The sequence below is a fragment of the Gossypium hirsutum genome, chromosome A12 (genome assembly GCF_007990345.1).
Source record: "Gossypium hirsutum isolate 1008001.06 chromosome A12, Gossypium_hirsutum_v2.1, whole genome shotgun sequence".
Lineage (NCBI taxonomy): Eukaryota > Viridiplantae > Streptophyta > Magnoliopsida > Malvales > Malvaceae > Gossypium > Gossypium hirsutum.
The window spans coordinates 101,439,278-101,491,676 of NC_053435.1; the positions used below are offsets into that span (position 1 = coordinate 101,439,278).

General features: G+C 31.8%; 4 protein-coding genes across 7 annotated transcripts; all 4 read left to right on the top strand.

Annotated features, from left to right (window-relative positions):
- Positions 1–8,529: 8,529 nt before the first annotated feature.
- On the top strand, positions 8,530–13,338 carry LOC107933505 (leucine-rich repeat receptor-like protein kinase TDR). The gene is made up of 2 exons (XM_016865731.2): positions 8,530–11,605; positions 12,741–13,338. The coding sequence occupies exons 1-2, from the start codon at positions 8,899–8,901 to the stop codon at positions 13,163–13,165; spliced, it is 3,132 nt and encodes a 1,043-aa protein (XP_016721220.2). The 5' UTR covers positions 8,530–8,898; the 3' UTR covers positions 13,166–13,338.
- A 2,703-nt stretch (positions 13,339–16,041) lies between these two features.
- LOC107933515 (structural maintenance of chromosomes protein 6B) lies at positions 16,042–30,095 on the top strand. Of its 2 annotated transcripts, none has more exons than XM_016865744.2 (28): positions 16,042–16,375; positions 16,502–16,607; positions 16,693–16,826; positions 17,891–17,946; positions 18,272–18,358; positions 18,426–18,746; positions 19,004–19,123; positions 19,493–19,627; positions 20,225–20,301; positions 20,397–20,472; positions 21,428–21,502; positions 21,626–21,730; positions 22,183–22,352; positions 22,455–22,557; positions 22,764–22,876; positions 23,569–23,773; positions 25,383–25,514; positions 25,620–25,734; positions 25,825–25,910; positions 26,003–26,098; positions 26,190–26,326; positions 26,418–26,520; positions 27,999–28,078; positions 28,210–28,288; positions 28,428–28,485; positions 28,718–28,815; positions 29,290–29,384; positions 29,689–30,095. In XM_016865744.2, the coding sequence occupies exons 1-28, from the start codon at positions 16,057–16,059 to the stop codon at positions 29,744–29,746; spliced, it is 3,339 nt and encodes a 1,112-aa protein (XP_016721233.2). In that variant the 5' UTR covers positions 16,042–16,056; the 3' UTR covers positions 29,747–30,095. The 2 variants fall into 2 exon arrangements, with proteins under 2 accessions (XP_016721233.2, XP_040939251.1); XM_041083317.1 differs by having other exon boundaries at positions 25,383–25,463.
- Positions 30,096–33,525: 3,430 nt separating this feature from the next.
- LOC107933517 (F-box protein At5g07670) lies at positions 33,526–36,084 on the top strand. 2 transcript variants are annotated; one of them, XM_041083318.1, is made up of 2 exons: positions 33,526–35,014; positions 35,151–35,325. In XM_041083318.1, the coding sequence occupies exons 1-2, from the start codon at positions 33,849–33,851 to the stop codon at positions 35,176–35,178; spliced, it is 1,194 nt and encodes a 397-aa protein (XP_040939252.1). In that variant the 5' UTR covers positions 33,526–33,848; the 3' UTR covers positions 35,179–35,325. The 2 variants fall into 2 exon arrangements, with proteins under 2 accessions (XP_040939252.1, XP_016721238.1); XM_016865749.2 differs by lacking the exon at positions 35,151–35,325 and adding an exon at positions 35,586–36,084 and having other exon boundaries at positions 33,544–35,014.
- Positions 36,085–39,670: 3,586 nt separating this feature from the next.
- Positions 39,671–48,293, top strand: LOC107933451 (uncharacterized). Of its 2 annotated transcripts, XM_016865663.2 has the most exons (16): positions 39,671–40,185; positions 40,287–40,370; positions 40,512–40,585; positions 40,682–40,715; positions 40,837–40,895; positions 41,325–41,439; positions 41,527–41,564; positions 42,552–42,649; positions 42,825–42,880; positions 43,725–43,992; positions 44,131–44,243; positions 44,834–44,890; positions 45,989–46,054; positions 46,519–46,593; positions 47,773–47,840; positions 47,947–48,293. In XM_016865663.2, coding segments are annotated over exons 1-16 (1,380 nt in total). In that variant the 5' UTR covers positions 39,671–40,011; the 3' UTR covers positions 47,948–48,293. The 2 variants fall into 2 exon arrangements, with proteins under 2 accessions (XP_016721152.1, XP_016721153.1); XM_016865664.2 differs by lacking the exon at positions 47,773–47,840.
- Positions 48,294–52,399: the final 4,106 nt, after the last annotated feature.

A 52,399-nucleotide genomic window follows, 5' to 3' on the forward strand; every position in this document is an offset into this window, starting at 1 on the left:
AGAATAATGACAAACTTGCATATCAACCTTCAAAATAGTAGACCCAAAATTATAAGTCAAAAAATATAAAACCTTAAAAGTTATTCTTAAACAAAATTCAAAAAATTAAATTTTAATCTAAAATATCCTAAAATATACTTTTTAACTTCAAGATCTAAAACTCAAATCCTTAAACCTTGAGTCTTAATACCTTAAGCCCTAAATCTAAACCAAAATTCTAAACGTACTAATATCCTCTTAAGTTTTATGTGTTTGCTTTTGTTTATGTACCAAAGCAAATATAACCTCAAGCCAAAACATTAAGCCCTAACCTTCTAAATAATAAACCTTAAGATCTCAAACTTAAAATCATAATCTAAATCGTTTAACTCCTAAATCGTAAAAACTCAAATTCTAAATCTTAAGAGTATATTTAGACGAGGAATTTAGAGAAGGAATTTCAATTCTATAATTTTTTTTTGAAATTTCAAAAATGAAATTACTTGTGAATTTTGAAATTTGCAAGGGATTTCCAAAGATGATCTTCTTGTACATACTACTCTATTCCCTTGTACTATTGGCTTAAAAGAAGATTTGAATAACTTAAATTCTTTATTCAAATTCCAACTAAAAAAAATTGGGTTTCTAATATTTCACAAAATCTTATTCCATTTAATCGTCTCATTATAAAATACAAACCTAATGATCCATTTGCATAAATTTTAAGCTATTTACTTTAATATTATTTTTCTTTTATATATATTTTTTACTCATGAAATTCTAATAACCTACATTTCTCAAAAAAAAAATTCAAATAAATAATGAAAAATATTAGTATTTTGAAAACGATGCATTTTAAAATTGTAATTGCATTTTGTTAAATATTTTTAAAAAAATAAATTTTCATTATTGGAATTTGATAAAATAATTACAAGAGAAATAATCTAATAGCATGAAGAAATAATTTTTTGATTTTTTAAAATGAGTTTTACAATTAGAATTGACAAAAAAAAATCCAATAAAGAAAAATTATAATAAATGCAAATATTTTAATAAAAATTAAGGATTTTCGAAAATTCTAATTTAGACGCCAGACCCTCATACAAAACACCTTTAATCTTAATAACAATCTTAAATTGTAAAATTTTAAGTAGTAAACCTTAAAATCCTAAGCGAAATATAAATCTCAAACCCTAACTCTACTCTACATCATAAATTTAACACTAACTATAAACCCTAAATTTTAGGATTGGTTAATTTTTTATTTAATTATTTAACACAACATTTAGAAAAAAATTAAAGTTAAAATATTGTGAAATAAAATTAAGGTTAAATTCGTGAGGCTATGATATTAATTAAAAATAGTTTAAAAATATATAGTGTCATTTATGAAATCACAACGAAAATTTGATTTTTAAAGATCCTCGGACTTCCCTCAATTTCTTAACAAATCAACCCCTATTCCTCACAATATCCGTCTTTTACTTGTTTGACCGAAATTTTTTATCCATATTTACTTGTTTAACCAATCACTTCCTGAAATTTAGGGGTAAATTTTTTGAGAATCACTTACTGATATAATATGTTCTTTCCTCTAAATAAATGGTTCCCAATATATTTTAGCAACAGACCAAGAAGCACGAGACTGTTTGCCAATAGGCAAATGAGTGAAGAGGCTATTAATTATTATGAAGATAATAGAAATATGATTACGGAAAACAGCATCAATTAATGGGAATCTAGAGTAGATATTACAAATGGGTGGCTGCCCAATCTGCATGTTCAACTTAAACAGACAAGGGATGGTTTCCTGTACGAAAGAAATGGGGGAAAACCGGATGGGGAAAAGGCAAAGAGTTAAGAAAAGAGAGTACTAAATGTTTCAAACTTAAAAAAAAAAAAAAAACTCATTAACCTTGAACCGAGTTAGCGCATAACTGAGATGATGAATTTGGCGCAAAAGCAAGGCATGCATAATCCTCATCATCGTCATGCCACAAAATAGGTTGCACTCTGGTAGTAGGAGGATCATTTCATGCCTTTCACGCCAAACCCCGGCCTTCCCCCGCCCACCTCTGCACATGACAGACACGTGACCCCCTCTATTACGTAATGCCCAATGGGAATGTCATGACTAGCCCATTTGCCATCCATCCATAGGCCATAGCCTTCCCTTTTCCGAATGAATGGTATGAGGGGGACAAAGTGGAAAAGGGTTTTGGACCCCACCCACCATTCCCTGGCGTGTCCTGGCCAAGCCAGGCCCGCCATTGCAATGTTGCTGCTGCTCCTCTCTCTCTGAGTCTCAGGCCTCTGCTCTGCCTTCTTTTGGGAGAAGCTGAGAACTGTAATGTTGTTGGGACCCCGTTAGGGGTTGTGTTGTGCCCATCAGCAATCATCAGCCTAATGTAGCCTTTTTTCTTTTAAATTTTTTTGTGTACCTTTGTTTTCTTTCCCTAATTTTTTTTCCATTTTTTCAAATGTTTAAATGTTTTTGTGCGGCACTTGTATACGTGTACTGTATTATACCCACAGTCTTGTAAATGGGTATTTTTGTACTTTGACTTATCATTTGACTATTTCTTTTTGTCGGGATTCCAATAATCCATGATTTTTCCTTTCATTGGTTTAAAACCATCATCACAAATCCATGTCTTTATGAACGTACAGGATAATACCCAAACAATGATACCAAGTCCCTTTCGAAATGCAATATCTAGAATGCTATTTAACATTTTTTGAACTACATTAATTAAATAGAGAAAATAAATTTCAAATATGCAAAAAAAAAAATCTAGGGACCGAGAGAGAAATTAGACCTAATATCTATTGCGCCTACCTGTTCAGCTTCGGGTGCCATTTACCAAAGGCTCATTTTGCAAATATAAAGTCGTAAACTTAGTATTACGAAATGCAATATATATACATATATTGCTACCAAATCTAAAGCAAAGCAATTTTCTTTTAAGCAACAACTTTATCACTATCAATAGTTTTAATTAAAATAAATTATAAAGGCAAGAAGTGAACAACTCATTCAATAATTAATTAGAATAAATTTAAAGGAACTTACATATCTATACAAAATAAAACTGAAATGAAATTTTTAAAATTTCTATTTCAAATCTACTCTTAAGTAAAAGCGTGAGCAGCATTTATTTTAATTAATTAATTAATTAGCTAAAACCTAAGTCCTCCAACATTATAACAAAGGATGGAATTTAATTTTAAAAAATCAAAATAAAGTGATAGAAGGCGTGGAACATAAAAAGACAAAACAAATGGGAGGAGGAAGGCATGCGCGCGGTGCAAAGAAGGAAAAATGATAGAGAATGCGACTACTCCTACGTACATAATTCACATATTTTTTCCTACCTTATACACTGCAAGCAAACGAATCCACTATCCACTCACTTTAATTTTATTTTTTTTGGTCCACTTTTATTTTGGTTTTTTTTTTCATCTCATTTAATTTGGATTAATATTTTATTATACTGAACATTTCTGTAGGGAATGAAGGTGGGATGCCGGTTTTGTTGTTGGGTGACGAAAACTTTGCTTTCGCTTTTGCTTTGCTTGCCTTGTAGTTCTCGAAACTGTGGAACTGTCGTTCTCGTGTTTTGCTCTGTGTGTGTGTCTATATGTGTTGCGATTTCAATATATAACATTTTTTTTTCCTTCTTTCGTTTTTGTTTTTACTTGCTTTGCATTAAATTATTATTCTTTTTCAATGTTCAAATATATTGGCTGACTACTAGTTTCGCTACATAAAATTTAACACATTCCATTTCACTTAAAATGAAATGAGTTTCATGGAAACGACAAATTTGCACTTTTACAAAATTCTAGTAATTTATCTACTTAAATTCATAATAATAAATATGAAAATAAACAATTTTATTCATCATTTTCAACATATTTTGCTACTTTGTTTCCTTTTTATGTGTATATATATAGATAGTTATATACTCTTTTCTCTTTGTATTTTTAGGGTATGAAGAAATTCCTTGCTATCAATAAAGTTTTTTTTAATTAATTTAAATCCAGAATAGTTTATTTACATAATGATCCATGCATTTCATTACCAATAATTAAAACCTGTTGAAGGTAGCTTAGTTTTTTAAAGGAATTTATAAAGTCAAACTTAAAATTTCAAATATCATAAGGCATCAATTTTACCATTGAATCAAAATTTATTGATTAAGCGTAATTTTTTATATAGTTTTAAAATTATTTATAAATCTCTTCAAACTTTTAAATTTAAAGATTTTTAAATAATGTTAACTAAATTAATATAAATTATTGAAAAAAATTAATTAAATTTTAATTTAATTAAAATTGACATCATTATTAAAGTAAAAGAACGTAAATTTAAACATGTTTATCTTTCTATTTACAAATAAAAAGAAATTATAACTAAGTAAAGAGGAAAAAATGTGAAATAGAATATTGTAAAAATCCAGATAAATAAATGAAAGGAAAGAAAACGGAATGTGGGAGTGTTGCAAAAATTAAAAAAATAAAAGGAAAGAGAAACGGGATGTGGGGATGATTCATGAATCATGATTGTGTTCCTAATCTTAATAAATGCTTTACCAGCATTAATGATACAAAGTAAATATGGGGATGATGGAGAAAAGCTTTATCAAAGTCAAACTCAGTTCACAAATTGAAATTTTAAATATATATTCATCGTACGTATACATTTACTTTATTGAGGAGAATTTTGGGTGAATTACTTTAATAGTTCCCTGCCTGCCCAGGTTTTTATTTAGCAGGGGGTCATCCCGGTTTTCACAATATTTTTATACTTTTTCGTTTTATTTACAATTTTAAAAAATAAAAGTCCAACTTCCATTTGATCTAGGTATGATATAATTTTTTTTGAAATAGTATATTAATTTCTACAAAATAAATAAAAAATTAATTATAAAAATTAATATATCTAACTAAAACATGCCAAAAATAGATAAAATGAAGAAAAATTTGTAATTAAATTATATATAAATGAAGAGGGATATTTTAATAATTTTTTAAGTGGTATTGCAAGTTTGATCAAAACCCAGCTCTAGAAATTTCAATTGAAACGTCCAAATCCATTTTCCAAAAATAAATATCCATCACAGCTCTAGAAATTCGGTACTATAAGGAAACTCATCAAATTGGATTTTTTTTCCCCACAGAATTGGAAATATTTTATCATCCATAAATTTAGATAAAGATGCGCAAACATTCGATTGCAAATAGCCCACTCTAAATGCTTTTTTATGTTTTTACATCATAGTAAGATTGACGACAACTGATAGTGTTATATTTGATTCTGATGAACACTGCCAGTCTGCCACCGCCCGATTTATGATTCCACAGAATTTTGCTTGTTGGACTTTTTTGTTTTTCTTTAAATGGTTCGTGCATATATATATATATGCACTTATTTCGCATATTATTTAAAATTGAATTTCAAGAGTCCCTTAAGAGTCTAATTTTACACTATTTTATTACCAAAAAATCATTCCTGACCGTCGGATCATCATTGTTGTAGCCATCGTGCCTAACGGTGTCATCACCGACGCAACTCCTCCCAACACCTCGGACTGTCATTGCTCTGCCTGAATGGGTTTGGTCGGCTCGACACCTCCTCTCGAGTTTGCCGGTGCTGTGGTTGGAGCGGGTGCTAATCGTTTGAACAATGTCGCACCAACTAGGCATGTGAATGCCTAGCTGATGGTGCAATAGCTAATTCGGTTGCTGTTAGTTCAGTTCGAGCCAGTGATGGACTAACCAGTCAGATCCAACCACCGATTGGATTGTCAACCCAGTTTCATACACCTAACCTGGTTCAACCAGTTTTGGGTCTTGATCTCGGATTTGATTTTTCAAGTTCAATTGTATATTGGGCTAATTGTCTGACTTGAAGATTGATTTCCAAAAATATCATATTTATTTTAATTTATTTTATTTTATCAAAATTAATTTTTCAAAAAATCACTGAAATTTTTCAAATTAACTTTTCAAGAACATTCTTTAATCAAATTCTTGAATAATTCACACGACCACCCAATTTAGTTTTACATCGAATAAATTGACTCAATTAAATTATTTCTAAAATCATAAAATTTTCTTCTAATTCAAATGTAGTCTGATCAAACTTTTGTTGAGCTAATGGAGAGACTAATCAGACATATACAATTAGGCTCGAGCAATTGCGAATTGCAATTATATCCAGAAACATCGTTCCGGTAATTTGCAATTTACTTAATTATGGAGTCAGTTCACAAGAAGTACCATAATTAAAAACTCCTTATTGTATACTTTTTATGAAAGCAATTCATCTAATTGTTTTGTCCATTAACCTTGACATGTGTATGTTACTCTCATATAATATCATTGATTCATTTGAGTTAAACCTGTTCACTCAATACAACCCTATTTTATCTTATTGTCACAATCGTATCTTCTTAATGATTAATATGAACACTATCAACTAATGATTGTAATAAATTATTTGTTCAAGAATAAGCAACTCATGGTCACGTTCCATATTTATCAATCCACACAATTCTAATGAAATGATATCATTAACTCTTTAATTGGGCTATGAATTTCATTGTTGCCAGTAAAGTCATGTACCCAACATATCGACTATAGGTTTGATTATTTTTAGAGCATAAATCTCCACTTATATCAAAGCACATGAGTTACATACGCATGGTCGGTGACTAACTCAGGATTTAGGTAAATCACACCATGAACGTCACAAGTGAAATAATTCACAAACATATTAAGAATTAATTCAAATTGGGTCCAGTCCGATGTATCATTCTTCTAATACGTATATCCATGTCTCTATCCGTAGAGTCAGTTGCTCCGATAGCCAAGGCTAGTCATCTCCTTAATTTGGAATTGTAAAAGACATAATAATCCTTTTAAGTAGTTGAATCAAATGTATTCACTTTGATAAGTTGATTTAGTTTACTTTTTTAAAATCCAATTTGAATATTATATTTTAAATAGAATAATTTAATTTAATTTTTGGAAAATTATTGATTGGATGGGTTTGATAAGTTGAATATAACCATTATTGTTAAAGATAACTTAAAAAAAAAAACAAACTTGAAAGGTAAGAGACATAATTACCATGCCTTATAGATTTAAAAGTAAATTATTCAGAGTATACAAAATTATAAGCAATCATTATAATAACTAATAGTGTTTGTTACTAGTGCTAGTAAAACCACAATTATATCTTTGCCAACATGGTTAATAATGTGTATAAGTAAATATTATTTGAAAATTTCAAAAAATTAGTGCGGTGATTGGAGGTTGAATCTCTATTTATGAAAATAGAATATATTATATAATTAATCGTTCATTTTTTCGAAGAACATTTTCGTAATAAAAATGTAAATATATAATCATATTTTCCTAAAAAATTAATATTATACAATTTTGTATTTATATTAAATAACAATTTTAATATATTCAATATGATTTGGATCAATAAATTAAGGTTAAAGTATAGTAAAGGTCATCTAATTTTTTTTTTCATTCAATTATAAAAAGTTTTAAAATGGCCATTTAATTATTAGTAATTTTTTTTATCATCTAACTTTTAAAAGTTACAAAATAGTTATCTAATTATTTAATTTTATCTTTTTTATCACCAGCTGACTAAGGTAAAAATGAAAATATCAAAAATTAATCTAATACAATTAAATGATATGAAAATTAAATAATTAAATGATCATTTTATAAAATATAGTAATTAAGTGAAAAAAACATAATTGAATGATGATAAATTAAATCCTCATTAGCATTAAAATATCAGTTTACCTATAAAAAAAAGAAGTTAATATACGACTGATATAACCAAAAATCTGAAACGTAAACACCAGTTATATCCAACATCAAGTGGCTATTGCTTTTGCAAATATTAATATACACTCTACCTTTAAACCTGAGACTCTGGATTTTGTTTGTTTTTGTTATAATATCCCTTTCAATCATTTACAGATCACAGAATGAAGGTATGTATATATGTTTATTTTGATAAAATATAATATCTAGAGGTATAAAAAAATAGGGATTTGTTTTAAAACAACAAACTGGTGATATGGTGGGAAAATGAAAGGAGTGTCTTTTCTTGGATCCTGTGAGAGACATTGCTTACTGTTACAGAAAATTATAATCTTGTATACCCAAAGATAAAGGAAACAAGGAATGATGAAAAAGTGGTAGCAAAAGAAAAGGGAAAAAAATAGAAAAAGAAATCCCAAGAAATAAAAAATATATATTATATTTAATAGTATTTATATATCAAAAAAAATTTGATATTCAAAATTATTTGAGATATTATTACAAAAAAAATCATTTTCTATTATTCAAATATTTTTATATAATTTAATGGATTCAAGTAATGACATGTACTCAAAATTAATTTTATAATAATTAAACGAAAAATCAAATATTCTCGATCCTATTCTTATGATAAATCTAAAATTTTCAATATATCAAATATAAATAGAGATAATATTTTAGCAGACAAAGCACAAATACAGAGAAGTGAGGGGGGGAGAGAGAGAGAGAGAGAGAGCGAGAGAGAGAGAGCGAGAAAGAAATAAAGAGAAAGAGATATTGAAGTTGTTGCAAATAAAGAGAAACATGTAGCAGTAGAAAAAGCAGAAAGAAATTGATTATATAGTATACAAGGAAGTTGAAGTTGTAGTTTCTCTCATCTCTTTCTTTATTTCACAATTTCTTTGCTGTTACCAATCAAGGAAAAAAAACATAAGTAAATGATAATGATGAAACCTCCCATGCACCCAGCAACCTGAGAGAGCATGAATCTCTCTCCATCAAACCCTCCTTTCCCTTAAATTTACCTTCTGTAAACACCAAGCTTCTCTAAAACAGCTCCATATGTCTTTCACTTCCCTATTTCACTTAACCATGAAGAAACCTCCTTTTCTCCCATCTCTGCTCCCATTTTTCTTGTATTTACTGAAATCATCTCTGCTTGTCTTCTCAGCTTCTGCATCACCACCTCCACTCCCTTTGGTTTCTCTTCTGTCGTTAAAATCATCCCTCAAAGACCCTCTTTCAAGTTTTGGAGATTGGGACCCTACTCCCACGTTTTCCAAGCCTAGTTTTGAAGACCCGGTTTGGTGTGCATGGTCAGGTGTCAAGTGCAATCCTAAAACAGCTCAAGTTACGTCTCTTGATCTCTCTCGTCGCAATCTCTCTGGTGTTATTCCCCCGGAAATAAGGTATTTAACTGGCTTGGTGAACTTGAATTTGAGTGGGAATTACTTTGATGGGCCTCTCCAACCAGCTATTTTTAAACTCGGTGAACTTAGAACTCTTGATATAAGCCACAACTCCTTCAACTCAACGTTCCCGCCCGGGGTTTCTAAGCTTAGGTTCTTGAAAGTCTTCAATGCATACAGCAACAATTTCAGGGGTCCATTACCGCAAGAGTTTGTACGGTTACGGTTCTTGGAACAGCTCAATCTTGGGGGCAGCTACTTTGAAGGTGAAATACCAGCTGGTTATGGAAGCTTTACCAGGTTAAAGCTGCTTGACTTGGCAGGGAATGCACTACAAGGCACTTTACCGCGTCAACTTGGGTTCTTGACTCAGCTTGAGCGCATAGAGATTGGCTACAATGCTTTCTCAGGCACCATACCAGTAGAGTTTGCACTGTTACCCAACCTCAAGTACTTGGACATCTCGAATTGTACTCTTTCAGGTTCACTTCCGAAAGAACTCGGCAATTTAACTAAGTTAGAAGTTTTGTACTTTTTCAAGAACAGCTTCATAGGTGAAATCCCGGAGAGCTACACCAAGTTGAAAGCTCTCAAGGTCCTTGATGTATCCGACAACCAACTCAGTGGAACAATTCCAGAAGGGTTATCTTCCTTAACGGAGCTAACATGGTTGGGATTAATGAACAACAACCTTTCTGGTACAATCCCAGAAGGCATCGGTGAGTTACCAAATCTCAGCACTTTATTTCTCTGGAACAACAACCTGAGCGGCATTCTCCCAAAGAAACTAGGTTCAAATGGGAAGTTGCTAGGTCTTGATGTCTCGTCGAACTCTCTCACGGGTCCAATTCCTCCAAATCTTTGCTATGGAAACAGGCTTTTCAAGCTTATCCTTTTTAACAACATGTTCACGCATGAGATCCCGGCAAGCCTTGTAAACTGCACGTCACTCTCAAGGTTCCGAATTCAAAACAACCTTCTCAACGGTACCATCCCATATGGCTTCGGACTCCTAACAAACCTGACGTTCGTGGACATGAGTAAGAACAACTTCACCGGTGAGATTCCTCATGATCTTGGCTATGCACCAACTTTACAGTTCCTCAACATCTCCGAGAACTCTTTCAACGTCGCATTGCCGAGCAACATTTGGGGTGCCCCGAGCTTGCAGATTTTCTCGGCCAGTTCAGCCAAGCTAACAGGCAAAATCCCAGACTTCATCGGCTGTAAAAACGTGTACAAAATCGAGCTCCAAGGTAATTCTCTAAACGGAAGCATCCCCTGGGACATTGATCATTGTGAAAAGCTCTTGTCTTTGAATTTAAGCCGCAATTTGTTTACTGGAATAATTCCATGGGAAATATCGACGCTTCCTTCAATAACTGCCGTTGATCTTTCCCATAACATGCTCACTGGAACTATCCCTTCGAACTTCGAAAACTGTAGCACTTTAGAAAATTTCAATGTCTCCTATAATTTGCTAACCGGCCCGATCCCATCGTCCGGTCCAATATTTCCCAACTTACACCCTTCCTCATTTTCCGGCAACGACGGACTTTGCGGCAGAATTTTAGCGAAACCGTGCCCGGCTGAGGCGTTGGCCACAGGTGACATGGAAGTTCGTAACAAGCAGCAGCAGCCAAAGAAAACGGCTGGAGCAATCGTTTGGATTATGGCAGCCGCTTTCGGGATTGGTTTGTTTGTTCTCGTAGCTGGGACCCGTTGTTTCCACGCAAATTACAGCCGTAGGTTCAGCGACGATATCGAAATCGGACCGTGGAGATTGACCGCTTTCCAGCGGTTGAATTTCACGGCTGATGATGTGCTAGAGTGCCTGTCCATGACGGATAAGATCATAGGGATGGGTTCCACGGGAACAGTGTACAAAGCAGAGATGCCAGGTGGCGAGATCATAGCGGTGAAGAAGCTATGGGGTAAGCACAAAGACAACATCAGACGGAGGAAAGGGGTGTTGGCGGAGGTGGACGTGCTGGGGAACGTGAGGCACCGTAACATAGTGAGGTTGTTAGGATGTTGCAGCAACAGGGAGTGTACGATGCTGCTCTACGAGTATATGCCAAACGGGAACTTGGACGACTTGTTGCATGGTAAGAATAAAGGGGAGAACTTGGTGGCGGATTGGGTGACAAGGTACAAAATCGCTCTTGGAGTGGCTCAAGGTATTTGTTATCTTCACCATGACTGTGATCCGGTGATCGTCCACCGTGATCTCAAGCCCAGTAATATTTTATTGGACGGTGAGATGGAGGCCAGAGTGGCAGATTTCGGGGTTGCCAAGTTGATTCAAAGTGACGAGTCCATGTCCGTCATTGCTGGGTCCTATGGCTACATTGCTCCAGGTGCATTGTTTAATTTGGCTCATTTTAGTTTAGCACTATTGAATCTTGCTATCCTGCGCGTAATATTTGGTGCACGTTAGTAAAAGATATTAAACATTAATACATTGTTTGGGGTAGCATAATATGAATTTTGTTTGTTAGTTTGGTAGACTTTTTTGCTTTCTATGTCCATTAAAAATAATAAGCCTCGAGGATAATGCCAACTTTTTCAGCTAGAGCTAGGTTTGGTGAATCTATCTTATTCTTCCCTTTTGTTGATTTACCATAACTAATGGGTCCATACTAGCTATCACCATTATATTAACTAGTCAACTTTATATTTTAGCTAATAATTAACAGCGATCTAATGTAAAATAAAATAAAATTAAAAAACTTTGTGTCATTAATTTAAATAATGATGTTTATCTTGATAAATCAACATGATTTTGTCATTGACCTCTTTTATGATTTGACAACATATAGTTAAGTGATTGCATTAGTTAGAATACTAGAATTAAAAATTGACATTGACACACTTGTCATATTGTTGGGTGGGGTTAGTGCACTTATTACTATTACTTTTTTGGGTCCAAAAGTGTTGGCATTAATCTCACTTTTTTTCTTACTCTGATATCTTTACTGTATCTTCCCATGATTTGCTTTCTCTTTGTTGTTATTGAGTGCATACTTTGCTTTTACAATTCAAGAACAAAAAAACAAGTGCTTTAATCTTGTTCTGGAAAACCTATACATTGTTAGCTTTCCATTCCAGACCATACAACACCATAAGTTTATAATTAATAATAGACTTTTTATGTGGAGCTTAGTGCGCACAACAAACCAACCCTAAACCAGCCAAAGTCCCTTTCGGTTTCGCTTCTTTCGGCACCGCGCGGTTTTTGTAACTTGTTTGCACAGCCGATGACGCACTTTTGCGCGACACTTTCATTTCTTTTTAAAATCCATGTAATGATGCTTCTTATAGAATGGGCCCCGGAGAGAAATTTGTCAAACCCTTTTGATTCGTATCATTTTCCTTAGCATTACCTGTTTGACTTTCAGCCTTCGTTTTGGATTTTTGTGGCTTGTGATATGATCATGTTTGTTTCTCGGCTAAATCATTAACGTTTGCTTTTTTTCTTTTTCTTTTTTTCAGAATATGCTTATACTCTCCAAGTTGATGAAAAGAGTGATATCTACAGCTTTGGGGTGGTGTTGATGGAGATTCTAAGTGGAAAAAAATCGGTGGATTCAGAATTTGGAGACGGGAACAGCATTGTGGATTGGGTGAGGTCTAAAATCAAGAACAAAAACGGAGTTATTGACATTTTGGATAAAAATGCAGGGGCATCATGTGCATCCGTGAGGGAAGAAATGATGCAGATGCTTAGAATTGCATTGCTATGCACCAGCCGGAACCCGGCGGACCGGCCGTCGATGAGGGATGTGGTGCTGATGCTGCAAGAAGCCAAACCCAAGAGGAAAATGATGGAGAGTGTAGTTAATGGAGGCAATGTGATTCGTGTTGGTGCTGATGGGACTAACGATTCTTTAGCACAAAAGGCTACTGTCGAATGTTAATATATGATTAATTTTACGAGGGTTTTTTCTTTCTTTCTTTCTTTCTTTTTCTTTTTTTTTTTTGGGGTGGGGGGTATTTTTAAAAATGGTGGGGAATTGGTATAGGAGAAGTGATTTTCTTTTTTCATTTTCCTTTTTTATTTTAATGGAATTTTCAAGTGTTATTGCTCTAATTTCTCTGATGTTTTCTTTGAATCAGTACTATTATGACATTGATATTGCAGCTTAATTATATTTGAAGAGTGCTAATGATGTTTACCACTAAGTAAGGATCCATAAAATGAATTCAAAAGACAATTGTTTTTGGACTAGTATGTGAAATGACATCAACTTTGAAGTTAAAAGGAAAAAAATAAAGGTAAATTTTATAAAGCCAACAGAAAAACACACATTTTTATGGTTGTTCTCCATCATAAACTGCCAAATAAATTATTTGGATCAAAATGTAAGTTACTTCTTTCGTTTTGTATTTTAGAAGTTATTTTTTTAATAATAATAATTTAATTGTTAACATTAAATTTGTTGTTTGGTTAGTTGGAGTCGGATCCGAAAAAGTATTATGGATATTTTTAAATTAATAGTTAATTTGTATTTTGTCATATTTATTTAAAAAAATAGATAAATTAGTCGTTATTTGTTAAATCAAAAAGTAAATTGATAAATTGATATTTGTTATTAAAATTTTTATCTATTTTTGTTTTTAAAAATTGGTGTAATTGACGGAAAAACTAAAAAGTTTCACGTGTTCCTTATATTGACATACATAGACCAATATTTAATAATAAAAATGGATGAAATTTCAACAAAATGACCAATTCACTGTTTGATTTAACATAAGTAATTAATATAAGAGCTTTCGTGGTACTTTTATCGGTAAGACCTAGACAATGTTGCTATGTATATTTCCTTTGTCCAAACTCAATCCAAATTAAAATATGGGTTCAATTTTTTTTTTATCTAAATCCAACTTAGGCCATATTTATTTTTTTAATAAAAGTAGCATATCTCTATTTTCTTTTTGGGTGAATAAAAAATTGTATAACTTTGTAAAATACACAAATTATTTTATAATAGAATCTTTTAGGATTTATAATATAAAGAGATTTTGATCAGAATCATCCCAAACATGAATACATATATTCATGCTTATAATAGAATTATATAACTTGTATAAAAAAATTTAAATTGAATTTGAGTGTTATTACCTGTATAATTATTTCAATTCTCACACTCCCCTAATAATGAGAGAATTAGAAAGTGTAATTAGGATGCTCTAATTACATCAAATTTAGTGAGACTCACAAATTATAATGATTATCCAAACATGCTATCGTTATATAATTACAAACAATTACATACAAATCTAATTACTAAATGACTTTCAAACACTACCTAAATAATTAATAAGTTTAAAATATAAAAATATATAACCAAGTTAGATCTATCCTATTCCAGATTTTGTTAAAGTGCTGTTTGTATAGAAAAGGATCTTAAATATTGTTCAAATCCTTTTTCCAAACCTCATATTTTTTATCTAATTTTTCTTTTTATATTTTAAACGATTCTTCAGATTCAGCCGGATAATCCAATCCTTAAACATGTTTAATTGATAATATTTTTAATTAAATTTTACCATAACACCCTAATATAATGATGCTAACTTCAAAAAGCAATTCATTATGTACCGAGTAAGCATACTTTATGGTAAGCACTACTCGTGACAATATTGGTTTGGAAGTTTTGCCTTAAAGGTTAAAAAAGTCATTGCCTTATAATTTCTTGTGATTTTTTTTCATTCAATTAAGGCATCAAATTAAGACAATATATTAACCCTTTTGAGGAAGAGGAACCATTAACATTAAATCCTAACGACTATGATAATATAAAATTTAACTAATTTTGATGATGTGGCATATCAAGTGTATCTGATATTGATATGGTAGTATTTTGTGTTATATATTACTTTAAAAACAATTTAAAAATTATTAAAAAAAGAAATATTTTTTGAAGAATAAAAATATTTAATTTTAATATAAAGTTTGTCAGTAACTGTAATATATTTACTTAACACTTAGTTTAGATGAGGGATAAGATTAGTTTAAGTGAGATTGAAAATAGCGGTGACGATGAGATTAACTATTATAGTAGAGAGATTAAAAATCAATGATGAGGTATATGTTTGGATAACGTGACAATGATAATAAGGTGAAAGTAGAAAATAATTTAAAGAAATTAGATTAAACAAATGTATAATTAAAATTATATTTATATATTAAACTATTAAAAAACAATTTTTACTGATTAACCAAATTTATTAAAATTCTATTATTTTAAATAATAATTAAAATTGTATTTACATTAAAAATTAATATAATAAAAGTAATATTTAAATAGTGAAAAATGGAAAATTGCCCTTTTCACTGAAGGTCTAGTGAATTCATTAAATCTCAAATTCACTAATTGAAATTTACATATGAGTGTGACCAGTTTGTAAAAAAAAAAAAAAAAAAGTTTCACAAAATCCCAACACATCATAAGTACGTTGGATCGAAAGGCAGCATAATTGCATCAATGTAAAAATTTCACAAAATCCCAACACACTATAGATACGTTGGATTGAAAGGCAGACTAAATGCACCAATGACAAACTCACAAGGATGATGTTCATTGATGTTCATCCATAGTAACATTTTTGTTACATGCGTATCGTTTTTGGTCAAAACACTTGCTATGAAAATATTTGCTCAAGGGAAAGCTCATTTGCAGATCAGCGGATCTGAGCCCATTATTGTGAAAAAAGTGTAGGGTTCAATATCAGGTTCACCTTTAACTAAACCGGCTTAAAATCTACTGTTAATGGAGGCATCGGGCCTGGGCTTCTTCATTGTCTGATGGACAAGAGTGGTGCACCCCCTTTTCTTTCCCGCCTTAAACACCTCCCCATCTCAAGAGTCAAGGGCAAGTTGCCTTGTACTGTCTTCGTTCAGAACTTTAATTTTTCCGTTTCTCGTGATTCTAGGGTTTTGGTGGTCGGGAGACCCCAGGATACAACCATGAGTAGTTCTAGGGTTTTTTCCGGTCAGATGTATGGCGCTCAACGATCCGGGGCGGGTACCATTAGGAGGATCCGGTTAGAGAACTTCATGTGCCACAGTAGTCTCGAAATCGAACTCGGCGAGTGGGTTAATTTCATCACCGGTCAAAACGGAAGTACATATCTCTTCCTCCCTCCCTCCCTCTCTGTCTCTCTTTATATATATATACATCTTGCGTCTTGAATTATGTTGCGTGAAAATTTTGTAATATGAGCAACATGTTTGGTTTATGTGTTCATAGGCGGGAAGAGCGCGATACTGACCGCTTTATGTATCGCGTTTGGCTGCCGCGCTAGAGAAACTCAGAGAGCGTCTAAGTTGAAGGAATTCATAAAAACTGGTTGCAGGTTCCCTTTTTTGCCTTTAATTTTTCCTTGGTTTAGTGACGGGTAATTTGTGTGATATATATCTTATATACATTTTAATTCTCAGTTATGCTACGGTTCAAGTGGATATCAAAAACGAAGGAGTTGATTCTTTTAAGCCAGAAATTTTTGGTGATACCATAATTATTGAACGCAGGATTTCTGACACTACGAGTTCCACTGTTTTGAAAGATCGACAAGGTTTGGATCATTTTCCCTTGTGATATCAATTTGCTTTAGGGCTATTTTTGTATTGTTGTTGCAGTGAAGTGTTTTTTGAAATGTTTTGTGAAAAAGTATGCCTCTTCATTTCAAATGTTTAGTATTACTATCGAAAAGTAAGTGAGATTTAAATGTATGTTTTAGATATACTCTCGAATTTTAAAAATTAATTAGTGTAAATATTATTTAAATTTGTTAATTTATGATATATGAAGTATAAATCTAATTTTTTTTAAGCAATTAATATAAACTGTTTTAAAATTTAATTTGAATATCTAAACCATATTTTAAGTATTAAAATTACATACAAACATAATCATTACAAATTTAAATATATAATACTGTATATTTCATATTATCATATAAAATTTGAAAGAGAAAATAATTGTATATTCAATATAGATATTATAAATACTTTCTTGTTCCCCTGAATGTGTCACATTTTAACTTCTAGCGGTAAAAATTTTCAACTTTGGATTCTCATTCTTTAGAAGGGATAAGAATTTAAAAACTATATAATAAAAATTTTCAATGAAGTATTTTTTAAATATAGTTTTTGTAAAATTTAATTAACTAAAGTTTTAAAATAATTTAGAAGTTTGACCCCACAAATGTCACCTACGATGTTCGAAGTTTCAATTGGAAAGAGGGAGTTTTTAATGTTTGAAGTAAATTGTATGCCCAACATAAATGAAGAGGGTGATTTTATAATTTCACATCAAAACTACTTTTTCAAAAGCCAAAAGCACTTAATTTCAGCTTTTTGGTTGAAAGAGGGCATTTGAAAAGCCGGTTTAAAGCTAAAAGCTGATTGTTTAGTATTTGCCTTTACTGTTAAAAAGTGCTTTTGGACAGCCGAAAGAAATGCTAAACGTGGCCTTAGTAGTCTGGTGTCTTAATAGTTCCTTTAATAGCCAATGTTTTGTATGTGTTGTACTAATCATCTCATGAGTTTCTTTTGTTTAGTGTTTTTGTTGCAAATGTGATGCTAAAGTGGTTATTGTATTTGCTCTATCTTCTCTTACTCCTGAGGCATTGGACAGGTAGAAAAGTTGCTAGCCGCAAAGAGGACCTTCGTGAGCTGGTTGAACATTTCAATGTGAGTGTTTATCTAAGAAGTATGCTTTAAATTCTTTATCTGCATCATTTTGTTGTTTTCTTGATAGTACATGGTCTGTCATTAATTTGTTTGATCTAAGATGCGACATGATGAAATCTTAATTGTCAAATGGGGTTGCATTTATGACAATTTTTGATGGTGCAGAACACCGGACCAAGATCGTGTTTTTCCTCCTAACAGTATTCTCCATGTCTATCAATTACTGACAACCATTTTACTTTGATTTCACACTTAGTTTGAAAACTATACTCTCTTGTGAGCCTAATTACACAGATATTTGAAAATTTGCATTCTACTCCTGTAGATTGACGTCGAGAATCCGTGTGTTATTATGAGTCAAGACAAAAGCAGGGAGTTTTTGCACTCTGGGAATGACAGAGATAAATTCAAGGTAATGCTACGAATTTTATTCTGAAATGAACCATTTGGGCATCGTGCTGACACTATTTATCACTCAGTTCTTTTTCAAGGCTACGCTTCTTCAACAAGTTGATGAGCTTTTACAAAGTATTATTAAACAATTGAAGGATGCATGTGCTCTTGTAGATGAGTTGGAAAAATTGATAAGACCTGCACAGCTTGAATTGAGTGAACTGCAAGAAAAGATTGAAAACATAAAGCGTGTAGAACAGATTTTACAGGAGGTGCAGCTGTTAAGGAAAAAGCTTGCTTGGTCATTGGTGTATGATGAAGATAAGCGTTTACAAGAGCAAGCAAAGAACATTGAAACGCTGAAAAAGCGCATTCCCACTTGCCAGGCTAAAATTGATTCAACATTAGTGAGTAATAATTTCTTGTGTCAAACATGTCATAACAACTTGTCCTTGCTGTGCTATTGTTAGAAGTCATTTGTTAGTCTTTAAATACGTAGCAAAAGAATAACTTTGCGCATCTGTTGGTTGGTTACTAGTCTGATATTCTATGCCCGAGTCATGATAATGAATGTTTATTGTTGTCTTTAATCTCTTACTTTAAGCTAGTCTTCCAAAAGTTTAGCTCTCATTCATTGACAATGGAATTCTTTGATCACTTGCAGGATAAATTGGAGAAGTTGTTGGAACGCCTTTCGAAGAAGAAAGTTCAAGTTGCTTCTTTGGTGGAGAAAACATCTGAAGTGAAAAGAAAGAAAGATGAATTGTGGGACGCTCTTTGCTCGGTACATGAATAGTTTTCAATCTTTGTTCTTTCAGAAGACAGGTTGATTAATTTATGTGGGCTGTAATCCTTTGGGGATTACTTGATTAGCCTTTATGTTGTTGCTAGACTTATTATCAGTTTATTTTTTTAATCTTTAACTGAGAGTGAATGTTGTACTACTTTTTATTTCAATTGGTTTAGTCATGGTTTAATAGGAATAAAAAGCTGAATTTTGAGTTTTCATAAAGAACTCTTATTATTTCTTGTCTGTTCATTTAATCTGTCATCACATCCTATAATTTCTGCGTAGGCTTTCATGTGTTTGCTGTGTAATCATTGGTCTGACTATAATATTTATAGAGTTCTGTTCACTCTTTATTTCTCTAAGGCAAGGAAAGAAAAGCTTGAGCTTGAAGAAGAGCATCGCCGCGGCACTAAGCAAATTCACAAGATGAGGAATGATGTTAGGAGGCTTGAAGAGCAAGCCCGTGATATTCAGGATAAACATATTAGAAACACACAGGTCTTTCATGGTTTTTTCTTCCATGTGACTTGTTAAGTTGTTATTTTGACTATTGATGAGTTATATTCATTTTGAAATAAAATGTGTAAATTTTATGGTTTTTCTTACATAATATGCATGCATTACATGCACTTTTTTTAATTTGATATCTTTTGAAGGATATATGTATTCTGAGTTCTAAGTACATGCCCATACTATGTTTTTGTTCACTTTGGCCTCTATTTCATGATAACCTTTCTCATTGGTAGCAACATAAAAGTGCAGTGATTAATGCTTTGCAAGCTTTTGTTTTTATATTCAACCATTGTAAGTATGAAAGATGTTTGGTTCGAGAAACATTGCCTTTTAATGTACTAATTTTTTGAACAGTTAAAATGGTGTTGTCTTTGGTGTATTGCTGAATAACTTTCCCCAACCAACTGAAGAGAGTACTACCACGATGCTTCTGTTGTCTGGGTCTTTATTTGATTATTCTTAATCTAGTTGTTATACAATTAGTTTGGTCTCCTAATATAGAGTGGAAGGTCAATGGTTGCTTAATTTTGGCATACTTCATTGGATTGGGGGATTTATATTTTTACTTTTGTGGTTCTGCAGGCTGAAGAATCAGAAATAGAAGAGCAGATTAAGGAACTGGAATATGCTGTTGATAATGTCCAGTCATTGCTCTCTAGGTTATCCACTTTTTCATTTCCTTATTCGTTATGCTCCTGTTACCACCTTGTTGTTTTAGATCTGCCTTGACCCTTAAAATACAATTACCTTACAGTTTGAAGGATGAGGAGAATACTTTATCAGAACAGATTTCAGCAGAAATGGATGCAATGAAGAAGATTAATGATGAGGTATGGGGAAGTTCAGATATTATTAAGTTTTTTATGAATGTGAGGTTGCTTTTCTGTTTTGACTCTTTGGTAGTGAGTTATGATTTTACAATATGACCCTAGAAGAGGATTATGGTACTGATTTCGAGTATCATGCTCTATGCTGGATATTTTCTTTAGTCGTAACCTTACTCAAGTTGTACCTCTTAGCTTGCCGAAGGAAAGAGCATTCAGTCAATATTCTTTAGCCTTGATCAATTTTGTTATTGCTCTTTCTGTCAATGAGTCACTCTAATTCACTAATGCTCTTCTCACTAATGCGGTGTAGCTCAAAATTCAGGCAACAACTGCAAGCTGTTTGTGGGGTTAAACCCTCCCCCCCCCCCTCCAAATTTTTTTTCTCTGGATATTCATTTATAAGTTTATTATATTGTTATAGCTCCTAGAAGTCTCTCTGATTTTGGGACGGTTCAGCTTCTGCTTGTACTTTGAAATGGCCACATGGAGTTTGCATAGTTGTGCGGTTCCTATGTGCACTTGTGAAATGTTTGAATGTGAGTTATAAAATGCAATGTTTTATTTTGTGGTGATATTAGTTACTGTTGCTGTTATGTTTGATAGCTAGACATCTGCAAAGTGTACCCTTCAATGGTATCTTTAGCTGGTAAAGGTTTTAGAGGATAAGTGACTGTGGAACATAAGAGGGTCTTGCATTTTAACATGCCAAGTAAGGGTTTTGGAACATTCTCAATTTATTGCTTCAAAATACCCTTGTCTTATTACTCCTGACTACAGTTAATTTTTTAACCTGTTCAGTTGTGTGTAGAGGAGTTATTTTTGACTTCTGCAAATTGCTTTTATTGTTCTTTTGTTCCTGATTTAGTTCTTCTAATTTCATGCTTAATTTCTCTTAGCCTATGGAAATAGTTTCCTCTTGAATTACTTCACATCAGTGATACTGTTTTCCCTTTTATAGATAAATTACTACGAAAGAAAGCAGCGTGAAGTTCATCATCAAATTTGTGAGCTCCGTCTACATCAAACCAACAAGGTCTGGGCAACTCTTTTTTTTTATGGTTTTAGATGAAACAAATGAGGATGGATGTGCTTTTTTCCCCTGAACATTTTTAAGAGCATCTTTCAACTGTGATTCTATTCCGTGTTTCTTTGACAGGTCACTGCCTTTGGTGGTGACGGAGTGCTACGTCTTCTACGTGAAATTGAGAGGCATCACAAGGCATTTAGCATGCCACCAATTGGTCCAATTGGTGCTCATGTGGTGAGTAATGGGTAATTGCTACAGAAATTTTGTATGCGAAGGAACTAAATGTCTAGAGCTTTGTTTGATAGTATAAGATCTGCTTGTCCATTTGGTGTTGGCTGCAGAATGCTGGATCTTTTTCAAGTTTTCCTATCTCAAGATATCTTTGAAAATCATTGAACTTTTCTTTTGCCATGTTAATGGTATAGACAATTTAGGATTTCATACCTGAAAGAACAATTGCTTGCAGGAATTGTATTGAAGCTTTTGCTGGAAAAATAAGTGGGTTTTTCTTATCTGAACCTAGTTCTTTTATTTTCCGACTTCAGAGGCTTTTTACTTTCAAATTTTTTCCATTTTTGTTTTTTGCTATAAGTACAACCATAGGTATCAGTTATCACTGCTTCCATATTGTGTAAACTCTGGACAACTTTTTGGCAACTGTTAGCTTTGTGGTTATTGCATTGCAGACATTGGTCAATGGTGATACATGGGCTCCTGCTGTTGAACGAGCTATTGGGAAGATGCTAAATGCATTCATTGTTACAAATTCTGAGGATGCTTGTGCTCTTAGAAAATGTGCAAGGGAGGCAAGATATAACTTCTTTCCAATTGTCATACAGAGGTTTTCAAGACCAAGGTGAAGGGATGAGAATTCTAATTTTCTTAAAAAGCCTCCTTCTATAGCGCTGGTGTTTTACTATTGTTTCCGTCTTGATATTTGGTTCTGCTTTCATTGTAGGTTGATAATACCAAATCATTCACTCCCCCAGACGAGCCACCCAACTACTCTATCTGTTTTACATTCAGATAATCCTACCATCTACAATGTCTTGGTAGATGTGGTAATTTTATGTCTCTCATAAGTTTCTTTTTTTAAGAACCTTCTCTACCTATTTCATTTCTTTTAGAACTTCTATTCCTTATTCGCAATGTAGAGGTTTGTTAGTTTGGCAGGAATCAATGAGCTTGGTCCTTGAATCTTTCTCATACTTGTTCTTAAGGAGCTATTACTGCTGGTTTATGTGTTGCACTTTCTCTGTATTTTCAGTGTAAAGCTGAGAGGCAAGTTCTTGTCAAGGATTACAATATGGGAAGAGCTGTTGCATTTGATCAAAGAATACCGAATATGTTGGAGGTTTTTACCCTAGACGGGTTTAAAATGTAAGTTGAACTAATTTTATATCTTTTTCATGTTCTCATGTATTATCTTTTTTATTTACTTCTACTGTTCATTAATGGTCATTGTTGAACCAATTTTTGATGGGAGTGAGGGTTTAATTTGGATTGTGAATCTAAATATATTGTTTAGGAGGATTTAAAGCTGTGCTGAATAGGAAAGGCACAAATCTAAGACCTTAGATCATTCTTTTATGTTGGTTCTGTCAAATTCCAACTGAAGATAATTAGTTCTGTTCTCAAATCTTAAGATTGTTCTCATCTTTAATTCAAAACTTACATTTATCCTAAGAAGCTATTTGAATTCATAAAATATAATTGAAAAAGCTTGGAGTTTAAGAATTTAAAATAACTTGATTAATTAAAATGCTATGTTGTTGGATGTGGTTGAATTTTCATTTCTGGTTTTGCAGTCCAATACATTTTCGTTATATTACCTAGCCAAACCTGCCATCTCATGTGTCAAACAATCCCATCCAGATGTAGTTGCGCCAAAAGATATGTATAAGAAAAGGTTACAGGAATGATCCAAGTGCTGGCTTTATTACTGAAATTGACCTAGCATGGGATTGGTTACAGGATGTTGTAATTTTGGATGCTTTATGTGATTGTTATAATTCCCACCAGCTAAACTTGCATTTTAAGTGATTTAGTTGGATGTTTTTCTGATTTCTCAGGTTTTCACGGGGTTCAGTCCAGACAGTTCTTCCCATAAACAAAAATCTTAAAATTGGCCGTCTTCGGGGTTCTTTTGGCGATCAAGTTAAGGAGTTTGAAAGTCATGTGTCAAATATTCAACAAGATATTGATCAGCGCAAAAGTAGGAAGAGGGAGCTAGAGAAAAAGGTTCAGGATTTTAACAGGAAGCTGGATAATAAGAAGGTAATAATGTGTTAAAATTTGGGTGCCGATATTTTTTCCTTTTTGAAATTTATTTCATTTCCTTTCCCTTCTTATTAAGTGGTATTATCCCACATTTATCAAATTTTGGGTTTTCTTTGGTTTTATAATGATGTTGGCCCTCCAATTATTATCAATTGGATTTGGTTGGATGCTTCTTAACGTGGTATTAAAACCTAGGTGTGTTATGTTATTCTTGACTAATCCTGTATGGGTTGATGACCCCTTGTGAGGCTGCCCTTGTTTAGGCCCTTTTTGAACTTGAGTTACAAATGAGTGGTAGTGTTGAGTGGTGTTATTTCACATATATTAATTATTGGGTTTCCTGCTGTCTTATATTCGAGTCGAGCTCTACCGGCCATTACCAATTGGTTTTAGGTTGGATGCTTATAATTTTTTCTGCTTTTATTTAAAATTCTGTTTGAAGTGTAATACTAGTCTAAAAGCATGTTGCAACTTTTCCTTTGCATTGCTGTTTATTGGAAGCACATGGACATGAGTCTGATTTGCGATATTGCGCTGTCTCAATAAATTTGTCCCTTAGGGGGCTAAACACAATTCCACCTTTCTTGGCTTCATGATGTTATTGATTTTGAAGTTACATGTCTTTTAATTGCATGTGATTTTAGACCTGTAGACAGAATTTGAAGGATATGGCATCCTCATGCCAGTATCCAACTTGGCCAGACTGCTGGAACAGCAGGATTCATATTGGACATGCATAAACACGCCAAAAAATAATTCTTTAAAAAAAGAAAAGAAAATGGTCATGGTCAATATACAAACAGACAAGGTGGGGTCACCAAAGCAGAAGGGATTTTTTCCTCAGATTTTTCTCAAAACATATAATTGTGAAGTCTACAGAGTTTAATCAATTGAGGAAGAATAAGAAGCCACAGTTTATAAAACCAAACAACTAATAAATTCCATATTAAGATTCATTCATTCCTTGTTAATTTGTTGAACTGTTGAAGGTTTAAGAAGATGAAGGATAGAGGCAATGGTAGAAGGTTAAGAGTGGAAATCGAGTTGCATGAAGTATTCCTTACCTGTTGCAATCTAGATTCATTTCTTTTTACTTCAATATCTGTTACTTACGTATGAATGAAGAACGTCACTTGATCTCTTCATTTTACTTCAATAACTGGTTGATATTACCAGTAAGAGACTTTAACTACAATTTTGAGAATCTTCAAGTTGACTGTTGTGTCATGTCCTATTAGTGTATTCAGTTTTTAGAAGTATTGTTCTCAAATTATGCTTGTATTAGTGCTTAACTATGATGTTTATATAGTTTGTAGAACATATATCTATTACTTAAAATAGATTAAAATATTTTATTTCTATGGTTTGATAACACTTCTACATAATGTCTTCTACCTTGAAAAGTAAGTTTGCGTCATCATTGCTGACTTTTTGCGCCTTAATTCCTTGCATAGGCTCATGGGTGTAAAAATTACTAATGGTGGGAATTTCTTTCATCTTCCTTGTCGTATCTTTTAATCTTTCTCTTTGTTGTCTGCATCTCTTTTTGGGTTAATGTGTGCTAGTATGCCCTGTGTTGCGTGCTTTACTTCTTTGTGTTCCGCAGAAAAGGCGCTTGGATGTGGAACGGGAGTTCATGGCTAAGAGAATGAAACTGCAGGATATGCAGAAGTCACATGCTGTTGATGCTAGTCTGTTGCCCGAGTCAACTACTAATGAACTTCTTCAAGAAATTTCAGTTTGTTCCATGATTGACTTGGCTTACAAATCATGCTTTTATACTTTGATTCTATTAATTTATAAACCTTTTCTAATGGTATCTTCCTCGTTAAATTGTATTTAGGATGGTAAAATGGTGATCAAGAAGAAGGAAGCATTGCTAGAAGCACTTAAAGATAGGATCAATGAAGCAGAAGAAAAGGCCAGAACTCTTAAGTTATCATTTGAGGATTTAGGGGGTATTATTTCAATGATATTATGTTAAATGCTTACTTCAATTCTGAACGTGGCGTTACCTGCATTTTATTTACTCCTTATATGTATTATAGAGTCAACAAAGGGGGAGGTTGAAGCCTTTCAGAAAGCAGAGGAGGAGTTAACAGAGATAGAGAAAGAAATACACAATGCAGAAGCGGTTTACTTTCCTTCTCAGTTAATTTTTTATTCATTTACTTCTATAACTACAGTGTAGAAATTTGAATTCATGAATCAAAGTTTCTGTTTCAGAATAAGCTCCATTATGAAAATATTATGAACAACAAGGTTCTTCCTCAAATCAAGGAGGCAGAGGCAAAATATCTGGAACTTGAAAAGGATCGTAAGGTTGATTTTTATGCCTTTCTAGATATAGAACCAATCATTTAGAGTGTCTTTATAATTTTGTAGTCCATGTTATGTCTTGGCGACATTGCAGGAGAGCTATAAAAAGGCTTCTGTTATTTGCCCTGAGAGTGATATTGAAGCTTTAGGAGATAGGGATGAAACCACAACTGAGCAACTGGATGCTAAGCTGAAGAGACTGAATCAGAGACTTATGCATGAGAGCCAACAGTATGGGCTGTTAATTTTCCATTTTTCACTCGTAAAATACCCAAATATCTGCTTGCAGTTAGATTCTATGTTTTCTTTTTATTTTCTGCAGATATTCGGAATCGATTGATGATCTTAGGATGTTGCATCAGGAGAAAGAGCGTAGAATTTTGAGGGAACTGCATACTTATAAAGCTTTTCGAGAAAGATTAGATGTAAGTTCCACCCGTTGTTCAATTTGCTCCAGAATTTGACAGTTGGACTCTTATTCAATGAAATTGCTAACCATGATCTGAGCTTTTACATCTGTTTTACATGATGTACTGTGGTTTCTGTTGGTGTTCATTCCTAATTACTTCAGGGTTAACCCCTTCTATCTAGAGTATTTTGATAATTCTGTTTGCTTCATTTTTCCCATGGCCCTCTTTGTTTTGAAATGAGTTGTACGACAAAGGAAAGTTTTTCAGAGTGGATCAGTTCCATGCCGTCTAGGGCATTGTAGAAATTCATTTGTCATAGAATATTCTTGTTGTTCTCTCTGAACATGCTGTAAGTAAGAAAGAAACCAATGGAAAGATGATTGTTTTGCTGGGGAAAGAAGCTCTAGAGGCACTAGGTTTTGCTGCTGTTTGTCATTTCTGTGCAAGCTTTTAATGGTCCACTGGTCTTAAAATCAAGTGCTTCTCTGCATTATGTTGGTTAATTTTCTTTCGTTACTTCTTATCTGCAATCATAAATATTGCAACATGAGGGACAAATTGGCAGTGAAAGAGAAAGAGACCTAGAAAGAGAAAAAGAAAAGAGGGATGCTATGTTACTTGGACTCGGTTGTGTGTCAGATATGGTATGTATCCAACATGGGTATGGTTAGATTTTATTAAGAATTTTTTTTTCTATTTAAGGATCCTTGGAGGTCACATCCTTGTATCCATGTGTTGGACATGGGTACTTCAAAAAAGAATAGAGAGTCTGGGCAACAAAGGAAGAGAAGCTTGTTCTTTTGGTTTCTTTTTGGTTGGGGGTGGGCAGTGATTCCAGGGAAACAGTACCTTCCATGAAATAAGTGTAACTTTGATATAAAAACTGTCTCTTTTAGTGAAGACATGTTAGTATAGTTTCTGTGATGTGGATGGCATTATTGTTGTAACCTGCTCAGAGAGATCAAAATAGGTAACCCAAATTGGGTGGGAATTTTTGGATTTGTTTCAGTTTTGGTTTTTTCACAGCCTTCGATTTAAGTATCCCTATATGCTGAATGGAAATGACAATCTGTTGCTTGTCTTTTGTTTGAATTAATACGTGTGATTGAAAGACTATAGAGTGATTGACATACAATATAATTAGCCTGAGTTAGGACATAACAGTTAGACATTGTTTTGTAGATCTTAGGAGCTTTAAGGTTGTTGTCTAATGTACTTCTATGATGAAGATTATATTCTGTAGAATTCTCTATTTAGTAATGTCAAATAATCTTTTCTAGTATTCGTGCTTCTGGATTGTGATGTGAACCTTTTTTTAACCTTTTTGTAGGTTATATGGCATTTGATAATTTTTTTATTTTAAAGTTATTTCGGCTCATTGTAAATTCTTAAAGAACTTATTTGTGCCCTGTATGTCTACTTATATAAAGTTTTATTTTATGTTGGTAAATGTTTCTTGCCTTTTTCCTTCTGTTGTCATTCTTGTCTTGTAGGCTTGTCAAAAAGCTCTCGACTTGCGTTGGAAAAAATTTCAACGTAGCGCATCACTTCTGAGACGCGAGTTGACTTGGCAGTATGTATCATGCTTCTTGCAATTATTAAGTTGCGTTCTTTAAGAGTATATATTTTATTGCTTCTTGTTGGGGGAGTCATCTAAACTATTTGGTAATGGCTAATGCCTTTTTGGTTAATCCTCACAATTAGATTCAATGGCCATTTGGGAAAGAAAGGTATCAGTGGACACATTAATGTTAGTTATGAAGAAAAGACCCTTTCAGTAGAGGTAAGTATATCTAACTTCTATTTGTTCTTTAAGGTGTAATTTCAATAGACTACTTATGTCTTTCACCAGGTCACGGTGCCAGTTTAAAGTTCTCTGCATTTTATTATGGAATTTTCTGATCCTGTTATTGGTCTAACAGGTTAAAATGCCTCAAGATGCATCAAGCACCATCGTTCGTGATACAAGAGGGCTCTCAGGTTTTATATTTCCCGTTCCATATACCTTTTAGAATGTGTTCATAAGAGTTTCAAGTTCACAACACTATATAGATTTATCTGCTTGTGGTCTCATGACTAGTGTTTAATCCGGCATAAATGTTTATCTATTTGGAAAATTTTTACTCCCATGTCATCCAAATTAGCAGTCATAGACATTTTCGTAATTGATTAATGTTTAACTCTAGTGTTATTTTGATAATTTGCTGATTAGGAGGAGAGCGATCCTTCTCAACATTATGTTTTGCGTTGGCTCTTCATGATATGACTGAAGCCCCATTTCGAGCTATGGATGAGTTTGATGTGTTCATGGTGAGATTTGAGTTTTCTTTGGGGTGTGTGTGTTATCCCTTGGGGATTGAGGTAAATGTGATCGTCCATCAAGAAGCATAAAACTATAGACTGAGCAGATTCATATGTAGCGGTGTAATCGAGCTGAGCCTGAATACTGCCAAGCTCGAGCTTGGTCAAACATCTATTTTTAAGCTCGTTTACCAATGTTTGTACTTGAGTTCATCTCAATAATTAAACTTAGGATTAATAATATATATTAAAAGCAATAACGTAATTTAATAATATAAAAATATGAAAAGCTTGTAAGGCTTTGAAGCCGTTGGAATCAAAGTGTTACTAAGTTCGAAATCGGTTCGACCGATAGTTCGAGTTGCTCGAACTCGGCTCTATAATTACTGTATCAAGTTTGAATTTTTTTTGAGTCGAACTGTAATAGTGTGCGAGTACTAGTGTCTCATTCACACTCCTATTCATATGTATATTTTCCTCTAGGATGCTGTTAGCCGAAAAATCAGCCTGGACACGTTAGTCGAGTTTGCATTGGCTCAAGGATCCCAATGGATATTTATCACACCTCATGATATCAGGTTATTGTTTATACTTTGTGTATGCTTGTCCGGTTTCTCCTTTCTGCGTACGTGATGCTCCTCCCCCAACCCAATTCTTTTTCCATCTGTTTATTTTTTTGCACAGTTATGTTCCTAAGTTAAATTGATAATATCCAGCAACAATCTGTTCAAATTCATAGACCATGATAATGTTATGAAGCCAGACTGATCGTCTTATTTACTTGCCACTCGGCCAAAATATGAAGTTGTGATCATGTTGTTGATATTGAAGAATATGAAGATTGTGATTGACAAATATGGATTATTTTGATTCCTTGTACAGCAATGTGAAGAATGGAGAGAGGATAAAGAAACAGCAGATGGCAGCTCCTCGCTTATGATTGTTATTGCAGTAAGACAAAGCTAACTTATATTTCCTTCCCTAAATATAATGTATGATTATTATTCATGTTTTCTCTTTCTCCCTCCCCCTTCCCTTCCCACTTAAGAAGCTTCTGTTTTTCATTTTTGTTGCGCTTCAAGCGCATGTGAAGTTAAATGAATATCAACACAGGGGAAGGCTGTATGCATGTCTCAATGTAGATTTATCTTTCTTCTTCATTAATCAGTTATAGGTTCTCTTTTGGGTTATGCAAATTGAGGTAATCTAACATGGATGCTCGGCTTACAGTCCAGCAGAATTTGCAGACTTTGGCAAACTTAATGTAAATTAATATATTTATATACCCATCTCTATGGACTTTTGCTTTGATAAGAACAAGACAAGCTAAACTTCTGGCCCGGCCATTGCAACCTGTCTCTTGTTATGGAATATCATTTTACTTTTTCATACGCACGTTTTAGTATATAAATAGCAATAATCTAATTTTACTCAATTTTTAGTCGCTCACTCATGGCTTCTTTTCGGCACGGGAAAGGATATTTTTTTGTTTATTTTGGAAAGTTTTTACTGAAGTTTTATAAGTTTAAGTTTATTAAGATTTGACGGTTTAATTTTGGTTTTTCTGTGTTAATTATTCTGTTGTTTTTTATTTCATCAAGTATTCCTACTTTTTTTACTCTTTTTTTTTCAATTTTTAATATTTTAATTCTACATTTTGAGAGGAGCGATGTTGTCATTTGCTTTGTTTTTATTTCTCTGTAGACCATCTTACATTACGGCTTGTAATATTATATTTTATAATAAGATTATTTTATTTAACTTTTGGTCATTCTATAATTTTATATTCTAAGATAATTTCAAGATGTTTATATCTTAATACAGGATGTAATTTGATTATAATTTATTTCTTAAGTTATTTTAGTTTATAGGTGTAATATTAAATTTTGTATTAAATTGCCATTTGCATTTATTATTATAACTGAATGAGGGGTTTTTTTTTCAAATAAAAAATTATGTTTGAATAAAAATAAAATTATTTTTTACTAGTGAAATAAATAACTCTAATAATAAAACCGATCTGATTAATCTCAAAAAATAAAAATAAAAAAATCACTGTACTTTAACAAGTAATGGTTAGAAAAATCATGGTGTCGGCGGAAGTTTTCTTCCTTTGTCGGGTTATTTTTCAATGTGGAATTTTTCTGTTATTTGTTACAATTAAATTATAAAAAATATTTTGAATTAATTATATAGATGCCTATAGTTTTAATTAGAAGCTAAAATTTATCACGTCAGTAGTCTGTTATTGGTTAATAATAGTGATTAATATGAATAATTTTTTGATTAAAGTGATTAAATTAATAAAAGAATAAGAGTGATCAAAATAGGAATTATAAAGTAACTTACAGTTTACTCTAAAATAGTCAAAGAGCATTTTTTATTTTTTTAAAATAAAACGAAAATTAATATATGTTTATATATATTTCAAACATAGTGATGTGGCATTACATGTAAAAGGACCTTACTGGTTGAGGTTACCAAATCATCTTTCTCACTTAATGTTTTAGGCTTATACGTTGAACCATTTTTAAGTTCTGAATCAGAATAAAATTTAGGTACAAAGTAGATTTAATTGTCAAAAGTTCATATGGGCAAAAATTAATTAATTTTATTCATTTGAGTTTTTTTCTGAGTCTTGGCCCTTCGATGTTTGTAAGCTATAAAGGTTCTAACTAAATCTGAAGCTGAGTTGGATTGTATTTGATTTTAAATGCAAGTGTTTTTAGCATTTGTTTTATTGACAATATTTGAACACAAGATTTTACTTATAAGTCATTGATTTTTATTTTTTTTATACTTTATAAGTAAATACAATCCAAATGCAATACAATTATAATAAATGTCTAAAAATCTACGAAATAGATCCACACATCAATTGTACACGGTGAAACTTGAAATTGAATATTAAAAAAATTTAAGACTTCAACTTTTACAAATAATATCAAAGCCTATTGAGGGCTTTCTTTCAGGAAATAAAATATCATTTGTTGAGCAGTCGATTGAACTTTTAAAGAGTTGAGGTATTATACTCGGGGCATTTATATTTGATTTTAGCATCGAGTTTTTTCTCTCAAGTTCTAGAAGAGCCTAAAATTGTTCAAAAAGTTTAGGAAGCACTTCACCACCAAAAAAATGTTTAGCATTTTACTTTAGTAGAATTTGAATCCATGGACAAAGCTTGAAACTAAAATAGAGCATAAACACCATATATATACATTACCTCCATTATTTAAAGATCTGATAAACTACTCGACATCACTTCAAAAACTTTACTTAAAAAAACCTACCTCCCTCGATAAAACCTCTTCTGAAAAGGGTAATTAGTTTGTTGGTAATTTAATTTAGCAGGCAGGTAGGTACAATGTTCATCTTTAGTGAGTGGTGATGTGATATTTCTCATGTTGTTTAATTTTCAATGCTTACTACCAATAGTAATCGGTCTTACTCACTTATAATGTGATGTTATTATCATGGACTCAAAATAGTGATGAATCGGAAGCCTTGTATTATCTTTAATAATGTTTGTACAAATTTTATTTATTTATATTAAGAGGTGATTAAATTTTTATTAAACATATAGATTTGAACTTCATCAGTTTACGTCCTACTTTAAATATTGTATTAAAAAAAAATACGGTGCCTATATTATTTATAGGTAAAATATTTAATTGTTGATCCAAATGTTTTCAATATAGCCTTTAAATCCTTCCTCATTTTAATTTATATTATTCATAAAGTTTTTAAATTGATATTATACTTTTTTTAGAAATTAATATTACAAATTAATTAGAAAAGATTAAAATATTAAAATTTTTAAAACCATAAATTTATTATAAGGATGTTAAATTGGTAGATTTAAAATTCATTGAACCTAGGTGGAACAATATAGAAGAAAGCCGAGTTATCCAAAAAAAAAAAAAATGTTTACGTAATTTTGCTTTCGTTTCTTGTCGAAACGCATTATTTTTTCTCTGATATTTAACATATATTAGTTTTTGTTTATTCTGTTATAACAATAAGATAATTAGTATATGTTAAATGGAAGAGAAGAAATAATCAAATAAATATAGAAGGTTAGAGTAAATAGATTATTTATTTGTTATTTTAATACTGTTAAAGTAATTAGTATTTGTTAAACTGTTATTTAATTGTACAACATCTTTTTTTTATATATATTAGACAAATATAATTATTTGTATATGTAATATGAAAATATAAAATAATATTATATTAATAATTGTGTTATTAATTTATGAAAGTTAAATTAAATTAAATTAAAATTTCGTAAATATAATTATATAAAATCATAAGATTATATATTACACTGAGATATATCCCTAAAAGAAGGATGCCAAAAAGAATCTTGATTCATGAATGAAAAAAATATTGGCCTAACAAACAGATGTGGTTGGAAATAAAAAATCTGGGAAAGACTTCCAAATTAGATCTGATGAGAGAAAAAAAGGAGTGGCCTTCTAATGCTGTTTACTATCTCAAATGGATGAATCTATAGTTTAAAGACAAAAGAAAATCACAGTTTTTTTATAATTCGTGTTTAAATAGAAATTCGGATTTTAAAAAGAAAAGCTGTGTCTTTAATCTTAAAAAAAACAAAATGTAATGTGGTGCCCAGAATCCTTGATCGTGAAGATAACAACAAATTTTCGAATAAAAAAAGAGAGAGGGTATAATCGCCACAAAAAAAGAAAGGAAATGTAAAATGGAAAGTTTAACATTCAAAAAATCCCGACCCCACCGCTTCAAGAAATCCGTTAGGCGCATAAAAGTCTTGGCCTTCTCTCTTGACACTAAACTGAAACTCAGAATATCTTCGCCCTTTCTCTGCCCCAAAAATAAAACCCCAAAATCTCCAAATCCTTTCAGAGAAATTCAAACTTTGCGCTTTTTTGCAGGGCAAGGATAATCCAAAAGATTGAAGATGGTAATTTAGTGAAATAGGCAAAAACAGTGAAAGAAAGGTCAAAGTTAGTGGAAGAAGTAGAGTAGAACCGGAGAAGAAGAAGCCATTGATTGAAACGATGTCAGCTTTGTCGGAAAAGGCAGATTCGCCATTGAAGAAGAAGCCACCGAGCTGGTCAGACATTTGGCTCAGAAACACCAAGCCGTTGAAGCATGTGGTGTTCACTATGCCCCTTCAGTCTTTATCTCCGAAAGACCCCAAATCCCAATCCATAATCCCAACTTTCGCCAACATTGATCGAACCCTTCTCTTGTCCGACGAGCTCCTCCTACAAATCCTTTCAAAGCTGCCGCATTTGCAACGGAACCCTAACTCCCTCGTCTGCAAGCGGTGGCTCAATCTCCAAGGCCGCCTAATACGGTCCTTAAAGATCCTGGATTGGGATTTTCTTGAATCTGGGCGGTTATTCACGAGGTTTCCCAACTTGACCCACGTGGATTTGCTCAACGGCTGTTTGTTGTCGCCGCGAGATTCTGGGATTCTGTTGACTCATCGGCTGGCTTCTATGCAAATGGGTTCTGGATTTTGTTCAAATCGCAAGTTTCTGGAAGAAGATCTATTGCCTGTCGAAGCTGTTGACAAAGGGCTGCAAGCACTTGCCAATGGCTGTCCAAATCTTCGAAGGCTTGTGGTGATTAACGCCAGTGAGTTGGGGCTGCTAACGGTGGCCGAAGAATGTTTGACTGTGCAAGAATTGGAGTTACATAAGTGCAACGACAACGTTTTACGTGGGATTGCGGCGTGTGAGAATTTGCAAATCGTGAAACTCGTTGCCAACGTTGATGGACTCTATAGTTCGTCGGTTACCGACATTGGTTTAACCATCGTAGCTCAAGGGTGTAAAAGGTTGGTTAGGCTTGAGCTTAGTGGATGCGAAGGGAGTTTTGATGGGATTAAAGCGATTGGGCAATGCTGTTTGATGCTTGAAGAATTGACTATTTGTGATCATAAAATGGATGATGGATGGTTGGCTGGGTTGTCTTACTGTGAGAACTTGAAGACTTTGAAGTTACTGTCTTGTAAGAGGATTGATCGGAGTCCGGGCCGCGATGAGTATTTGGGGTTTTGTCCTGCTCTCGAACGGTTGCATTTGCAGAAATGTCTGTTGCGGAGCAATAAGAGTGTGAGAGCACTGTTTAGAGTATGCGAAGCTGTGAGAGAGATTGTTATTCAGGACTGCTGGGGATTGAATAATGATATGTTCAGGTTTGCAAGTGTTTGCAGGTAATGCATTGGATTGTTTTCGCATTGTTCTTTATGATTTCCCTTGCTTATTTGTTCTGTCTCATCTCGTAGTTTCATATAAGTTGTGTTAGAGTTGTTCAGGGAATCATTTAGTTTCTATATTTCACTTCTGCAGTTCCTTAGTGCCTGTTAACATGGCCTGAAATAAAGGGGAAAAAAGGGTTGCTTTCTGTCGCAATGATGAGTCTCTGTCTGGCCATTGATTTTGAAATGCTGAGCAATGCAATGAAGTTCAAATCATGGTGAACAATTGTTGATTGTTCTAGTAATAAGTTATCCGTAACACACCGGTATGCAGATAGATGAGATATGACTGGTTATGTTGGACTGGATCAATGCAATTATGATATATGTCCTGTTTTTACTTTTTACACTCAATTTGCAGGCTAACTAGTTATTGAAATGTATGATAAGTCTATCATGGTTCTTGTTGGGTTGCAATATAATGAGCATCAATTAATTTACAATCACTTGCATGGATCGTGAAGTTGACATGTCTGAAATGATGGCATTCTGAAAGTTTTACAGTTATTAGTTTCTTTTGTGACAGGAGAGTGAAGCTGCTATCTTTAGAAGGATGCTCGTTGTTGACAACTGAAGGTCTGGAAGCGGTGATTCTTTCATGGCAGGACCTTGAAAATCTTATAGTGGTATCATGCAAGAACATAAATGAAAGCGACATATCTCCTGCACTTGCAACTTTGTTCTCCATTCTGAAAGAGTTGAGGTGGAGGCCGGATGCAAAATCACTGCTTGCATCGAGTCTTGTAGGAACCGGCATGGGAAAGAAAGGTGGTAGATTTTTCAAGAGGACATAAGGTGCAGAATTTCACTGCTGATGTTACTCTACTTCTAACTTTGTAATATAAAGAGTTTCTGTAAGACCAATAAGTGGGGGTATTAACTAGGTTGGCCAACAAAACAGAGGATGCTCATGTGACTCAAATGTTGATGTACTCTTTTATTACGGAAAACACTTCATTATTGCATTCTGGAATTTTAATGTCTGTACCCTGTAAACAGCATTATATTATTTCTTTTCCTTTTAATCTTTCCTTTATTTTGTACCTTTTCCCTCGTCCTTTTAGTTTGGGTTTACCAATTATTATGACCTCCCACGGTCAATTTTGATTTGATCTGGTGGCAAAAAAAATGAGATTTGATACGGGTTGGGTTTGAGGTAATTCCGTCAGTCTCAAAATATTTATAAAATATTAAATTTTTGCTTTTAAGTTTAAATTTAAAAAAAATATTTGCTTTAAAATAAAAATAAAACAAATAAAAATGTAATTTTACTTCAAAATAAAAATAAAACAATTAAATTAAATTCTGAACGAGTCGAAGTTAAAATTGGCTTTCCTATTAAACTTCAGGTTTAGATTTGGACGAATTTTTTTTTAAAAATTGAGGTTAGGTTAGAGTGAATTGGTCAAACTTCATACCAGGGTCGAAGGTAGATAATCATCTGTCATCCCTATTTTAACTTTAAATTTTAATTTAATCATCTTGAATTAATTTGATTATATCTTAAAAAATTAAAAATTTGAATCTACCAACTCAAATTAGAAATTAGTTTGATCCCAAATTAATTTGAATAAATTTGAAGTTATTTAAATTTATATTAATTTGGTTAAAACAACTTAAATTTTAAGCTAAAATAATTAGAGCTTAAAATAATTTATATTTAATATTCACTTGAATCTAAAATTACTGAACCGCAAAAATAAAAACCAAATTGACCAAGTCTATTTGAGTCTTCCCACAACTCTGCATGTGAAAATGAAACAGTCGTATATTAATATAGCAAATAGTCAGGGAAATGATTTTAAATTTATCACAACATGTTACTCTCTCGTTTGTCAACTAAGTCTAAGCCTCCTCACCAATAAATGGTAAGTTTAAAAATTAAGAAAAGAGTAAATTTAAAAATAGTGACTTTTATTTGCCTTAAATTACATTTTAGTCACTTATGTTTGAAATGTTACGTTTTAGTCACTTACGTTATCGTTTTGTTATGAAGTGGTCACTCTACCGTTAAGTTCTGTTATCTCCCTAATGATGGTCCTACGTGACAGTCTAAATGGGTTTTAAATGCCAACTTGGATTTCCTATTTGGTAGTCCAAATTAAATTTATTTAGTTAAAAACTTATTTTCATTCCAGTAACTAGACATCCAAGTTGGCATTTAAAACTCATTTAGACTGCCACATAAGACCGCCGTTAGGGAGGTAATGGAGCTTAACTATAAAGTGACCACTTTGTAACAAAATGATAACGTGATTAAAACGTAACATTTCAAATATAAATTACTAAATATAATCTGAGGCAAACAAAATGACCATTTTTATAGTTTACCCTTAAGAAAACTACGAATATAATCAATATTATTTTTTTAATATTTATATAATATTATTTTATATTTAAACAAATTAATATGTTTAACAGGAAAATTTAAAATTATCCATATTTCATTTTTTTAAAAAAATCACATTTTCAACATTTAAAAAAAAATTAATTCAACTTGTTGCACACATACATAAAAATTAATTATTATTAAAATTAGTGATGAATATGGTATTTAAAATTCTATATCTAATATAAAACCAGCTCTAGAAAGAGTCATAAGAATAAATAGGGTTATAATAGTCTTTTTCCTTTTATATTTATTTATTTATTTTTGTATTATTAATAATTAAATCTTTTGAAGTTATATATATTATTTCCGATTCCTAATTTTAATAAATAGGGATTGATTGAAACCATTCAAATTACCTACATTGACTCAAAATGAAAGTGAGATGTTTTATTGGTATACAATATACAGCTCTATTTATCGAAGAAGCAATTGAAAATATATAATTTGTTTTACTATACAAATCATTGATCCAATTTTACCGCTAATGATTAGTTTAACTATAAAGTAAAACATTTCATCGTATCACAGTTATCATCCATCTAACAGTACCCTAAATCTTATTTCTAAAGTGGAGAGACTAAAAAAAACATTTCCGCTTAATATTTATTCTCGCTTCAACTTTAAATATTGAGATATTTATGTTCCAATTTAACTTAATTATTACTTTAGGTTTACTTTCAATTAAGAAGTGATCAGGTTATGAGGCACGATTTATTTTACTACTGTTTATTTTTCCTATAATAAATAAATACTCCAATTGGTTTCACCTTCAGAACAAAAACAATCTAATTAGTTTTTATATTACGAAACTCTAGCTCTGAAAGGTGAAGAAGGAAAGAACACAAATGTAAAAACAAAGATAGTTGATGATGACAGATCCATGTGCGGTGGAGCTCATGGCAATTAGAGAAGCTGCTGCAATTTATTGGAAGTCAAAACCACATTCTATGAATTGAATTTGACTGCAAAAATGATGTGAATAAGATTAAAGATGCAGGTAAAGCTCCTTACAAATTGATTGCTGCAAAAGTATTCTAGAGTGAGACATTGCATAACATAGAAAGAGAGGAAGCACCTATGCAGATATAAATTAGCAAACCTAGGAGCAGGACTATTTTTTAAAATATGTGAAGAAAGTTGATCAACAAAACTTATTTATATACAAATTAATTTTGTAATGGTACCTGCTTAATTATTTTATTGCTAATTTTGAATAAAAAAGCAAGAGATTGTAACATATGTATCACTCACTAATTGAAAGGCAATTATTAATAATCTAAAAAGACTAATAGAATGTAAAGATTTTCTTTTTCTATTTTAAAATATAAAATAAGAGAAATATAATGTAAGATTTTCAATTAAAAGATTGTAACCGAAGTTTATCATAATAATTTGTAATAGAAAGTAAAATAAAATAAGATAAGTAATGTTTTTATATTAAAAAAAGTAAGAATTATTATTTATTTATTGAACATTAATTTTATTATAGGTTTTTATTATATTTGTTCTTTTTGACATAATATCTAAAACTACTTATAGTCTCTCCTCAACTCCTTAAATAGAAGGATAATGTGCTTCAATGTATTCGAACCTACGTTCTCCTGCACTGACAACAATACTATTACTAAATTATTATTTACATGCATAACGCTTGTTGAATCGCGAAGGAAGATGCTTTAAAAAAGATTCCACAAGTCTTAAAAAAAAAAGTAATTGATAGAAAAAAGTTAAATGGAGATAAAGCAATAGAAAATTAAAAATGGATATTAAAAAAACTAATAGGTTTAAGAAATATCATTTTCTTAAAAAAAAATCATAATAAAATAGTTTAACTAGCATAATACTTTATAATATTCACAAAAATCAATATAAATATCATAGTTTTAATTTGATACAAATTTAAATTTTTTTTGTCGAAATTATATTCTTTAATTTTTTAAAGACTTTAAACAAATAAATAGTACCTAAATTAAAAAGAAAAAGAAAAACGATCAAAAGCACAAATAATTAAAATATAATAATTAGCTTTTGTTAAAAAAAAAACCAACTTGTTCTTAACTTTTTAATACTTAAATTACCTTCTTCTAATTTTTAATATCTAAATTTACTCTAAAAAGAGTTGATTTTTATATAAGATATAGATTACAGCAAGAATAGGTGTCCTCTCATATCCTGTAATATAATAACATAAGCGTTAATTGTTGGTATTGGTTTTTTTTAAAAGAATTTAATTATAGTAACAATATTGGTGATAGAGGAATAAATGTGCTGCTAGCACTTATTATTTGTGATAAATATAATTATTGGTACCATAAAGTAGTTGATTTTTGTTAATTAACGGTTTTTTTGGAGTTTTGGACAGCTTTTTATTTTAATTCAAACAGAAAATAATAAAGAAAAAACGAAGCGAAGCACCAGAGAGAATCAGAGATGCTGATTGTTGAGATGACAAAGACGCGGTGGATTCCCGTGAGGTAGACAGTAGCAGAATTTTAACGCAAGGGAAGGACGTTCGAAGCTTGGAACCTTTGAAATCCAAAAGGAAAAGAAAAAAACAAAAATGGGAGAGCATGAGAAGATGAACAACAACAATAAGGGGAAGGGAATTGCAGTGAAAATAAGAGTTGACAACAATCAAAGCGACACAGGTAAAGGCGATGACAGGATTACGAGATCTATCGCCACCGCCAAATTCAGTCCTCGCAACGCTTCATCCAAATATGACTTCGTCAAGGTTCTCTTTCGCCTCTCTTCTCGAAAATCCGTTTAAAAAAATCATTTTTTTTATTAAAAAATAACAATTTTAATATGTTTTTTCGTTTATTGGCGTTGTAGGTGAAGGTCTGGTTGGGTGATAATGCCGATCATTATTATGTTTTATCCAGGTTTTTGCTTAGCAGAATGTTAACCGTCACGAAGGTATCTATGCCATTTTTTGTTTTCCTTCTATAATGTACATATAAATTTAAGATTTTTCTTAGGATATGCTAACTTGAATTGCTTAGATTTTTCTCTTTATTTTTTAATTGTTAATGATATTATTTTCCTTCTTTTATTCAGATTCCGAATCATGTTGCAGTTAAAATCTCTCTTGAGCTCAAGAAGCTGCTTATAGACAACAGCCTTTTGGATATGTATGATTCCCATCTATTTGTATTTTGGTTTTAGTTTCATGATTAATATCTAGTGAACTTTTTTATTCATGTTCCCTTAATTGAATTCTTCTGCAGCTCGCAGTCCGATTTAGAGGCTAATCTTTTTAAGGTATTCTTCATAAATTTGTGAATTTTTCATATGGATGAAACTTAGAGGGTATTCAGACTTTTAGGAGATTGAATGTACTTTTTTGGAACTTTCTAATCAAAAGAAGAAATACTTTGCGCAGCTGATGGAGTGGCGAGGTTATGGACAGGAGTACATAAGCCGGTACAAGATGATGACCAGGTCAGTTAGCTTTTCAAGTTTTCAATATGATGTTAAACAATTTTATGGTGATGATTCTGGAATCAATTTTTTATCTTGAACTTCTTTATGACATGTATAGCGTCATCCAAGCTAATTCCCCTCTTCCAAGTGAGATAATTGTGGTTGCTTGTTTCGTGTAACAGATTTTTCTCCTTTGTGAGTAAATATCTTAATTTTATTATGCTAGGGAATTTACTGGTTTTAGGTCTGGGTTCAATGTATGCCTTCACCCCAATATAATGATCATAAAGACGCAATTAATATTGGAATAGCTTCAATTTTGATTATGCATGCAATATTTTCATTGATTCAGAACTTGCTATTGACTTGGAGGGAAAAACTTATTAAGAACTTCTGAGTGTCTCAACACTTCACTATTAATTGCTGTTTCTTGTTTCTGACTTTCAGATTTCACCATCAGAGAGTTCCTTTGGTAATTCTTGTTTGTGGAACTGCTTGTGTTGGGAAGTCTACTATAGCTACACAACTTGCACAGAGGCTAAACTTGCCAAATGTCTTACAGGTTTAGCATTCTGTTTATATTTTCTTCTGAAAGTTTTGAGGTTTTCTTTTATCATATTTTCTTTCATTGACTCTGTTTCTGATGCAGACAGATATGGTTTATGAATTGCTACGCACAGCAACCGAGTATGTCTAAAATCTATTTCTTCTTATAATTTACAGCAGATTATTTCACAGTAGATATTTTTGATCATACCGAATCAGTCCTTCAGACTAAATAAAATGATGGCTGATGGCCGTCAGTAAGGCATTTTCTGGTTTCAACCAGTAATTGGTTGCTCTAGTCATAACTCATATGTTATCAGTTGGATTGCTTTATGCATGATAGTAGGTATTGAGCTTTGGCTAAAAAATGGGGCATTATGGTTTTCCAGATAGAAAAGTGTCACCTTAGCTATTTATTAGTTTCAAGATTTATCTCCCTAAACACTTGGTACTCTGGATAAATGTAGAAGAAAACTTTTAATTGAATACTGTATTGGATTTAAAATTTGGAGTCAAATAACAATGTCCATAACCGCTTTGACTTGAGAGCTCTGAAGACTGGAGACTTTGATTCTTTTTTTCTTCTGAATTGTCTTCTTGAATCTCTTTCCCCAGTCTTCAGTTTTCTTTCCCCATACTGTATGTGAAATGGCTTTGAAGAGCTACCTTTAATTTTACCTCTAAATTAGTTTAATTTAACTAGAGATAAAAGATTATGGCTCATATTCTTTAAAATTCTATTGATCTAGTTTAGATTTGTCTTGAAATCATTTTAATCTAATTTAGAGATAAATTGAATGACTCAGATGAATTTTGATTGGTCGAACTATGAATCTTTGAAGTTTGACTGGCCACTTTACATGTTTTATCTTGATTTCCAAATGACGTGATAAATCTTCAATAAATTTATTTAGAAACTCGTAACAAAATTTAATTGGTCAAAATAAAATTAGAAGAAAATTTTGGAAGGACATCTACCCAATTGTATTTGGTAGAACATTCTCTCCTACTACACTAACCATGTCTACTAGGAAGCAGATTGTCTTACTTTTAACAGATCGACTGGTGTTTAATATATTTGTGTGCACTGTATGTCATATTAATGCTTGCTTCTCTTACTTGTTGCAGTGCACCGTTAGCATCTACTCCTGTATGGGCGCGGGATTTTAGCTCCTCTGAGGAGTTAATTACTGAATTTTGTCGTGAATGCAGGATAGTTCGCAAAGGTAGTTTCTAAAATTTCCATTTTACTATTATGAGAAGTTTTTTCCTTGCTTTATTAATGCAATGCAAAACCAGGATCTTGCCTAGATATACATAAAATAAATTCTTTATTTCTGGATTTGTTATTATATTCTAAGGTATGTTCATCTTTGGTGTTGTATTGTTTTGTTTGGTTAGGGTTGAACGGGGATCTAAAAAAGGCAATGAAAGATGGAAAGCCAGTAATAATCGAGGTATGGCTTGACACTATATTGCTGATTACTATCTTCTTGCGACTCCCTCCTCCCTTCCACCCTTGAGCCCTTCCTTCTTAATCCTCTCTATTTTATCTTTGCGGTAAATGTTGATACCATCCGCTTTTATGGGCACAAGGATTAACATTGTGATATGTGCATGCCTATATGGTGAATTTTTTTGAGTGTTTGCGGTTTATATTATTTCTCTCTTTCCCTTTATTTATTAACATATTGTGGTTCTATGTTGGAAGTAGATTTTGTGTTGTTGTCTGTTTTTGAAGCATTGGTCAAGAAAGGTGTGGACGTGAATTTCCATGAAAAGCAAATTATGGGCTTCTTTTCCATGAATGAGTATATTTTACTCATGAACATATTGTTGCTTCTGTTGTATTTTCAGCTATTCTGTATCAAATCTGAGCTTCAACCTTTATATGTCTGCTTACTTTTGGGATTATTGTTGTCCGCGGATTGATGGATGTAACAGTTAAAATAAGATGATCAGCCACAATGGGTTTCTAGTGGAGTATGGCTGTATGTCTTTGAACACACATGCATGTCACACACTTGATATGTTCATGGGGATGAAGTTTGAGGTCGGATCTGCCGCCATGTTGTACCCTTAAGATTGCTGTTATTTCTGGAATATGCAGACTGCCTTTATATCTGTTCATTTTTTAACTGCAAATCTTGAGGAAGGATATAATCTGCTTAAGCATTATATGATTCCCCTCCCCCCCCCCCTTCTGGTCATTGCATGAGATCGGGAAGCATTATGTTCTTGTGCAGTTTAATGTGTGTCACTTTGAGTTAGTGGGTTCCTTGTTTCTGATGACAATTACAGGGAATACATCTGGACCCAAGCATCTATTTAATGAATGACGAGCTTAAAGCTCCAACCTCTGTAGATGGACCATCCCAGCAGTCCATGGCATTGGATGATAATTCTTCAGTTCAAAAGGAAAATAATTTAATTACTACATCTCAAAGTAACACAGAAAATGGTAAAAACCATCCTGTGCGTTTATCTGAAGGCATGTCAGCTGACAATGTGAACAAAGTGTCGGAATCTGTAAAGTCCATGTCTCAAGAAACTGCTTCTGACAATAAAGGTGGATTTCTGCTCTAAATGCTTTTTATTTGGTATAGCATCTCACTCCATTTTAAGCATAGTGTATGTGTCGGTTTTAGAGGCTATGTGAAGGTGCAATAGGACAGTTTATTTATTAACAGTGTTTATGTGCATGCAGGTGAAACTGTTAAGGTACCAGAAGTAAATGGAAGTACTGCTAGAAAAGAAAAATCTGGCCCTAAACCAATAATAATACCCATAGTTCTGAAGATGTCTGAATTTGATCACAAGGTATGGGTGCTTTCTCATTCTACTTTTATGCATCCAGCTTTAACTAGTAAAGCACATGAAGCTTGTAGGTGAGTTAAATTTGTTTTAGTAAATAAAGCTGTCTCAAATTGCTAAAATTTGAGAAAATGGAGGAGACACCTATTCATATTCACATTTAGCAAAGATCCAATGTTGGTGATGGTTCTGCTTTCCTTTCTAATCTTTCTTTTCTGATAGAGACTGTACCGTTAGAAACTTTATTATTAAAGAGAGGAAAGTCTTTGTTAAGTATTTTGAATTCTCAAGAGTGAAGATGGTTTATTTAGTGAACTTTGGAGATCAATAAGAATTTTCATTTGGTGGATAGGCTATTCTAAATGTGAATTTATAAACAGATGGGCCTGCTTCTGTTATATTAGGCCATTAGACAAACCTAAGATACTGCCACATCTTTTGTTTTCAAAAAGATATAATCAGGTTAGTGTAGAGTTATTCCTGATAGTATGAAGGTGGCTTTCTTTAACTGGGACTATATTTCGCCTGCTCCCTCATAATATCTCTTTTCTCTATCTTGTATAATTTTCTAAATTCGGACCAATGTCTATATGCAGGCATTACTAGAGGAGAGGATCACTACTCAGGCATTAGCTGGTAAATGTCTAGTTCAGGTATTAATGACAATTTTTTTCCTTGTTCCATCACAAACTGCATTGCTTCTTTTAAGGTCAATTAGATTTAGCTATGTCTTGGCAGCAAGGTAATATCATTTGACAAAAGGCTCAGTCGGGGCACTGCATTTTATCACTAAGAATATTTAAATAGTTTGGTTGATTTGAAGTGTTCTTTCTCAATCTTGAATGTTAATAGTTGTTCTGTAACCAAGGACTACTGTTAAGTACTGGGTTGTACAGCTTGATTCTATGAACATAGAGTAACCATTGACTTCATTGGTGTGTGGAAAATGGATCTCGGAAATTTTGTTGATAACATTCAAATTCATGTGCTTTTGCTACAAATCATTGTGATTGATAGTTCAGCTCATCAAAGGGAGACTGAAACCTTTCAGCTCATTAAAAGGAGACTAAAACCTCAAGACTCATTAGAGAGAGAGTCAGATCTCTTTTGGGTTTTTGGTTGAAATTCTGCTTGATTTTATTATTCCATGTCCCTTTAAGTAAGGACCAGTCTCATTACAAAAATAGTAAGCCTATTCTAGAAAATGAAATAAATCAATTGAAACAAAAGCATAACAAAACCTAAGGAAAGAAATAAAATTGCAACCTAAGCCTTAATTAAATAACCAAAATGGTTACTAACATATATTTGGCCCATATGCTTGAATTTTCCGTTAATAGTATAATCGTCGAGTAGATTTGTTAAAGCTTTACTTTTAGCTTGCCTAGAATATTGTGACATCTCAAGTATTTGACTCTCCAAGGACATGGAAAACCTTAAAAAAGTATTTAACATATCCATTTTCGTCACAATTGTATGACATAGGTTTTTTGATACCTTTGTCAAGTGGGACTGTCTAACGAGGCAGTCTAAGGCATGAGATGATGCCTTCCAACTATGTCCATGTCTGCAGAACTTTTGCTTCAATCTTTGTGGTCAAAAGTGGGTGTGCTGATATCTTGAATTTTCTTTTGCTCACCCTCAGTTCCTTTTCTTCTGCGGTGATGTTTGTCATTGTTTATTCCTTTGATCAACTACTTAGTTGATTGACTTTTCTGTTTCAATTTCATATGTTATTTTATCCTTTTCAGGATACGGATAACTTAATAACGAACTTGAAGACTATTCAAAACTATCTTTGCTCTTTCAAGTCACAGGTATGCCATTTCATTTCTTTTATTGGTTGTTAGGATGAAATGTTTATTCCTATTGTCTTGTGTCTTCAATTATATATTTTTTTTCTATCAAAACTTAATATGTAGCAAGTCTAGTGCAATACAATGTCATATGGAGGTATCTTAGATTTGATAATAAAACCAGCTTTGGTTGGAAAGGGTTACAACTATGGGGTATTTACTGTTGTTAGTACCATCTGGTTGTATGCTTATTCTTCAAATTTCTTGGGTTGCCCCACCATTTTAGGTATTTAAATTTTTTTGTGAGGTATTTAGTGTGGAGGAATGAGTCGCCTTGTTAGAGGAAGCAAACCGACATAGATTTTCTACACCCTACTTGTTTTAATTTCAGAGGTGTAGTTTGACTCAGCTCTCTAATTTTCTTGGGTCCAGGTTGTTTGAACTTTCTGTTTTTTCTATTCATACATCTTTGTCCTTTGGAACAGGGTTTAACAGTTGTTAATTTATCTGCGACTACATTTTCACAGACATTAGATTGGCTACATGGATATATTCTTCAGGTATTATTATTACTAGTTTTTAATGGAATGTGATTTTTTGTATTTAATTTTTAATAAGTTTTCAAATAATATATTTTTAATTATTGTAATTAATTTTTAATTAGTTGTTTGAATTGTTAAATATAATTAAAATATATTAACTTATTTAACAAATCAAAGATAATTAAAAGAAATTTTTAAATATCATATTAAAATATTGATATTTTGTAGATGAAATGATTTTTTAAATAATATTAAAACATAATTAAAATATTTGTATTATTTTCAACATACAATATAATTTTTACTTTTGTATGTAATCATTATTAAAAATAATAACTAATAAGCGTTATTAAAATATATTAATTATTTTAATAATCCAAAAACAATACTGATAAAAATTCCTATTATTGAAGCATTTGTACAAACAATAAAAAAAATATATTGTAAAACAAACTCTTCAACTTTCATTTTTATTTTTATTTTCTTAATTATCAATAAATTGATTATAAAATATATAATTAATATGTAGAAGAAAATATATCAAGTAAAAAAATATTTTTTTTAAATGATTGTAATTGAAAAAACTTTCTTACCTTAAAAATTTTAGTTAACATAATTATAATAATATTTTTTAAATGATTATAATAATTATAATTGAAGTAAAACTTGAGTAATAATTATAAATCAAATTATAATTATTTTTAAGGTTAGTATTTAGTATACTAACAATAAATTTTTTTATTTTACGAATAGTTTTAAAAAACTGTCTTATGTCTTTTTTTAATATTTTACTATAGAACACTTGTCAACTTCCTAACTCTGCTTGGAGAGTCTAAAAACTCTACTATCACTGTATAAAATATTATTTTTATTTTTAAATATATAATTATTACAAATTTTATTTTACATCTACTTTTTTAATTAATTTTTAAAATGAAATATTATAATTATTTTTAAATATCAAATTTGTAATATGATAGAAAATAAAATGTATTTTTGTTCAAAAAAATTTTCAAACTCGTGATTTTATATATCTTATAATTTATAAATTATTATTATCCAACTAATAGTAAAAGCCAGAATTGATTTGCCATCTAGCAGCTTCTTGAACCTGGAAAACATTGATGATTTTCCAAGTTGCACTCAAACACATTACTGAACCATTGGTACTTTATTGTGTCATTGATGTTTTTGTAGTTGGAAGCAGTGTTTTTATGTGTTTGTGCAAGCAAGCAAGCGCGTGCATTCATATTAATTTTGTCATGGTCTGTACGCAAATATGAATGATGTATCCTTGTTGAGTAGTTTTTTTGTATGATCATAAGCTGAAGCTTGCTTTCGGTTTTTCCCTTTTGTTAATGATGTTTCCAGAGCTGGGATGAAGGAATGAAATATTATGGATCCTGAAAGCAACTCCATGGATTAAGCAAACTGCTTAACATTTTCAGCTCCATTGTTAAAAGTTATGCTAAGGCCAAATTATTGCAAATACTTGGGACTGAAATTTCCTGGAAATGGAGTGATGGAAAACATTGTCGACCCCACAACAAATTCATTGCAGGCAAACCGAATTCTCGATCTCTTGTTCTATCAAAGCCTTTATCGCACTTATGCTTTATGTTTTCTTTTTTCTTTTGAGGATTAACAAAACTCAAAACTGAGCTAGCCGGGTTCAGAACATTGTCATCTTAAATCTACTAAAGAACTTGTATAGTGTACTTGAATCATCTTTTTTATTTCTTACAGATTTTGGACTATCGGCTAAACACCAATAATGGATGACGGAATAAAAAATTAGCGTGAAAATTTCACCTTACATATGTAATATGGGTCAATAGGGATATCTTAAATCGATAATCTTTACCTATTTATTAAAATAAGGTCCAAAAGATCTTCATATTGACACATGACACACACTCATTATGTTTTTATTTTTTTTTTACATTTTATAAAAATGGTTAACTTTTAGTTTTGGTTCTCTTCTAATATGCTTAAATTCGATATTTAATTCTTATACTTTAATTTTTAACATACAAAAGTGGTTAGTTTCCCATTTTGGTCCTAATATGCTTAAATTTGAGATTTAATCATTATACTTTAATTTCTAACATAGTTTGTTCTTTACATTTTTATAATGTTATTAATTAGTTTAACATTTTTATGATGTAATTAACTAATCCAAATAATTAATATCGTTAACTTTTCCATTTAAATGTTATAGGGTTATATATAATTTGAAAGTAGATTTATAAATCTAAAAAGTAGAATGATAAATTCTTGAAATTATAATAGGACTATATTTCAAATGTACGATGTGTAGAGACTAAGAGTCATGGTTGTTTGAATTAGTTAGGATATCGGTCCAAAGAGAGGCATCAAATCATTGATCCGCACACCAATATGAACTGGTTGAATCAAGCAAAAATAATCGATTGAAATTGTTTTTATTTTTTAAACATTTATTTCTTTTTTAATAATTTATTCAATTGTATCACACACATCAGTGGACTAACCAATTCGACCACTGATTCGATTCTAAAAATCTTACTTAGAGTGTATTTTAATTGTCAAAATTTTACTTTATAATTTGATATAAATAAATAATCCAACATGAAGCATTGATTGACCATACTAATATAATATTATTAACGGGTAATTTAGGGATTAATCATAATACCATTTTATTTTTAGATAATGTAACATTCCATTCACAATGTTACTTTTATATCCATTTAATTTTGTTATGTTTACCCTTAAAAATAAAACATCTTTAAAAAAACTATACATTTTTTTATCTCTTTTTATATAAACAATTATGTGGTGTTTGGTTGGGTGTAATTGGTTATGCATTACATGAGTTATACATGTTTGATTTCTTTTTATATAAATAATTACATCTGATTCTCTTTTTATATAAACAAAAAAAAATGAGATGTAATACCCCTAACTCGTATCTATCGCCGAAATAGGGTTTCGGGCATTACTAGGATTTACATATCATTTAACAAAATTTTCAATTAAGTACTTACCGTTTCTTCATAAGTATATATTGTTCATTTCATTATATCTATATTTCATGCACCATCATTTCCATATATTTTATGTATATTTATTCCGGTAATAGTTCATATCAAACTTAACATAAATTATATTCCATGTACCTATACTTATTTCGTTTATCTATCTTCATAATTATTTCATGTAACTATTTTGTACATATATTTCCATATGACCAATTCTTGTAAATATTTCACACAACCATTTTGTACAACCAATTCATATAACCATTCATCATATGATACATATTACTTGAATATCAATTGTTCAACAGATGTCATAGCGTCTCCCATCCACAGTCTTATTTATCTTTGAGATGATGCCATAGTGTTTTTCAATTATGGTCTCACTCATTTTCTGTCATGTTGCCATGGTATCTTTCAACCAAGGTCTTATTCACTTCCTGTCATGTTGCCATGGTATCTTTTAACCATGGTCTTATTCATTTCCTATCATGTTGCCATGGTATCTTTCAACCACGGTCTTATTCGTTTCCTGTCATGTTATCATGGTATCTTTCAACCATGTCTTACACATTTGAATCGCGATGCCATAGCGTCTTTCAGTTATGGTCTTACTAGTCTCAATCGTGATGCCATAGCGTCTTTCAGCTATGGTCTTACTCATTTCTGGTATGATGTCATAGTCCAACTATGGTCTTACACATGCATTGCAATGGCCCAGCCATGGTCTTACACTCGTGGTGTCATATCCCAGATATGGTCTTATCATCATGATGCCATAGCCTAGCTATGGTCTTACACATATATTGCTATGGCCCAGCCATGGTCTTATCCGTCAATTCATCACTGATCACTGAATGGTCATACCCAATTCAGCGTTCTGCTCAATTTGAACTTTTGATCCGATTTCCATAATTTAACAATATTCATAATTCAATAGCAAACATATGAAATAATACATTATATCATTCCTAATTTAGCAAATAATCATGAAAGTTCAACCATATGAACTTACTTGGTTAAATTACAGAAATACCAAAATTCAGGGGCATTTTAGAAATTTTCTATTTTTCCCTATTTTCCACCCGATATTTATCTAAATTGATAATTTCATTCAACTTATTAATTTAAATAATAAAAAAATTCATTTTATGCAATTTGGTAACTTTTGACATTTTTACAAAATTGCCCCTAAAGTTTTACTTTTATTCAATCTAATCCCTGAGCCTACAACATGCAAAGTAGCCATTTTTAATGTAAACCCATGTTAGCTGAATATTTACATATATTTTCATCCTCCTCCTCTCCATTCCACATCCTTGATATATACATAATTCCACTATATGCTTATATACTCCTATCAAGTTGTCCACTTGAGTCATTGTCACTAAATTATTTATATCTTGAGCTACAGAATTCTAAATCAAGATCTGCTTATTGTTTTATAAACTAGACTCAAATATATTTCTACCATAAAAATTAAAGAATTTATAATTTAGCCAATAAGTATAGTAAAATCTTCAAATTTATTCATGTCCTGCTGTTTGACAGCTTCAACCTTTCTTTACTAAAAATTAATTATCTCTTAGTACGGGATTCGGATGATGTTCCCGTTTGTTTATCTTGAAAATAGACTCATTAAGAATTTTAAATATAAATTTAAGCCCCTAATTATTTTTACAAAATTTTTAATGATTTTTCCAAAGTCAGAACAGGGGAACCCAAAATCATTCTGACCTTGTCTCACTAAATTTATTATATCTCATAATTTACGATTCTATTGCTTACACCGTTTCATCTATGAAAAACAATACTCAATAAAATTTCTCACCCTTTAATTCAATTTCCACAATTTTTGGTGATTTTTCAAATTTAAACTACTGCTGCTGTACAAAACTGTTTTAGTACAAAATGTTGATTACCAAGTTTATAACACCCTTATTTCCTCTCTCTACAATATTTTTCATCACTTTCTCTTATTTTCCTTCACTAACATATCAAGAACATAAAAATTTATATAAGAAAACTTCTACATTCACATCATTTCCTTGCTTTTTCAATAATATTACACTTAAAAATATATTGAAATCTTGATATTCTTACCTTGTTCTATTGATTTCAATCTCTAACTTGATTTTCTCTCTCCTCCAGCTTCTATTTCTTGAATCTAATTTGATATTATATCTCCCCATAGTCTCCTTGTCATCTTTCTCTCTTGATGGCTATGGAAATTCTTTTGATTTCTAAGTGAAAATGGTGTATTTTTGGTGAAAGGACCAAATTGTAAAGAAAAAAGTTTCTTTCTTTCTTTTCTCTTCATACGTTGGGTGCATGGGGAAAAAGATGATGGCTCTTCATCCTTCCTTCCTTATATATACTAAATAAAATAATAATAAAATAATAAAAAATATCATTTAAAAATCAAATTAAAATATTAATAAACTAATATTTATTTATTTATTTAATCTAAAATATCTTCAACATCATCATTACCTTTTAGATTTCTCTCTCCTTCTAATTGACCATTTTGCCCTTCATGATCTTTTAAAATTCCATCCTTGAGTCATCATTTAAATTTGGTAAAATTGCAATTTAGTCCATCATAATTCTTCACCTATTCAATTTGGTCCTAATTCATCATTTTTCCTTAGTTTCTAGATCATTTCACCCTTAAAATATTTACACTATTAGTCCTTCAAAATTTTCATATTTACACTTTAACTCCTCAAATTTTGAGTATTTACTCTTATGCAATAAAACTTTTCTAACTTTTACAGTTTAGTCCTTTCTTGAATTAATATATC

What these genes read in the sequence shown, in the direction of transcription:
- LOC107933505 (XM_016865731.2), top strand. Translation starts at nt 8,899, where the DNA reads ATGTCTTTCACTTCCCTATTTCACTTAACCATGAAGAAACCTCCTTTT. An exon ending in CTATGGCTACATTGCTCCAG is followed by an intron (nt 11,606 to 12,740) that starts GTGCATTGTTTA and finishes TCTTTTTTTCAG; the next exon opens with AATATGCTTATACTCTCCAA.
- LOC107933515 (XM_016865744.2), top strand. Translation starts at nt 16,057, where the DNA reads ATGGACAAGAGTGGTGCACCCCCTTTTCTTTCCCGCCTTAAACACCTC. An exon ending in CATCACCGGTCAAAACGGAA is followed by an intron (nt 16,376 to 16,501) that starts GTACATATCTCT and finishes ATGTGTTCATAG; the next exon opens with GCGGGAAGAGCGCGATACTG. An exon ending in ATGACAGAGATAAATTCAAG is followed by an intron (nt 18,359 to 18,425) that starts GTAATGCTACGA and finishes TTTATCACTCAG; the next exon opens with TTCTTTTTCAAGGCTACGCT.
- LOC107933517 (XM_016865749.2), top strand. Translation starts at nt 33,849, where the DNA reads ATGTCAGCTTTGTCGGAAAAGGCAGATTCGCCATTGAAGAAGAAGCCA. An exon ending in AGGTTTGCAAGTGTTTGCAG is followed by an intron (nt 35,015 to 35,585) that starts GTAATGCATTGG and finishes CTTTTGTGACAG; the next exon opens with GAGAGTGAAGCTGCTATCTT.
- LOC107933451 (XM_016865663.2), top strand. Translation starts at nt 40,012, where the DNA reads ATGGGAGAGCATGAGAAGATGAACAACAACAATAAGGGGAAGGGAATT. An exon ending in GACAACAGCCTTTTGGATAT is followed by an intron (nt 40,586 to 40,681) that starts GTATGATTCCCA and finishes ATTCTTCTGCAG; the next exon opens with CTCGCAGTCCGATTTAGAGG. An exon ending in ATGCAGGATAGTTCGCAAAG is followed by an intron (nt 42,650 to 42,824) that starts GTAGTTTCTAAA and finishes TTGTTTGGTTAG; the next exon opens with GGTTGAACGGGGATCTAAAA.